The sequence below is a fragment of the Coregonus lavaretus genome (genome assembly GCF_964263955.1).
Source record: "Coregonus lavaretus genome assembly, chromosome: 13".
In the NCBI taxonomy this organism is placed as follows: domain Eukaryota; kingdom Metazoa; phylum Chordata; class Actinopteri; order Salmoniformes; family Salmonidae; genus Coregonus; species Coregonus lavaretus.
Window position 1 is genome coordinate 7,482,478 of NC_140000.1, and position 72,089 is coordinate 7,554,566.

General features: G+C 43.4%; 3 protein-coding genes and 1 pseudogene across 4 annotated transcripts in view; 1 reads left to right on the forward strand and 3 right to left on the reverse strand.

Annotated features, from left to right (window-relative positions):
* Window positions 1-258, forward strand: part of LOC311140154 (lethal(3)malignant brain tumor-like protein 4) — a gene marked incomplete at its 5' end in the record, with an annotated part of 11,991 nt that extends 11,733 nt beyond the window's left edge. The window contains one exon of the mRNA XM_084175094.1: window positions 110-258. Within this exon, the coding sequence (XP_084031220.1) occupies window positions 110-238 (129 nt within the window). The 3' untranslated portion in view covers window positions 239-258. The remainder of the gene's footprint in view (window positions 1-109) is intronic.
* Window positions 259-14,118: 13,860 nt separating this feature from the next.
* On the reverse strand, window positions 14,119-26,715 carry msh5 (mutS homolog 5; the record flags this gene model as incomplete). Its single annotated transcript, XM_084174202.1, has 25 exons — window positions 14,119-14,230; window positions 15,129-15,202; window positions 17,064-17,201; window positions 17,435-17,581; window positions 17,718-17,792; window positions 19,076-19,225; window positions 19,343-19,469; window positions 19,720-19,838; window positions 19,951-20,018; window positions 22,650-22,737; window positions 22,826-22,906; window positions 23,331-23,440; window positions 23,788-23,860; window positions 23,957-24,085; window positions 24,200-24,262; window positions 24,382-24,520; window positions 24,691-24,736; window positions 24,872-24,954; window positions 25,041-25,076; window positions 25,191-25,300; window positions 25,403-25,524; window positions 25,648-25,701; window positions 25,986-26,066; window positions 26,398-26,521; window positions 26,623-26,715. 25 exons carry the CDS (start codon window positions 26,713-26,715, stop codon window positions 14,119-14,121), a joined length of 2,442 nt encoding a protein of 813 aa, XP_084030328.1.
* A 13,660-nt stretch (window positions 26,716-40,375) lies between these two features.
* LOC311140155 (SPRY domain-containing SOCS box protein 2-like) lies at window positions 40,376-41,660 on the reverse strand (annotated as a pseudogene). Its single transcript has 2 exons — window positions 40,954-41,660; window positions 40,376-40,505 (listed from the first exon to the last, which is right to left on the reverse strand). The product of its transcript is annotated as an SPRY domain-containing SOCS box protein 2-like (transcript).
* A 20,927-nt stretch (window positions 41,661-62,587) lies between these two features.
* On the reverse strand, window positions 62,588-63,506 carry LOC311139326 (H-2 class II histocompatibility antigen, A-K alpha chain-like; the record flags this gene model as incomplete). The annotated part of the gene is made up of 3 exons (XM_084174203.1): window positions 62,588-62,718; window positions 62,877-63,158; window positions 63,452-63,506. The coding sequence occupies 3 exons, from the start codon at window positions 63,504-63,506 to the stop codon at window positions 62,588-62,590; spliced, it is 468 nt and encodes a 155-aa protein (XP_084030329.1).
* Window positions 63,507-72,089: the final 8,583 nt, after the last annotated feature.

Genomic DNA, 72,089 nt, shown 5'->3' on the forward strand with positions numbered 1-72,089 from the left:
ATCCTATGACAATGCAACCAAGTGAAATTAAATTCTGCCATTGACATTCAAACACTCACACACACGTTCTGTGTTGGAGCTTATTCTGTGTCTCTGTGTATCGCTCCAGCAAATAGACGGAGAGGCCTTCCTGCTTCTCACCCAAGCAGACATAGTCAAGATCCTGTCAATCAAACTAGGCCCCGCCCTCAAGATATACAACGCCATACTCATGCTGAAGAACGCTGATGAGGAGTGAGACGCACCCTCACGCTTCACTTCCTCCCATACCCGACCGCTGTATCTCAATAGTCTAGAGAAGTTTCATCTCCTTTCCTTGCCTCCTTACCTTATCCCCTTTGATCTTGTGGTCCTCTGTAGCTCAATTGGTAGAGCATGGCGCTTGTAACGCCAAGGTAGTGGGTTCGATCCCCGGGACCACCCATACGTAAAAATGTATGCACACATGACTGTAAGTCGCTTTGGATAAAAGCGTCTGCTAAATGGCATATTATTATTATTATTATTATTATTATTATCTTCATCTGCACTGATCAGAGCCGTAGGATAGGTCAGAGCAACGTGATGGATGCCCACCAGGAATCTGCTTTCACCTATCCAGTTCTTGCACGTCAGTGTAGAGGAATAGAGAGGATACAGAGAGGATGTACCTGCGGTGTCTGTGGGAAGATCTCATTTGCATACTCCTCGCGTCCTCTCTCCTCGTCTCCTTCTCAAAACCCATTGGATGAGAAAGCCAGAGGTCCCGCCCCTCTGAACTTCTCCAATGGGTTTTCAGAAGGAGACGAGGAGAGAGGACGCGAGGAGTATGCAATTGAGATCTTACCTGTCAGACACCCAAGAAAGTGTTTTATACTGTAACATAACAACAATTATAATTTAAAGGGGCAATCCTGAGTTGAAACAATATTAAAGCGATGACCCCACCACTGTTTTGGCCGAAAGCTGAGGGATGGGGCTGGAGAAATGTTACCACTCAAATTCATAGACAGAACTATGTATGTAAGGACTGACCATCATCAAAATTATAGTTTTAACCATGTTTTGAGGCTATACAGTGTTTGTTTACATTTACGTTGTTTACCAACATTGAAGTAAAACAATCTTATATTTTGGGTTCTGATGGGGTACGACTGTTGAACTAAGCTCATGAGGCATTTATAAGATATTCTTCAAGAATCAATGGGTACATATCATTCATTTATATGTCCAAAAATGTATATAGCAACTGCAGATTGCCCCTTTAACTTAAATGTTTGTTTTCTGAATGAATAAGAAATGAGTAGTGGGCATCTTAAAACTATTGATATTGAATTCGATTTGAAGTTAGACTCAGCGAAATGATGTTGCCACGAGCAGCTCCACAGATATTGAGATGAGCGAGATGCAAGACTTCGCTCTCACACATAGTATCTGCGGAACAGGAGGTTGGTGGCACCTTAATTGGGGAAGACGGGCTCATTGTAATGGTGGAACGGAATAGTGGAATGGCATTGAACTCATCAAACACATGGTTTCCATGTGTTTGATACCATTGCATTTACTCCATTACAGACATTATTATGAGCCGTCCTCCCATCAGCAGCCTCCTGTGATCTGCACATGTGCATGGGTTGGTTTCACGCTGTTCCCTGGCTACCGGGAAGCAAAACAGCGGAGAAGTTGAGCCTCGCGCTTCAACGCTCTTAGTTGTTGCGGAAATTGACCCACTATGCTGTTTACTTTCTGCATCTACGTCATACCGCTGAGTCTACCTTTTAATATTATTATTTTTAAATATCTGTTTTTATTTTAAATTGTGAGGAAATGATGCTCAGCCCTGAGAAAATGGAACAAGAATAGTCAGTACATGTTTTTGCTTGAATACTTCTTGATTTATTTTTTTGTTGTGAGAGAAAAGCACCATGTAGTTCTACCTCTCTCCATCAGATGGATACGTCTCTACAGGTCCAAGGCAGGAAGAGGTTGGCACGGCTCAAGGCTTGGGTGGAGGGAGGGAGAGGATTGATTTGTGTGTGTATGTGTGTGTCAGTCAGATGTTTTATTTAAAAGGGCAAATGTTATAGCATTGGAATTTAAGGAATGCTGGACTTCAGGACTAATTCAGCTGAAGAGAGATGTTTTTCTGTGGACCTGCTTAAGAGATAATGGTCAAACGATAATGAAGTTGGAATGTAAAAAAGGAAAGAAAAGAAAATCATCAATGTGTTCTGAGTGAATATTGTTTACTGTTTCATTTGGTCTGATTGATCTATTGTGTACGCAGTGTAAATAGTGTATTATAGCTCTGGGGTCGTGACACCCTGCATCCCAATAAGAAGTGGTTCTTTGGAAGCTTATGCAAATCAATACCAATCTTTTCCAAGAAATGAAAAATGTATTTTTTTTAATTGAATTGAGGAATTAATCTTTTAAAGATTTTTTGTCAATGTCATCCTTGTGATACCTTGGAAGTGTGTTGCAATGAGCTTAAATGTGTTTATCAACAATATTGTTTATATTCAAAACCGGTATTTATGTATTTTAATTTAAGGGGGATTGATAAGTGCTGTTGACTTGTGAGATGGTGTCAGTTGTGAAGGTGCATGTTTGCTTGTGTTTGCTGGAGTGTGTGTGTGAGTGGAATGGAATAAATGAAATACAGTCTTTGGTGTTGTATATTATTCTAATGTGCACACTGCCTGAGGGCTTGGTTATTCACTCTTCTGATCTGTTAACCACACTGATCTGTGGTCATCATTACCTTGTGTCAGTGATGTGTCTGTATCCTGTTACTGCCTCAGATTCACAGGAACTGATGCCACACCTAAGCACACACCTGTCCCGTCCCAGCACACACCTGGTTATGTCATAAACCTTTCTCCATCCAGCCCCACACCATTCTATTTATCAATCTTCTCTCCTCCCTTCTTCACTCTGATGCCCCCCCCCCCCCCCCAAGTATTCTGCTGTTCTAACTAATAATAACTTCTAGGATCACTGTGGGAGTGGCCCAAACCAGCCAAATATTCCCACGACCCCTCAGCCACACAACCAGACACAGCATATCTTACTAACACACACATACACATGTTTGTTTAACTATCCTTGTGGGGACCAAACAATTGATTACCATTCAAAAACCTATTTTCCCTAACCTTAACCCCCTAGACCTATTCCCTAATTCTAACTGCAACCCCTAAACCTAAAATAGCCTTTTTCCTTGTGGGGTCCAGCAAAATGTCCCTAGTTGGATAGTACAAGGATAGTAAAACCAAAAACATACACGCAGAGCTTTATACTCTGACTTAGTGCTTCTGAAACATCAAACTGTATTCCAAAAAGCAAAGTGTGCGCATAATATAGAGTCAAGTCAAAAGGCAACTGAAACATTTAGGCCTATTTACTCATCGGGAATTTATGAGGACCAAGATCCCGCATGCGCCGTTGTAGCCTATTCGCCGCTTTAAACCAAGGCTGTATAGATGTTAATATGCAACCTGGTCGAGGGGTGAAACTCCTGGAAAACATTTAAAGAGGGAGCTGAAGAGTCAACATTGATCATATGAATGTAGGGACAAAAGAAATAACGGTCATCATGTTGAGAAAATAGTTTTAGAGATGTCAGCAGCAGGAGCGACGAAGAAATGTCCACGACGGAGCAACAGCCAAATCGAGACAAGTAACCTTTATCGGAATGTTATCCAAAATCAGAGCGCAGCATATGAAAAGCAAGTGTTACTTTTTCATTTTAGTTTGTATTTGGTCTATAGTGTTGACTTACCTTTAACATTATTCAGACATCCCTAATGTCAAAAAGGCTTTAGTGTCAGATACCCATAAATAAAAAGATTACCGTTACTTTGTATCGGGAATCGGACAACGCAACTCCGCTCCCTCGAGAAAAGTTGTCGAGGGTCTGCTGCAATGTTGCACAAGTTCGAACCTTCGGTGAACGTTTTGACTGATGTTAATGCCATCTGATGTTACATAATTTATGTAAAATCTACAATTTCTGAACTTTGTTTCATCTTTACTAAATGTCTTATTTTTTTGCATTAATGTTGAAGTGACGGAATGAGTGAATGTTCTGTTCAAGGAAAGCCCCAAATCAGACGAAATTACTTTATGTGAAATCTAATAGAAGCCACATCTGGGACTGGGTCAATTGACTGTTACCTCTGGGACCATATATTATCAATTTAGCTCAGAATTGGACGCCATTGATGTGTTTGTCTTGACAGTGCGTTATTTTAGTATTTCCATAAGCTATTGTGGAATATTTAGTTCGAGTTTAAATGTGACGGCTACAGTGAACGTGCTTGTGTATAGGGTAGTCTAGAGTGGAGTTTAGAAGGAGGCGTGAGAGACTCACATACAGCATCTCATTAACTCCTGGGGTTCTTATCACCTCTGTCATTTCCTGTTGTTTACAAAGTGAACTCTCAACAATCCCTCTCTCTCCACCCCACCCTTTCCCCTTCTTTTTTCTCTCCCTCTGATTGAACCCCTTTCTCTTCCCCATTACCTCTCTCCTGTCCTTGTCCTCTCTCTCTCTCTCTCTCTCTCTCTCTCTCTCTCCTGTCCTTGTTCTCTCTCTGTCTATCCAGTCTGTGGTAGAGGATGACAGCAGCGGGGTCCACTGGAGCGGTCAACGCTGTCTGCACCCAAGACTCCTCCCACTCACCTGAAACAACTTGCCCACAAACCACATGGCCCCGCCCACTCTGCTTCCCACAGCGACAGAAGGATGAGCTCAAAGTCAGACTCCGCCTCCGCTCCCCTCCTGGGGTGTGGCTGCTAGCGGGCGTTGTCGTGGTGATGGTGGGAATGTTTGTGGCCGTGGCCGGGTACGCTAGCTCCACCCCTAACCCCGTGGGTGGGCGAGGCAGCTCCCACAGCGAGCGAATGAAACTGCTTGGCCCTGTCGTGATGGGCGTCGGCCTGTTCATCTTCATCTGTGCCGGAACCCTACTGTACGAGAACCGGGACCGCGAGAACCGAGAGCGTGAGAACCTTGAGAACCCTGAGGAGCAGGGGAAACACAAACGGAAGAAAACAAGGGAACGGCGCTGGGAGAACCGTGATTATGAGGATGTGGAACAGGGGAACCAGAGAGAACCCTCAGACAGACTCTCCCCTCTCCCTGAGGAGTGCCTGCCCCCCCTGCCCCCCAGAGTGCCTAGACAGGAGGGGTCAGAGTTGAATGTTCTCTCTGTGGGGGAGCTGAGCTCACTGCTGCCAGGGGAGGGACAGAGAGGGGGGCAGGGGGGTGAAGAAAGAGTCAGAGAGGTGGGGGGGAAGGAGGGGTCAACCCTGCTGACCAGAGTCCTGCACCACCAGGACCCCCCCTCCTCCTGTCCCTCCCCCGCTCCCTCCTCTGTGTACTCTGACTCCTGTAACTCCAGTGAGATCAACTATAATGTGCAGACAGGCTCCCCTATCCACTCTATTCACGAACTCTGAGACACTACTGTACTCACTCACATCTGTACACGGTTTTCTAAATAAATGCACCACATATTTCTCCATCTCTCTCTGTGGTGTCTATAGCCTGTAGATGCAGTGGAGTGTGTTGGCCATCTCTCTCTACCCCTCTAGGACAGGCAGGGCCAGGTGGAGACAGGGCTAGGTGACATCAGCTTGTTGTTTTATAGTAAAGTCTCTCTCAGGGTGGTTTGACCGTATTTGGGCTTGGAGAGGATTCCACTGCAGACAGTGACTGTGGTGCCATCCTGAATGATGCACACACACACACGCACACATACATGCACACACGCACGCACACACACGCACACGCACACATACATGTACACACACACACTAAATACGACCAGACATTCCGCTATGCAACAGGCTACTTTGGAGAACTTTGATTCATGCTGTTGTTTTAACTGTAACTCAAAGTTGTATCTAATATTAGTGACTGTTTGTCACGGCTCTTCTCCTTTAGGGTTTCTGTTTACACACACCCAAACTTGGCTCAGGAGCTGGACAGAAATCATAGCAATGAAAATAAAGTGAATGCCTTCTCACAGTTGGCTGTCCACATGCTTACTCTGATCTTTACTTGAGTTAGAGATGTTACTACCCACTGGGCAAAAACTGGTTGAGTCCACGTTGTTCCACGTCATTTCAGCAAAACATTTGCACAAAGTCATCAACGTAAGGAAATTGCGTCCTTTTCCCACCAAACTTTTTACCTAAATACAATGTCATGGTGAATTTGTTTTGTTGATTTCACGTTGAATTCACGTTAGCTGACGACTCAACCAAATGTGCCCAGTTGGTAGTCTTTGTTTCCAGTACATGTATGAAGTATATATTTACAGCATGTATGCAACAAACCTTTTGTTTTTACAGTACCCAAAACCATTAGGATGTTAGACTGTGGGTTTGATTGAATAGAGCCCACAGATGCAGTAAAAGGGGGATGAGGAGGAGGGAGAGATGAAGGGGAGAGAGGGAGGAGGGAGAGGGAGAGATGAAGGGGAGAGAGGGAGGAGGGAGAGGGAGGAGGGAGAGATGAAGGGGAGAGAGGGAGGAGGGAGAGGGAGGAGGGAGAGATGAAGGGGGGAGAGGGAGGAGGGAGAGATGAAGGGGAGAGAGGGAGGAGGGAGAGGGAGGAGGGAGAGAGGGAGGAGGGAGAGGGAGAGATGAAGGGGGGAGAGGGAGGAGGGAGAGGGAGGAGGGAAAGATGAAGGGGGGAGAGGGAGGAGGGAGAGGGAGGAGGGAGAGATGAAGGGGGGAGAGGGAGGGGGATTTTAATTGTCCTGAGTGTTCTCCTCCAGTCTCTAATTATGCTGTGGAACAGACTGAGAGTTTTTTATTGGTGTTTCAGGACTGCAGAGTATTTCCTCTGTTGTTCAGACACATGCTGTGATAATGCCATCGAGATTAGTGATGAACGCCAAGGCTGCCTTGCCCTGCACGGCCAGACACATCTACACCTCACACAGGCACAACACACACACACACACACACACAACCGCATGCATGCTTTCACGCATGGTAAACCTCACACGCCTCTTTCTGTTTTTGAAGCCATTAACCCCAGTTCATCACAAGTGACACTACCAGGGATAAACCATTACTTCTGACTATACTAATACTGGGAGGTGTGTGTTTTTGTGAGTTTAGTAATGCAGCGGCTGAGTTATGTGTTCAGTCAGTATTTGATTGCTGGGCTGTAATCCTGAACATCAGATTAAATTCACATGTAATCCCTGCCTGACCCTAACCCTTACTCTCACAATGCTCCACCTATGGCCTTCCATAACACACACAGACGCATACATACACACACACACACACACACACACACATGCACACACAAACGGGCGCACACGCACACACCCTCTCTGTCCCACACAGAGATTTCTGCTCTTGCTGTTGCCTAGGTTTGTTTAACTGTCTCAGTCTGTCTTTGTGTTACACAATCCCACAAACAGGACAGTTGTTTTAGTCTCCCTCTACTGTCAGTCATACATAGAGTTTATTAGAGTTTATGCAGGATCTGTACTGTAACCCCCTCTGCTTTGCAGATACATGTCCGCCTGGTGTGACTGGGAGCACTGTCTCTAAGCTGCTTAACTCCTCCTCGCTGAGTCAGACACGTGTGTTACCGAGGGGGGAGACCCTACTGGGGTTACAGGACCAGAGGGCTGAATCCTAACCTGAGATCTGCACATGCAAATCACAACTTTGTGCAAATCTCCCATTGATCAGTAGATAGTCAGGATCTCAAGTTAGTGCTTCAATCTGGCACAGCAACAACTCCTGGGACACCTGTGACCCACACAACAACACCTGGGACACCTGTGACCCACCCAACAACACCTGGGACACCTTTGACCCACACAACAACTCCTGGGACACCTGTGACCCACACAACAACACCTGGGACACCTGTGACCCATACAACAACACCTGCTGTGAGTCTATCTTCACATAAAGTAGGATTTCAATAGCGCCATGTGGTAGAACATTCAGTCAAGTACAGGTTACTAATGGATATCTAACCCTCAACGTTGATTTAGGACATCTCATTATTCCCTTTGAGGTGTTTAAACATGTTCATTAAATAATGAAGTATAATAGGCTTTTTTCCTATGCCCTGTGAGAACCTAATACTCTCTATCTGTTCTATCCTTTGTAGCTTTAAATCCATCTTTTTGGCTTTTCGTAGTATATTTTTGTAAGTATAGGGCTCATCTGTAAAATAGACCTTGGTCTCAGCATGACTCCCTGTCAAAATATAGTTGAAATCAAATAAAAAAGTATTTAGATCCCACATAAAGATCATTTCTAAGCATCCAACAGCTGTTTCCCAAAATACATTCTCTCTGATGATACTAATGTGTTAGTTTAATATGGGGGGAAGTACAGACATTTTCATGAGTTAGTGAATAGTAGTAACTACTCAAAATCCAGCCCAGACTAGTTACAGACAGTTCTTTGTCTGTGTCGATTGGTTAATTAAATGTCTTAGCTTTACAATAACACAGTGGTGTAAAGTACTTAAGTAAAAATACTTTGCAGTACTACTTAAATAGTGTTTTGGGGTATCTGTACTTTACTTTACTATTTACCAGTTTGCCCTGGCTATCTGTAAATTAAAAAAACAAGAAAATGGTGCCGTCTGGTTTGCTTAATATAAGGAATTTTAAATGATTTATTCTTTTACTTTTGATACTTAAGTATATTTTAGCAATTACATTTACTTTTGATACTCTAGTATATTTAAAACTAAATACTTTTAGACTTTTACTCAAGTAGTATTTTACTGGGTGACTTTCACTTTTACTTGAGTCATTTTCTATTAAGGTATCTTTACTTTTACTCATGTATGACAATTGGGTACTTTTTCCACCATTGCAATAACATACTCCGGATCAGAGCCATATATATATATATATATATACAGACAGCTTATAGAGAGCCTATATCTTTACGTCTCTGCTCCGGATGGCTGGCCCACTGCGCAGTGCGCCCTCTGACAACAACAGTGATTGGTCTGTGAGAATAAACAGGTATAATGCGTCTTAATCCAATTCTTGCTACAGGGGTGCCTGCTCCTACTGTCACTATGGAGCTCATTGACTTCCTCAGGGACACTCCTTGTTTTGTGGTCTCAACTGGCCCTTTTCTGGATAGTTTTAAGGATTTATTTCTGAAATGAGGGGATTGATGCTCTGTGTTTTTGCCCTGCCGATGTTAACAGCTTCTGCAGGTAAATTGAGTTAAATTGGCCCTTCTCTGATCTGGGTCATAGTATTTAGGTAGGCTTTAGTTTAGGTATGGGATGTGAAGTTTTTCATACAGAATGTGGTGAACATAAAATTGCAATGTTAGAATCATAGAATGATGTTGTTCAACACCAACTCCAAACTGCTACAGCACATTTAAGATATATATTATTTAAATGTGTGTTCATAAAGCATACATAACACGTCAATAAGAACATAATAAACATGACATTGTAGCTACACAGAGCATCCATGAACATATTCACTACGAACATAATTATATCAGTATTATACAAATACGTCAGTATCAGTTTTATACAAATACTGGGATTGTTCTGATTGAAGAGGATGGGGCTTTCATGTCTTTAAACACCTTCACCAGTCCTGCAGTCACTCTCCTGGGTTGGGTGACTCTATGTTTGGGATGATTACTGGAAGAGAAGATAATTACTAGAAGATAGTTAAGTTGAGTTTGGGTTGGGTGACTCTATGTTTGGGACAGAGGAGGCTGGTGGGATGAGCAATAGGAGGAATGGAATGAATGGAACGGAGTCAAACATGGTTTTCATGTTTGATGTGTTTGATACTGTTCCATTTATTCCATTCCAGACATCACAATGAGCCAATCCTCCTATAGCTCCCCCCACCAGCCTCCTCTGGTTTGGGATGATTACTGGAATTAGTTTTAGGTAGCTATTGTAGTCCATTTAGTAATCGTTAGGTCAACTGTAGTCCTGGTGTGTGCATGCAGGTCTTTGTTCCAACCCAGTGATATACAAACACTGGATGAAATACTTGCTAGTTCCAGTTGGTGAGTTTGTGCAACCCCAATCTTCTAGCCAATTAGTGTTCACCTGAGCTAGCAGGGGCTAACAAGCTAACAGGATGAGAGGGGCTGATGACCAGAGATTAGGAACATCACTGAAACTCAGGGTTTGGATTAGCACTAGGAGCTGCTCCCACCAGGGGTGGATGCCATGGCAGGTGGTAATGGAGCAACAGTTTAACTGGACTAGCTATAAGCAGTAAGTCTAACCCTAATGTGTACATAGCGTTAGACTTACCATCTAAACCTAATTTCCACCTAGGTGCTCAAAGTGCTTTACAAACTTACCTAATCCACCATTAATGCTTTTCAGCAGTGGGATGCAGTGTTGTATGCTGCTGGCAGATGAACACAAGATACAGCTACCTAAGAAAATGATCTGACTAAACTACTTTAGTTTCCCCTCTTACTGTAACATCTTGGCGCACTATAGACACAGTCTTCTGTATTCTACTATAGACACAGTCTTCTGTATTCTACTATAGACACAGTCTTCTGTATTCTATTATAGACACAGTCTTCTGTATTCTACTATAGACACAGTCTTCTGTATTCTACTATAGACACAGTCTTCTGTATTCTATTATAGACACAGTCTTCTGTATTCTATTATAGACACAGTCTTCTGTATTCTATTATAGACACAGTCTTCTGTATTCTACTATAGACACAGTCTTCTGTATTCTACTATAGACACAGTCTTCTGTATTCTACTATAGACACAGTCTTCTGTAGCCTACTATAGACACAGTCTTCTGTATTCTACTATAGACACAGTCTTCTGTATTCTACTATAGACACAGTCTTCTGTATTCTACTATAGACACAGTCTTCTGTATTCTACTATAGACACAGTCTTCTGTATTCTACTATAGACAGAGTCTTCTGTATTCTACTATAGACACAGTCTTCTGTATTCTACTATAGACACAGTCTTCTGTATTCTACTATAGACACAGTCTTCTGTATTCTACTATAGACACAGTCTTCTGTATTCTACTATAGACACAGTCTTCTGTATTCTACTATAGACATAGTCTTCTGTAGTCTACGATAGACACAGTGCTTACAGCCAAAGATGCCGTGAGCTACCTTGGTTGTGAGTAAGATAGTGACCGATCAGGTGAGAGTATGGCCTTAAAAGCTCTCACCAAGGTTAACCAAAAAGTAACGTTTCTGACTAGGAAATAACATTTTCTTGATAGGAAAATACTGCAGACACTGGCAGGGACCCTTGTGCAGTGTCATTTTGATTATATCATTGATTATGTGTGTGCCTCAAGAATAAGCTTCAGAAACCTCTCAGAATAAGCAGTGGTAGAAAAAGCACCCAATTGTCATACTTGAGTAAAAGTAAAAATACCTTAATAGAAAATGACTCAAGTAAAAGTGAAAGTCACCCAGTAAAATACTACTTGAGTAAATGTCTAAAAGTATTTGGTTTTAAATATACTTAATTATCAAATGTACATGTAATTGCTAAAATATACTTAAGTATCAAAAGTAAAAGTATAAATAATTTCAAATTCCTTATATTAAGCAAACAAGACGGCACCATTTTCTTGTTTTTTTAAATGTACGGATAGCCAGGGGCACACTCAGACATAATTTACAAATGAAGCATGTGTTTAGTGAGTCCGCCAGATCAGAGGCAGTAGGGATGACCAGGGGTGTTCTCTTGATAAATTTGTGAATTAGACAATTTTCCTGTCCTGCTAAGCATTCAAAATGTAACAAGTACTTTTGGGTGTCAGGGAAAATGTATGGAGTAAAAAGTACATCATTTTCTTTAGGAATGTAGTGAAGTAAAAGTAGTCATAAATATAAATAGTAAAGTACAGATACCCCAAAAAAACGACTTAAGTAGTAATTTCAAGTATTTTTACTTAAGTACTTTACACCATTGAGAATAAAATAGTCTGGATTATTCTCAAGCTCCCATTCCGTACTCATGTTCAACCCTGTCTCTTTGATGAACTGAAATGGCTCAAGAGTTGCTCAAGTGAAACAAGTCACCCAAGTTGGGGGTTACCCACAACATTTTACATAACTCTTTCCCAAATTTACAGTACCTGTGTAATTATTTTAAGCGCATTGGTGACACCCACCAGTATTCCACCAGAGGGAGCGCTACCAACTTTATTTCCTGTAGATTCAAGAGCTTCATCGGGAAAAACGTATTCCTCTATTCCACTCTTGTCTATTGCAGTACTGTGGAACAAATTACCACTCACTGTACATAAAATCTTTGTCGTCAGAGAACAGCTTTAAGGCATCACCTTGAGAAATGGAATGGTTGTTAGGGGTATTTTTCTTTTCAAGAAGTGACCTGTGTAAGGATACCTCTGTACTGTTGATTATGTTGTAAATATTTGTAATTAAGTACTGTTGTTAATGTTTTTAAAACTGCATTGAGTGTACAGTGTGTACAATGCAATCTTGCCCACATTTCATATTATTTACCAAAGAGGACCACAATAGAAATAAACCTTCGATCTTACTTGTTTTTATTCTCAAATATTTTTTTATGTATGTAATGTTGTCTCCGTCAGGAGCAGCCTTCAACTTTAAATTATCAAATCAATTCAATCAATAATTCAATATAGCACTGATGACTTGTAGCGATTATGTCCCTGTCTGAGAGTGTACTGTACATGATAAAACCCTGTGGTCCCAGATGAGGACGATCAGGAGGAGGAGCAACGGGAGGAGGAGGGGCCTCTGCAGTGTTTCCGCTGTGACCTTGGCTTCTGGGATGCCTGCTACACCACCAAAACCAACTGCAACATCGGGGAGAAGTGCTACACCGGCCGAGGGAAGGCAGGTGAGGTCACATGCATAGACATGGCCGGGGGGTGCTGTGTGTGAGTGTTTTCTGTGTGTGGGACATAACGGTGCTGGGTTTTGTGTGTTTTTGGAAGAGGAATGTGAAGTGGAGCGTATTAGTGTGTTGACAGTGTGTATGTGTGTTAACGGTGTGTGTGTGTGTTTCTGTAGGTGATGTGTTGGATGTTAAGTTGCTGGGCTGTGTCAAGGTGAAGGAGTGTGAGCTGGTGACAAGTGTGGAGATCTTCTCCAACACAACCATCTACGTGATGAATAACCATGATCCTCACCTTCAAGACTACAATACCACCATGCATCATACAGTCCCCAGCAGCTCACATTTATTCAATTTTCTTAATTCTGTTAATTTTCTGTGTTTATTTGTCAAGGATTATGGACAGTAATTAACACGTATGTGGATGTGCCAGATTAAGGCAAAAGGCTCATGTTAAACCCTTAGAAGCTGTCTCTGGGCTTTGGGCAAAATTGGTTAGACGGTTTTATGGAATACAATTTTGAATAAATGTAAAGTAACTTTCTCATTCTGTTGTTGGCATAAACTAGAAAAGGAGACTGGATTTTATTTTCTATCATATTTATTGAACATTTTGAATTGTAACTGTGAATAACATAATATGAACTTACATTGTCCTCAGTCTTGGTCGGGATATTTTAAACACATCAAAATTACTTTTATGTTCTCATCCAAACTGAAATATTTCCATAGAGAATACTACAGTATCTCCCATTGACTTTAGTGTTATGGTAAATCCTATAGTAGTACGCCTCTTTCTCTCAGACCCATAGGCACAGATCTAGGATAATCTTAACCTCTCTAAAATCATCAGCATCTTGGGGCAACTTCCTCCTACGCCATATCCTACAGTCAGTGAAGCTGAGGTAATACTGGACAGTGTTTCAGTGTATCTCCCATAGACAACGGTACACTCTTTAAAAAAAAAAAGTGCTATCTAGAACATAAAAGGGTTCTTTGGCTGTCCCCATAGGATAACGCTTTGAAAAACCCTTTTTGGTTCCAGGTAGAACCCTTTTGAGTTCCATGTAGAACATTTTACACAGAGGTTTCTACATAGAACCCAAAATAGTTATACCTGGAACCAAAAAGGGTTCTCCTATGGGGACAGCCGAAGAACCCTTTTGGAACCATTTTTTCTAAGAGTGTAGTACCAGTGTATCTGCCATCGACAACAGTAGTACTGGTATACAGTAGTGTTCCTGTTAGAGCAGGTCTCCTCCAGAAGGCAGCAGCTCCTCCTTCATGTAGCGCTGCAGATCCACACTCTGGTCCTCCAGGTTCACACACAGGAACTTCTCCACCACACACACACACCTGACAGGGACACACACACACACAGAAAAAACACCTGTGTGTGATTGTGTGTATGTATTGCAGCCAGAATAACTTATTTAAATGTTCAAAAGGCACTCGCACATCTGAGCTATCTTTGTTGCAGGTGCATGGTAACAGCTGAATAGGATGAGAAAACAGAAGAAACCGGCACACTGCTCTTGATAGTATCACTGCTCTTGATAGTATCACTGCTCTTGATAGTATCACTGCTCTTGATAGTATCACTGCTCTTGATAGTATCACTGCTCTTTATTAAGCTTTACGTATCGGCCCCTCAGAGCTTTTGTGAGTGTTTATAATTTGCAAACTTATGTAGACATTGCTCCACCCACATACGTTCAATGTATCAAATGGGGTTGGAGTCGAGGGAAAATAAGCAAGTGTTACCAAATATAAGAATGTGCATTTCATAAATATTATAATAAAGTGTGTACATAAAACTAATTAAACACGTCTGTAAAACAACAATGAGGACATCGACCTATCAAGTACGTTTTGATAAATCATTGGGTACAGTGCAAGAAACAACGTCAGAGTAGTCTGAAGTGGTGGCATTAATTCATGTTTACATTTACATTTATTCTTTTTTCTCAACTTATTTAAAATGTCAAATCTCGCTTTAGAGTCTCACCTGCACATTGACTCGGTACTGGGACTCCTCGTATACAGCCTCGTTATTGTTTTTATTGTGTTACTATTTCCTTTTTATTTAACAAATATTTGTCTTACTCTAACTGCACTGTTGGTAATGGGTTCGTAAGTAGGCATTTCACTGTCTACACCTGTTGTATTCGGTGCATGTGACCAATAACATTTGATTTGACTTTGTGTGTGTGTATCTGTATGTGCGTGTGTTCACTGTGAGTGTGTGACTTACTTGTTTGCCTGCTCCTCTGTAGATGGTCGGTCGATGCGTTTAATGGTCTTCCCTGTTCTGTACAGTTCAGATACCTACACACAAACACACACGTACATACATAACTCACACTCTTAGTTTGCATTTCTGCTTTAGGGGGGGTGAAAATAAAAAGATTGCTTGCGCTACAGACACTATATCGGTCCACTAATATAATACAACACTATTAAAGGCCCAGTGCACGACTTTTGTGGAAAAATATGTAAAATATTACATATATATACACTGCATTCGGAAAGTATTCAGACCCCTCAACTATTTCCACATTTTGTTACATTACAGCCTTATTCTAAAATTGATTGAATTGTTTTTTCCCCCCTCATTCAACTCCCCATAATGACAAAGCAAAAACAGTATTTATTTATTTATTTGTACATTTATAAAAATTAAAAACTGAAATATCACATTTACATAAGTATTCAGACCCTTTACTCAGTACTTTGTTGAAGCACCATTGGCAGCGATTACAGCCTCGAGTCTTCTTGGGTATGACGCTACAAGCTTGGCACACCTGTATTTGGGGAGTTTCTCCCATTCTTCTCTGCAGATCCTCTCAAGCTCTGACAGGTTGGATGGGGAGCATCGCTGCACAGCTATTTTCAGGTCTCTCCAGAGGGTTTAAGTCCGGGTTCTGGCTGGGCCACTCAAGGACATTCAGAGACTTGTCCCGAAGCCACTCCTGTGTTGTCTTGGCTGTGTGCTTAGGGTCGTTGTCCTGTCCTGAATGTGAACCTTCGCCCCAGTCTGAGGTCCTGAGCGCTCTGGAGCAAGTTGTCAACAAGGATCTCTCTGTACTTTGCTCTGTCCATCTTTCCCTCAATCCTGACTAGTCTCCCAGTCCCTGCCACTGAAAAACATCCGCACAGCATGATGCTGCCACCACCATGCTTCACTGTAGGGATGGTGCCAGGTTTCCTCCAGACGTGACAATTGGTATTCAGGCCAAAGAGTTCAATCTTGGTTTCATCAGATCAGAGAACCTTGTTTCTCATGGTCTGAGAGTCCTTTAGGTGCCTTTTGGCAAACTCCAAGCGGGCTGTCATGTGCCTTTTACTGAGGAGTGGCTTCTGTCTGGCCACTCTACCATAAAAGCCTGATTGGTGGAGTGCTGCAGAGATGGTTGTCCTTCTGGAAGGTTCTCCCATCTCCACAGAGGAACTATGGAGATCTGTCAGAGTGACCATCAGGTTCTTGGTCACCTCCCTGACCAAGGCCCTTCTCCCCCAATTGCTCAGTTTGGCCGAGCGGCCAGCTCTAAGAAGAGTGTTGGTGGTTCCAAACTTCTTCCATTTAAGAATGATGGAGGCCACTGTGTTCTTGGGGATCTTCAATGCTGAATAAATTTTTTGGTACCCTTCCCCAGATCTGTGCCTCGACACAATCCTGTCTCGGAGCTCTACGGACAATTCCTTCGACCTCATGGCTTGGTTTTTGCTCTGACATGCACTGTCAACTGTAGGACAATATATAGACAGGTGTGTCTAATCAATTGAATTTACCACAGGTGGACTCCAATCAAGTTGAATCTCAAGGATGATCAATGGAAACAGGATGCACCTGAGCTCAATTTCGAGTCTCATAGCAAAGGGTCTGAATACTTATGTAAATAAGGTTTCTGTTTTTTATTTTTAATAACTTTGCAATAATTTCTGAAAACCTGCTTTCGCTTTGACATTATGGGGTATTGTGTGTAGATTGATGTGGGAAAACATTTATGTAATACATTTTAGAATAAGGCTGTAACGTAACAAAATGTGGAAAAAGTCAAGGGGTCTGAATACTTTCCGAATGCACTGTATATATATATATATATATATATATATGTTCTGATTTTTCAGGGAGTGCAGCAGCACCCTCAGCTTCCCCGCGGCTGTGCTGGTGTGTGGTGTAGTGTACCTCCACTCCTCTCTGTACGAGGCTGGGGGGAAGGCCTGCCAGTGTAGCGACGTTGGCTGCGTAGCTGGAGCGACAGATCCCTTCCTTCAGCTGGTACAGAAACACCAACTCATCCCCATCCACCGCAGTCTCCAGAGTCTACACACACACACACACACACGCACACACAAACAAACACGCGCACACAAACAAACACGCGCACACAAACATATCAAGGCCAGGATTCAGTCCAAGGCATGCTTTAGGGCAGACAATGCGCCTTTTAACGTTTTTTCCCCCAACAAATCCCAGCCTAACATACAGAAAGGGACACATAACACACACACAGGCATACGCGCGCACACACACACACACACACACACACACAGTACCAGTAGTGACAGCAGGCCTGAGGAAGGTAGGAGACCCAGCTGTAGCAGACTGTGGAAGTTAGTGGTCAATAGGATGTGAGGAACCTCAGCCGGAACTCTTTTCAGCCAATTAGAGATAGATGCCGCCAGAAGGGAAAGCCCATCCATCTGGGGAGAAACAGTTCAACAGTTTACTTGGACCCACATTGAAACACTGGAGCATAGAAAGACACAAAGAAATGGCAAATAACTGGGCAGTGTAAGGGAGACCTTTCTCCTCCATCCCACTTTCCCTCTCTCTCACCGTGTTAGTTCCTTTCCCAAACTCATCAATCAGGACCAGTGAGTGACCGCTGCTGTGGTTCAGAGCATGAGCCATCTGTAGCACAGACATACATACACACACGTACATGACACACTGATAATAGGTAAATGCATGTGTGTCTGTAGTTCAGTGGTGTAAAGTACTTAAGTAAAAATAATTTATAAAGTACTTAAGTCGTTTTTTGGGGAGTATCTGTACTTTACTTTACTATTTATATTTTTGACTACTTTTACTCCACTACATTCCTAAAGAAAATAATGTACTTTTTACTCCCATACATTTTCCCTGACACCCAAAAGTACTTGTAACATTTTGAATTCTTAGCAGGACAGCAAAATGGTCCAATTCATGCACTTAGCAAGAGAACATTCCTGGTCATCCCTACTGCCTCTGATCTGGCAGACTCACTAAACACATGCTTTGTTTGTAAATTATGTCTTGAGTGTTGGAGTGTGCCCCTTGCTATCCATATTTTTTTAAAATTATAATAACTGTGCTGTCTGGTTTTCTTGATATAAGGAATTTGAAATGATTTATAATTTTACTTTTGATACTTAAAGCTACAATATGTAACTTTTTGGGCGACCTGTCCAAATTCACATTGAAATGTGAGTTATAGATCTTTCCTGTTGAAAGCAAGTCTAAGAAGCGCTAGATCTGTTCTATGTGTGCTATTTCTATGCTTCGCGTTCTGAAGTTTTGTTTTTGTGTCTTTTACTTTTGGTTTTGTACACCAGCTTCAAACAGCTGAATATACAAAATTTTTTGTTCTAGAAAATATATTTCACAGCGGTTTAGATGGTACAATGATTGTCCACACAATCACTGCTTGTTTTGTCACATAAACTGAAATTTGGCGAACTATTAAGAGTTTTTGCAACCAGGAAATGGTGGAACAATTTCTGAATAGCGCATCTTGATCTTTAAGTATACTTTAGCAATTACACGTAATTTTGATACATTTAAAACCAAATACTTTTAGAATTTTACTCAAGTAGTATTTATATCCTGCCTGGTTGGCCCTGTTCGGGGGTATCGTCGGACGGGGCCACAGTTTCCCCCGACCCCCCCCATCTCAGCCTCCAGTATCTATGCTGCAATAGTCTATGTGCCGGGGGGCTTGGGTCAGTCTGTTATATCTGGTGTAATTCTCCTGTCTTACCTGGTGTCCTGTGTGAATGTAAGTATGCTCCCTCTAATTCTCTCTCTCTCCCTGACTTTCACTTGAGTAATTTTCTATTAAGGTATCTTTACTTTTACTCATGTATGACAATTTGGTACTTTTTCCACCACTGGTGTAGTGTGAATATGTGTGTGTAGTGTGTGTTTATGTGTACCTGGTTGAGGTCTATCATGAAGGTGCTGAGGCCTACAGACACAGATTCTCTGCTCTGCATGCGTGTGAAGATTCCGTCCACCAGACCAATCTCTGCCTCCTTCGCTGGCACGTCAGAACCAATCAGAGCCATGAACACAATCAGACCCACCTGACACAGCCAATCAGAAGGAAGAGAAAAACATAATCTATCCTGAAACAACTCAAGGAGTGTATCTGTCTTTGACACTTTCTGCCTGTCTGTCTGTCTGTGTGTGTCCATCCTTGCCTGTTTGAGGTAGATGCTCTTGCCAGATGAGTTGGGTCCGGTGATGATCTTGACCCGTCCCCGAGTCTCAGAACTCAGGAAGGAGTTAGACACAAACACAGGAGAACACAACTCCAACAGAGGGTGTCTGAGAGAGAGAGAGAGAGAGAGAGAGAGAGAGAGAGAGAGAGAGAGAGAGAGAGAGAGAGAGAGAGAGAGAGAGAGAGAGAGAGAGAGAGAGAGAGAGAGAGAGAGAGAGAGAGAGAGAGAGAGAGAGAGAGAGAGAGAGAGAGAGAGAGAGATCTGAGCAACAACAACCCTTATCCGCCTCTCTAACCTCCTCCCTGGGAGCCTAGGGCTTCATACAGGCAGCTGGGATGGGGTCTGAGTGTGTGTACCTGGCCTGTCTGAGTGTTATCCTGCGGTGGTTGGCCAGAGTGGGGCTGGTGTATCCGTACTCCTGGGAGGCGTGGCTCAGTGACATCAGACAGTCCAGCTCAGCACTCAGATCCAGAACCTACACACACACACACACACACACACACACACACACACACACACACATACAGATGTAGCATAATCCCACAAAAAGGTAAGCGTGTACAGAGATACCACATAAAGACACACACCTTGTACAGACAGTCGCTTCTCTCCAGCACTGTGGTCTGCAGCTGTGTCATCACCGCTGTCTCCATGTCTGAGACACAGAAAGAGAGAGCGAGAGCGAGAGCGAGAGCGAGAAACAGAGACAGAGAGATTCAGACATGCAGAGTATGGTCTACACTCTTAGAAAAAATAGTTCCAAAAGGGTTTCTTCCGCTGTCCCCTAGAGATCTTCACGGGTCCACCTGTACCCGAATACCCGAGACCCGATCCGGGACCCGAGCTGGTCCGGATCCAGAATTCTAAATAATATCACGGATCTGAGTCGGATCTGATATGATTGTCACGGGTCTCAGGGAAGGGGAATTTTAACTGACTTGTCCGGAAGGGCCTGTATATATCCGAACGCGACTGCTGCAGTAGAGATAGAGAGAGAAATTGTATAATTTATGCTGCTGATCTTGCTTGTCAGGAGAGTGGGGATTGGTGCGTGTAGCTTGTTGTTGGCCAATCATAAGTCATCAAAGTGGCAATAGGCTACAGTCATAGTCTCCATGTGTGGCAAAAGTTAGAAGATATCTAATCAACAGAAGTTGGAATTAAAATGACGGAATTAAAAGAGCCAACAGGTAGGCAGGCTGCTACTTAATATTCTGAATGGAGTTGTTGTTATTTGTAACTGTAGGATGAGAAAGCGCATGCACTGTAGCATCAGTTTGCCTAGCTAGCTAAGGGTTAGCTTGCTTAACTAGCTTCTCGTCCTGGTTTGATGCAGTCCAAGACAGGTACTACGTAATCATATTAGATGATAGATAACCTAGCAATGGCAGCTATTAGTCTTGGTTGGTTGCTGTCCCTCGTCTTTCCCTCCCTCCTCCCTACTCCCCTCCCTCCTCCCTCCATGTCACTGTCTCACAGTACGGCCCCTCCCCCGCCTGCTAGAGCCCCACCTCTCTCCCTCCTCTCGCACAGTATCAGCTCTGGTTAATAAAGTAGCTCAAACATGACTTTTCTGCTGCTTCCCTCACTCGGACCAGACTGGGTCTGGATCTGACCCCATCTATATGGAACAGGTCTAGTTGTCCTCGGGCCCTTTCGGAACAGGTCTCTATGTTTAAAACTATTATTTATGCATATCGGGTTTGTGTGGGAAAGTCCCAGGTACATTTCGGAACGGGTCCAACTTTTTGGACCCGTGAAGATCTCTACTGTCCCCCATAGGAGAACCCTTTTTGGTTCCATATAAAACCCTCTGTGGAAAGGGTTCTACATGGAACCCAAAAGGGTTATACCTGGAACCAAAAAGGGTTCTTCAAAGGGTTCTCCTATGGGGTCAGCCAAAGAACCCTTTTAGGTTCTAGATAGCACATTTTTTTCTAAGAGTGTATGTGTGCTAAATCACCCAGAAAATATTTAGAAAAATCCAGATGCTAGAGATTCTCCTGAAGAGAATCAGTACAGGTGCATCCAAGCTGGGACTGAGAGACTGATAAACAGCTTCTATCTCCAGGCCATCAGACTGTTAAACAGTCACCACTAGCAGGCCTCCGCCCAGTACCCTGCCCTGAACCTTAGACACTGTTACTAGCTGGATACCACCCGGTAATCTACCCTGCACCTTAGACTCTCTCCCTCCCATCCCGGAGGACCTGAGCCATAGGACCATGCCTCAGGACTACCTGGCCTGATGACTCCTTACTGTCCCCAGTCCACCTGGTCGTGCTGCTGCTCCAGTTTCCACTCTTCTGCCTGCAGCTATGGAACCCTGACCTGTTCACCAGACGTGCTGCCTTGTCCCAGACCTGCTATTTTCAACTCTCTCTCTCTACCGCACCTGCTATTTCAACCTCTAAATGCCCGGCTGTGAAAAGCCATGTGACATTTACTCCTTATGTACTGACCTGTTTGCAACCACTACAACCACTGTGATTATTATTTGACCCTGCTGGTCATCTATGAACGTTTGAACATCTTGGAGAAAAATCTGGCCTTAATGGCCATGAACTGTTATAATCTCCACCTGGCACAGCCAGAAGGGGACTGGCCACCCCTCGGAACCTGGTTCCTCTCTAGGTTTCTGCCTTTCTATGGAGTTTTTCCTAGCCACCGTGCTTCTACATCTGCATTGCTTGCTGTTTGGGGTTTTAGGCTGGGTTTCTGTATAGCACTTTGTGACATCTGCTGATGTAGAAACGGCTTTATAAATAACATTTGATTGAAATTTGATTGATTTGAACACTGGTCACTTTAATAATGTTTACATACTGTTTTACCACTTCATATGTAAATACTGTATTCTAGTCAAGGCTCATCCAATATAACTACTGCTGAACACACTTTTTCTATTAACATACTGTCCATACTGTCTTTACACACCATTATATGTATATATCACAGGAGGCTGCTGAGGGGAGAACGGCTCATAATAATGGCCGGAATGGAGCTAATGGAATGGCATCAAACACATGGAAACCATGTGTTTGATGTACTTGATACCATTCCACTTATTCGCTCCAGTCATTAACATGAGCCCGTTCTCCCCAATTAAGGTGCCACCAACCTCCTGTGGTATATATATTTATATTCTGGTCTCTGACATTGCCCGTTCTGATATTAATTTTTCTGGATTATGTGTATCCCCATTTTAGAGAGGGCAGAGAGAGAGAGAGACGAGAGAGGAGAGAAGAGGAGCGAAAGAAAGAGAGGGGAGGGCTGACAGCCTGACCTTTGGTGTCACAGTGTAGGTCTCCCAGCAGGTCATCTAGCTCTTTGGTTCTCTGACTGCGGTAGTGCAGACGCTCCTCAGACAGAAACTAAACACACACACAAACAGTGAGAACATACACACATCATAAACACATACTCACAGTGAGCACACATACGCATGTATCACACACGCACCATGAAGTCAAGGCCCTCCATCTCAAAGTCCTCTTTCTCCACCATGCTGGGCAACCGAGGGACCGAGAGCAGGAACCCTATCTAAGAGAGAGAGAGAGAGAAGAGAGAGAGAGAGAGAGAGAGAGAGAGAGAGAGAGAGAGAGAGAGAGAGAGAGAGAGAGAGAGAGAGAGAGAGAGAGAGAGAGAGAGAGAGAGAGAGAGAGAGAGAGAAATTATGTTGAGGGATAGGCCATCCAGATTACAACTTCACCTCATTTTATGGATATTTAGAAAGCATCAGCATCCTATTGATCCTGACAGTCAGCAAGGTACATTTGAGATGTATTTGTTTAGCATTTAGCATCCTTGTTAGCGTGTAAACCAGGGATGGGTAACCCCATGATGGATGTCAGATCAGAGGGATGTAGACAGACAGTAGAAGTAGATGTCAGATCAAGGAGATGTAGACAGACAGTAGATGTCAGACCAGGTGGATGTAGACAGACAGTAATAGTAGATGTCAGACCAGGGGGATGTAGATGACGCAGCAGGAGGGGATGCGGGCGTCCAGGTGCTCCAGCTCTCTGCGAGCCACGTCCGTCAGGAAGTCAGACAGTCCCATCATCCTCCTCTTCTCTGGCAGAGGGAGCAGACGGAGGTGAGTAAGATGACCCTAACCTTCACCTTACCTTAACTATCACCTAACCCTAACCTTCAACAAACGTACCCTAACCTTCAGCTAACATAACCCTAACCTTCAACAAACGTACCCTAACCTTCAGCTAACATAACCCTAACCTTCAACTAACCTTACCCTAACCTTCAGCTAACATAACCCTAATCTTCAACAAATTTACCCTAATTTTCAGCTAACATAACCCTAACTTTTAGCTAACATAACCCTAAACTTCAACTAACCTTACCCTAACCTTCAGCTAACATAACTCTAACCTTCAGCATTCCCTAATGTTATGAACACTCACTCTCGTCTATAGCAGGGTCCACATTGGGTTTGACGGTGAAACGGTTTTCTGCTAAACTGCCCTCAAAGTCCACCTGTACAAGACACAAATCACAGAACAAAACGAGAACTAAACACATTGACATACAGAACATGGGAGCTGCACCTGATGTGTGTGCTGTGTGTCCCACCACTCTGCTGATGAGCGAGGCGATGTAGTAAAGGTCATCTGAGAATCCCTCACTGATCTCCTGAAAGAGTTGGATGGACTGAGGCAGGGAGCGCACCGTGTCCCTGATACACACCGCACTGTACACTGTCTACAACACACAGACACACACACTCTTCACACAACAATTCACACTGCACAGTAGATTGTCTAATACACACTCAGACACGCTATTCACATAGATAAATGGTCGTAGAACTCCTACCTTGTAGAGACCCTGCCAGTCAGAGACTTTGGTGTGAGACAGAGACATCGTACGCAGTAGAGTCTACAGCAAGATAAATAATATGCTTAATTACAGCAAATTCATACTGATGATGCAGATTGAGGCCTGCATGGCGCTGAAAGGGTTAAGTTCAGAGGTCAGGGTTACAGGTCAAGGATTACCGGGATGTTCCTGATGTTGCGTAGGGAGGCCTGCAAAGTGTTTAGGGAGTCAGAGTTGCGTGGGCAGGAGAAGAATCTCACAACCTCCTGTCTCCTGTTCAACACTACCAGGTCACGAGTAGGCCTCAGAAACCACTGGCTGGGAGAGGAGAGAGGGAGAGTGTAACCAATGTCTAGCAGAACAAGGAGGGATAGATTATGACTATGCACCACCACGAACAGGTACTGAGGTATTGATTATGTTTCTCAGATATGATCTGTGTGTGGTTGGTTTCTGATACTTTAACCATGAGAACAGGTTTTCCTCACCGAAGCAGTTTGGAGCCAAACTTGCACCTGCAGTGATTCAGTATCGCTGAAACAGAGACACCGACACCCATGACATCATCACTACAGGAAACACACCTGAGAGATCATCGCTTCTCATAATGCGAGTGTGAGAATGTACTGACATCACATCAGCGCATTAACATCCCATAATGTGTGTTACCATAGAGACTGAGCCCTTCCTTCTCCCCAGACTGCAGCTTGTACACAGAGGGGTGCAGCTCCGACTTGAAGATCTGCAACACACTGGAACACACACACACAACAAACATGGCAGAGAGAGCGTGTGTGTGTGTGTGTTTGTGTCTGTGTCTGTCTCCAGAGGGACTGACCTGTAAGTATCCCGGTCCACATACACCACGTCTTTCCTGTATGAGAAATGAAATTCAGATGCGAAAAAAACATTCAACCACAACACCTATACACAACCGGCCTATCTCTCTGTATGTGTGTTGTATGTTTTGTGTGTGTGTGTGTCTTACAGTGTGTAGGTGTGGAACTGTAAGATGGGGACTCCCACACTGCTATCCTCTAGCTCCACTCCCACTCTCCTCCTGTCCAGACACTTTAGCAACGCACCTACTGAGCGCAGCTAGGACACACACACACAAAACAACAACATTTTCAATTTAACCTCAAATGTCAGTGTGAGGTTATTTTCCTGGAACAAGGGGGAGGAGGGGGGAGAACTCACCATGAGGGGGGAGTCGAAGGAGATGCAGGAGGAGAGGTAGGATATTCTCTCTCTCTCTGAGACGGCGGGAGGGAGGAAGGGAAGATGGGCAGACAGCAGCCTCTGCTTACTGACCTCCAGACCTGCAGAAAAGAGATGGAGAGAGAGCAAATCTGTAACTGAAAACTTTACTATTGATGTTCAAAAGTTACACCGAGAACGATACCTACTGTATTACCACAGGCAGGCCAGGCAGCTGTTCTTACCAAAGTCCACATTGGGATAGGTCACCACCTCAGGCCTGTAGTCTGGGTTGGCTCCTGGAAGCAGGGAGGAGAGAGGGAGTCAGAGAGAGAGAGAGAGAGAGAGGGGGGGGGGGGGATAGAAGAGAGAGTAAAAGAAGAGAGTGAGCGATAGAAGAGAGAGCTTGCGAGAGAGAGAGAGAGAGAGAGAGAGAGAAGGGCAAGCAGATAAAGTGAGAAAGGGGGAGAAAGTGCAAATGTAGAAAGATTTTTTAGCATTAACCTTTACCCTCCACCTTAACCATCCGGCCGGCCTAACATTTTCCCTTCCCCAGTCCTCCCTGTGCAGTGCCCCTCCTCACCCAGTCCCTGCATGAACTGGACCATGCAGCGTTCCTGCTTAGCACTGGTAATGATCACATGAGGGCTCACCTCCTGGACCACTGAGAGAGGGAGGGGGGAGAGGGAGGGAGGGGGGGACAGAGGAGGGGGCCCGGGAGAGGGGAGAGGGAGGGGGACAGTGGGAGGGAGAGGAGAAGAAGAGGGGGACAGGAGAGAGGGGGACCGGGGGGCGGGAGAGGACAGGGGGGAGGGAGAGGAGAAGGAGAGGGGGACCGGAGGAGGGAGAGGGGGACAGGGGAAGGAGAGGGGGACAGGGAGGAGAGGGATCAATGCGTTTGGGTCAGTAAGTAGTTTAGGTGTGCATTAGGTGTGTGTACTGACTACCTCTGGTTAGTGTGTATGAGTGAATGTGTGTTTAACTTTAGTATATACCTCTGGCCAACAGTTGGAGCTGGTGGTTGTCTGAGGTGTCAGGCATGTAGTGCAGAGTGAAGTCTTTGCTGTCATAGAAACACAACCCCAACTGCCCATGCTGGGCCAACACACTCAGCAACACCTGGACACACACACACACATTCTCTTAAACTACCATGGCCCATTGTTTGTAGGTGGTTTAGCACACATTACATGTATGTGTGTGTTCACTGTTGCTCTCACCTCATGTGATTCTTCCTCCTCCTCCTCCTCTTCTCTATTCAGATTGGGGGGCTCAGACAGGCCTCTTCCTCTGACATCACCAGGCACCGACATTTACTCTCTAGGCTACACAAAGACACGCTGACAACTTTGGCCTAAACCTTGTCACGTCAATCATTATATCATAATTTGGCTAGTTAGCTAACGTGAGCTAGTTTGAATTTCACTTATGTTGTAAGCCCTTTCCGTTTACAGACATATGGAATGTGCGCCTCATTTATAGCATGTTTGTTAGTTAGAAACTTACCGGTAGTCTACCTCTACTGACCTGAACGTTAACTCGTCTTTTAGCTGTTGTGTGTAGTTGACTTTTAGCGCGTCTCTCACTGGATTCTGGCACCGGGCGCGAGGCATATCACCAAGCGCGCCAAATTCATCCCCACGTGTGCTTGAGCCGCTGCAGCAGAACTAAAGCCAAAGATGGTGGATAATTGAAGACGTCCCACTCATTTACCATCTACTTAAAGCCCCCATGCAATAATTTTTTTGTTGTTGTATTTTTAATAGTATTTTTAAATAATCACTGTATGTCTGATTAATCACTGTATGTGTTTATTTCATGAAAATAACTCCAAATATACAGTACCAGTCAAAAGTTTGGACACACCTACTCATTCAAGGGTTTTTCTTTATTTTTACTATTTTCTACATTGTAGAATAATATTGAAGACATCAAAACTACGAAATAACACATGTGGAATCATGTAGTAACCAAAAAAGTGTTAAACAAATCAAAATATATTTTAGATTCTTCAAAGTAGCCACCCTTTGCCTTGATGACAGCTTTGCACACTCTTGGCATTCTCTCAACCAGCTTCATCTGGTATGCTTTTCCAACAGTCTTGAAGGAGTTCACACATATGCTGAGCACTTGTTGGATGCTTTTCCTTCACTCTGCGGTCCAACTCATCCCAAACCATCACAAATGGGTTGAGGTCGGGTGATTGTGGAGGCCAGGTCATCTGATGCAGCACTCCATCACTCTCCTTCTTGGTCAAATAGCCCTTACACAGCCTGGAGGTGTGTTGGGTCATTGTCCTGTTGAAAAACAAATTATAGTCCCACTAAGCGCAAACCAGATGGGATGGTGTATCGCTGCAGACTGCTGTGGTAGCCATGCTGGTTAAGCACCCCCACACCATCACACCTCCTCCATGCTTCACGGTGGGAACCACACATGTGGAGATCATCCGTTCACCTACTCTGCGTCTCACAAAGACATGGCGGTTGGAACCAAAAATCTCAAATTTGGACTCATCAGACCAAAGGACAGATTTCCACTGGTCTAATGTCCATTGCTCGTGTTTCTTGGCCCAAGCAAGTCTCTTCTTCTTATTGGTGTCCTTTAGTAGTGGTTTCTTTGCAGCAATTCGACCATGAAGGCCTGATTCATGCAGTCTCCTCTGAACAGTTGATGTTGAGATGTGTCTGTTACTTGAACTCTGTGAAGCATTTATTTGGGCTGCAATTTCTGAGGCTCGTAACTCTAATGAACTTATCCTCTGCAGCAGAGGTAACTCTGGGTCTTCCTTTCCTGTGGCGGTCCTCATGAGAGCCAGTTTCATCATAGCCCTTGATGGTTTTTGCGACTGCACTTGAAGAAACTTTCAAAGTTCTTGAAATGTTCCGTATTGACTGACCTTCATGTCTTAAAGTAATGATGGACTGTCGTTTCTCTTTGCTTATTTGAGCTGTTCTTGCCATAATATGGACTTGGTCTTTTACCAAATAGAGTTATCTTCTGTATAACACCCCTACCTTGTCACAACACAACTGATTGGCTCAAACACATTAAGAAGGAAATAAATTCCACAAATTAACTTTTAACAAGGCACACCTGTTAATTAAAATGCATTCCAGGTGACTACCTCATGAAGCTGGTTGCGAGAATGCCAAGAGTGTGCAAAGCTGTCATCAAGGCAAAGGGTGGCTACTTTGAAAAATCTCAAATCTCAAATATATTTTGATTTTTTTTGGTTATTACATGATTCCATATGTGTTATTATTATTATTATTATTATTATTATTATTATTTTATTTATTTTTTTCACCTTTATTTAACCAGGTAAGCCAGTTGAGAACAGGTTCTCATTTACAACTGCGACCTGGCCAAGATAAAGCAAAGCAGTGCAATAAAAACAACACAGAGTTACATATGGGGTAAAAAACATAAAGTCAAAAATACAACAGAAAATATATATACAGTGTGTGCAAATGTAGCAAGTTATGGAGGTAAGGCAATAAATAGGTTATTGTGCAAAATAATTACAATAGTATTAACACTGGAATGCTAGATGTGCAAGAGATTATGTGCAAATAGAGATACTGGGGTGCAAAATAGCAAAATAAATAACAATATAGGGATGAGGTAGTTGGGTGGGCTAATTTCAGATGGGCTGTGTACAGGTGCAGTGATCGGTAAGGTGCTCTGACAACTGATGCTTAAAGTTATTGAGGGAGATAAGAGTCTCCAGCTTCAGAGATTTTTGCAATTCGTTCCAGTCATTGGCAGCAGAGAACTGGAAGGAATGGCGGCCAAAGGAAGTGTTGGCTTTGGGAATGACCAGTGAGATATACCTGCTGGAGCGCAGACTATGGGTGGGTGCTGCTATGGTGACCAATGAGCTAAGATAAGGCGGGGATTTGCCTAGCAGTGATTTATAGATGGCCTGGAGCCAGTGGGTTTGACGACGAACAGTGAGGACCAGCCAACAAGAGCGTACAGGTCACAGTGGTGGGTAGTGTATGGGGCTTTGGAGACAAAACGGATGGCACTGTGATAGACTACATCCAATTTGCTGAGTAGAGTGTTGGAGGCTATTTTGTAAATGACATCGCCGAAGTCAAGGATCGGTAGGATAGTCAGTTTTACGAGGGCATGTTTGGCAGCATGAGTGAAGGAGGCTTTGTTGCGAAATAGGAAGCCGATTCTAGATTTAACTTTGGATTGGAGATTCTTTATGTGAGTCTGGAAGTTGAGTTTACAGTCTAACCAGACACCTAGGTATTTGTAGTTGTCCAAATACTCTAGGTCAGACCCGTCGAGAGTGGTGATTCTAGTCGGGTGGGCGGGTGCCAGCAGCGTTCGATTGAAAAGCATGCATTTAGTTTTACTAGTGTTTAAGAGCAGTTGGAGGCTACTGAAGGATTGTTGTATGGCATTGAAGCTCGTTTGGAGGTTTGTTAACACAGTGTCCAATGATGGGCCAGATGTATACAAAATGGTGTCGTCTGCGTAGAGGTGGATCTGAGAGTCACCAGCAGCAAGAGCGACATCATTGATATACACGGAGAAAAGTGTCGGCCCAAGAATTTAACCCTGTGGCACCCCCATAGAGACTGCCATAGGTCCAGACAACAGGCCCTCCGATTTGACACACTGAACTCTATCTGAGAAGTAGTTGGTGAACCAGGCGAGGCAGTCATTTGAGAAACCAAGGCTATTTAGTCTGCCAATAAGAATGCGGTGGTTGACAGAGTCGAAAGCCTTGGCCAGGTCGATGAAGACGGCTGCACAGTACTGTCTATTATCAATCGCGGTTATAATATCGTTTAGGACCTTGAGCGTGGCTGAAGTGCACCCATGACCAGCTCGGAAACCGGATTGCATAGCGGAGAAGGTACGGTGGTATTCGAAATGGTCGGTGATCTGTTTGTTAACTTGGCTTTCAAAAACTTTCGAAAGGCAGGGCAGGATGGATATAGGTCTGTAGCAGTTTGGATCTAGAGTGTCACCCCCTTTGAAGAGGGGGATGACCGCGGCAGCTTTCCAATCTCTGGGGATCTCAGACGTTATGAAAGAGAGGTTGAACAGACTAGTAATAGGGGTTGCGACAATTTCGGCGGCTAGTTTTAGAAAGAAAGGGTCCAGATTGTCTAGCCCAGCTGATTTGTAGGGGTCCAGATTTTGCAGCGCTTTCAAAACATCAGCTGTCTGAATTTGTGTGAAGGAGAAGCGGGGGGGGGCATGGGCAAGTTGCAGCAGAGGGTGCAGAGTTGGTGGCCGGGGTAGTGGTAGCCAGATGGAAAGCATGGCCAGCTGTAGCAAAATGCTTGTTGAAATTCTCGATTATTGTAGATTTATCGGTGGTGATAGTGTTTCTTAGCCTCAGTGCAGTGGGCAGCTGGGAGGAAGTGCTCTTATTCTCCATGGACTTTACAGTGTCCCAAAACTTTTTGGAGTTAGTGCTACAGGATGCAAATTTCTGTTTGAAAAAGTTAGCCTTTGCTTTCCTGACTGCTTGTGTATATTGGTTCCTAACTTCCCTGAAAAGTTGCATATCGCGGGGGCTATTTGATGCTAATGCTGTACGCCACGGGATGTTTTTGTGCTGGTCAAGGGCAGTCAAGTCTGAGGAGAACCAGGGGCTATATCGGTTCTTAGTTCTGTATTTTTTGAATGGGGCATGTTTATTTAAGATTGAGAGGAAATTACTTTTAAGGAACAACCAGGCATCCTCTACTGACGGAATGAGATCTATATCCATCCAGGATACCTGGGCCAGGTCAATTAGGAAGGCCTCCTCGCTAAAGTGTTTTAGGGAGCGTTTGACAGTGATGAGGGGTGGTCGTTTGACCGCGGACCCGTTACGGACGCAGGCAATAAGGCAGTGATCGCTGAGATCCTGGTTGAAGACAGCTGAGGTGTATTTAGAGGGTATGTTAGTCAGGATGATATCTATGAGGGTACCCATGTTTACGGATTTAGGGTTGTACCTGGTAGGTTCGTTGATAATTTGCGTGAGGTTGAGGGCATCTAGCTTGGATTGTAGGATGGCTGGGGTATTAAGCATATCCCAATTTAGGTCACCAAGCAGTACAAACTCTGAGGATAAATGGGGGGCAATCAATTCACATATGGTGTCCAGGGCACAACTGGGGGCTGAGGGGGGTCTGTAGCAAGCAGCAACAGTGAGAGACTTATTTCTGGAAAAGTGGATTTTTAGAAGTAGAAGCTCAAACTGTTTGGGCACAGACCTGGATAGTATGATAGAGCTCTGCAGGCTATCTCTACAGTAGATTGCAACTACGCCCCCTTTGGCAGTTCTATCTAGACGGAAAATGTTATAGTTGGGGATGGACATTTCAGAATTTTTGGTGGCCTTCCTGAGCCAGGATTCAGACACTGCTAGAACATCAGGGTTGGCAGAGTGTGCTAACGCAGTGAATAACTCAAACTTAGGAAGTAGACTTCTGATATTTATGTGCAAGAAACCAAGACTTTTGCGATTACAGAAGTCAGCAAATGATAGCGCCTGGGGAGTAGGGGTGATACTGAGGGCTGCAGGGCCTGGGTTAGCCTCTACATCACCAGAGGAACAGAGGAGGACTAGAATAAGGATACGGCTAAAGGCTTTAAGAACTGGTCTTCTAGTGCGTTGGGTATATAGAATAAAGGGGGCAGATTTCCGGGTGTTATAGAAAAGATTCAGGGCATTATGTACAGACAAGGATATGGAAGGATATGAGTAAAGTGGAGGTAAACCTAAGCGTTGGGTAACAATGAAAGAGATAGCATCGCTGGAGGCATCAATTGAGTCGGTCTCCGCGTGTATAGGGGGAGGGGCAAAGGAGCTATCTAAGGCAGGTTTAGCTAGGCTGGGGGGTCTACAGTGATATAGTACAATTAGAAATAACCGAAACAACAATAAACTAACCATGTTTGGGCTGAGGCTAAACATAAACAGGATGTAGTACCGTAAAAAGGAACAGTCCAGCAGACATCAGCTGTATAGCTCAGTTATCATAAGGTCCGGTGGTAAAGCACTAGTGAGTAAGAGGCCACGGCTAGCGTGTGCTAGCGGGCCGGGGCTAGCAGATGGAATCTTCGTGGTTAACGTCGTAACCACATCAGACGATTTCGTCGGCAGACCAGTCGTGTAGGATCGGCGGGGCTCCGTGTCAACACTAGGTGGTCCCGTCCGGTTGACAGAGAGGTAGATAGCCGGGAGATGGGCCTAGCTCAGGATGATTAGCCAGACAACAGCGTCCGTTTTGTTGTAGCTAGCTGGTAGCGATGAATCCGGAGTTAAAGGTCCAGTGATTCAGTGATTCCGGCGGAAAAACTGATATGTTCTGGGTCGATAACGCGCTGTGCAGACTGGCCGAATATCCGGTGATTAATGTCCAGTGATTAAAATTAATCCCGCAGAAAAAATCCAATGTTCTGGGTGAAATACCGCTAGCTGTGGCTAATAGCAAGTAGCTAGTTAGCTGGCTAGCTAGTTTCAACTGGAGATTCTAGATTCTAGATAAAGGTAAGTCAATAATAGAATCCGTTCCACATTGAGTGAGGCGGGTTGCAGGAAAGTATATTTTGTAGAAGGATGAAAAGTCTGATAGGGAAATATGTACGAAAAATACAGAAAAATAGGGTATTTACAGGCTATTTACAGACATACGACAAAAACAAACTGCACTTCTACGCCATTTCATAGTTTTGATGTCTTCACTATTATTCTACAATGTAGAAAATAGTAAAAATAAAGAAAAACCTTGGAATGAGTAGGTGTGTCCAAACTTTTGACTGGTACTGTATGTTTAATCATTTATTTCCCTGAGCCTCTCTTTGCCATTGAAATGCTCAGTCTGGTCTTGTGGGCCCCTGTTGATACAAATTTAAATATATTTACATACACAACCCTGATTGGCAGATAGGATATTACTACACACCTACCCTTACCTCTTTAAAGTAGTAGGATACATATGCAAATAAAAGATGACTGGTAAGGGTCAGGGAGCTTGTTCCAATGGTGGAACAAGCTCCCTCACGACGCCAGGACAGCGTAGTCACTCACCACCTTCCGGAGACACTTGAAACCCCACCTCTTTAAGGAATACCTGGGATAGGATAAAGTAATCCTTCTACCCCCCCTTACCCCACCCCAAAGAAAGAAAAAAAACAACATATTATAAAGTGTTTATCCCACTGGCTATAAGGTGAATGCACCAATTTGTAAGTCGCTCTGGATAAGAGTGTCTGCTAAATGACGTAAATGTAAATGTAATGATCTGGGACAAAAACACCATCCCACCTGAACATGCTGAATTTGCAGGCATTTTTTTTTCTGAACTTATAGTGTGGAAATATCATCCACATAACAGGAAAATCACACTTTTGACTGGACTGCCCCTTTAAGAGGTGGCTCTCCCATAGAAACCAATGCACAGCAGTTGGGTCTGGTCTACTTATATAGTTCATTGACAGTATACAGTGGCTTGCGAAAGTATTCACCCCCCTTGGCATTTTTCCTATTTTGTTGCCTTACAACCTGGAATTCAAATGGATTTTGGGGGGGTTTGTATCATTTTATTTACACAACATGCCTACCACTTTGAAGATGCAAAATATTTTTTTGTGTTTAACAAACAAGAAATAAGACAAAAAAACTGAAAACTTGAGCGTGCATAACTATTCACCCTCCCCCAACGTCAATACTTTGTAGAGCCATCTTTTGCAGCAATTACAGCTGCAAGTCTCTTGGGGTATGTCTCTATAAACTTGGCACATCTAGCCACTGGGATTTTTGCCCATTCTTCAAGGCAAAACTGCTCCAGCTCCTTCAAGTTGGATGGGTTCCGCTGGTGTACAGCAATCTTTAAGTCATACCACAGATTCTCAATTGGATTGAGGTCTGGGCTTTGACTAGGCCATTCCAAGACATTTAAATGTTTCCCCTTAAACCATTCGAGTGTTGCTTTAGCAGTATGCTTAGGGTCATTGTTCTGCTGGAAGGTGAACCTCTGTCCCAGTCTCAAATCTCTGAATGAAACAGGTTTCCTTCAAGAATTTCCCTGTATTTAGCACCATCCATCATTCCTTAAATTCTGACCAGTTTTCCAGTCCCTGCCGATGAAAAACATCCCCACAGCATGATGCTGCCACCACTATGGTTCACTATGGGGATGGTGTTCTCGGGGTGATGAGAGGTGTTGGGTTTGCGCCAGACATAGCGTTTTCCTTGATGGCCAAAAAGCTAAATTTGAGTCTCATCTGACCAGAGTACTGTCGTATCGGGTGAATGGTGGCAATTATTGGTGATAAACAAAGGAGTCCGCTCATACTGAACCTGGATCATAAGGTTTATTCATATCACAAGCTTCAGCATAAGTGGCAGATGTCATGACATCCGGAGAGCGACGCCTCAGATTGAAATGGCCGCTCTGCCTCTCTTCTTCGTTTAACCCCTACTTATAAACAATGCAAAAAGATGGGCTCCCTCTTCTGGCCAATCACCAGTCTCCCCTGTCTACAACACACTTCCTGTCTGTTGTATGTGGCGTTACACTAAAACATTCCCTCTTGATACTAAAATTAACGTTCTTTCAGTTCCACTTAAAAACATTTAACAAAGGCATAATCCCAATACACGACAGTACCTCCTTCCATATGTTTGGGGAGTCTCCCACATGCCTTTTGGCGAACACCAAATGTGTTTGCTTATTTTTTTCTTTAAGCAATGGCTTTTTTCTGTCCACTCTCCCGTAAAGCCCAGCTCTGTGGAGTGTATGGCTTAAAGTGGTCCTATGGACAGATAATCCAATCTCCGCTGTGGATTATCTTTGGTCTCTTTGTTGCCTCTCTGATTAATGCCCTCCTTGCCTGGGCCGTGAGTTTTGGTGGGCGGCCCTCTCTTGGCAGGTTTGTTGTGGTGCCATATTCTTTCCATTTTTTAATAATGGATTTAATGGTGCTCCGTGGGATGTTCAAAGTTTCTGATATTTTTTTATAACCCAACTCCTGATCTGTACTTCTCCACAACTTTGTCCCTGAGCTCCTTGGTCTTCATGGTGCTGCTTGCTTGGTGGTGCCCTTTGCTTGGTGGTGTTACAGACTCTGGGGCCTTTCAGAACAGGTGTATATATATATATATATATATATATTAGGGCTGTCAAAAATAGCGCGTTAACGACGTTAATTAGTTGTTTGCTGTTAATTACGTCAATTTTTTTAACGCATTTCACGCATGCGCAGTGTGACAAATTATTCAGGTCAGGAAAGTGGTTGGGAGCTAGAGGCGAGATGGAGCAAGGTGAGCAAAGTGGGCCTATTGACGGATTCAAATATAAAAAGAATGATGATGGTACAGTTAACAAGTAGAAGGTTATTTGCAAGATTTGTAAGAAGGAGTTTCAATTTCACCGGAGCTGTTCAAGCTTGAAGTACCATGTCAACGCCAAACATGCGTTTGCTGGGCCGTCAGATTCAGCAAGTGGTTTGCGCCAGACCACGCTGAATGTTTGCAGGCAATTAACAAAATCAACCTCAGATAATTTGACCAACACAATAGCAAAATGGATTGCAAAGGATTGTAGACCCATTAGCATTGTAGAAGACTCAGGTTTCCTTGATGTTTTGCAAGTGGCGTCTCAAGACTCATTCTATAAGCCACCGTCAAGAGCCACAGTTATGAAGAAAATCCACGAGCTCTATGAAAACGAAAAAGAAAAAAGGAAAGAGGTCTTGGCTCAAGTAAATCATATCGCCCTGACAGGAGACCATTGGACATCAGTGAGTAACAACAATTACCTCGGAGTAACTGCACATTTAATCAGTGACACGTGGGAACTGAAGTCTTTTGCGCTGACTATATTAAAAACTGAGGAGCGTCATTTTGCGGAGGCTTGTAAAGAACAGTTCCTGTCTGTTGCACGTGAGTGGGACATCGAGGGCAAGACTACAACCATTGGGACTGACAGTGCACGCAACATGGTTGCCGCAATTCGACTTACACGCTATGAACACATGAACTGTGTCGCTCACATGGTGCAGAGAAGTGTCACAGTGAGTCTTGCTGACAGCGGCTTTGTAAATGCTTTGGCCAAGGCTCGCAAAGTTGTCGGTCATTTTAAGCACAGCCCAGCAAATGCTGCGGCGCTTCAAGCACAACAAGTCAGCCTGGGAAAGAAGCAAGAGCCATTGATCCAGGATGTTCCAACACGTTGGAATTCGACGCTGGAAATGGTCAAGCGCGTGAGCAGAAATAAAGAGGCTGTCATCGCAGCCCTGGACAATCAGGAGCACAAACTCGTTTTGCCGACCGCAGCAGAGTGGGATAAACTGCAGAGGCTGGAGACACTTCTAGAGCCATGCAGGTAAATCAGTCTGTAACTTATCAAATAACATCGCTTTGATTATTTTCTGGAATGAATTAAACCAAGTCAAATATCAATAACATGTATCTATGTAAAAAATAATGATGATGATAATAATAATAATAATAATAATATGTTGATAACCACTGTTCTAATAATACACTGTCTCTGTGTGCATGTGTGTGTTTGTGTGCGTAGGTATGTAACTGAGCTCCTGGGTGGAGAGGCCTATGTCTCCTGTTCTGTGGTACTACCTTCTCTCTGCCACTTGCGTCTCAAGATGGAAGCCTGTGATGAGGACCCTGCATATGTGGTGAGATTCAAGACCAAGTTCAAGGAGGACCTAGCATCCCGTCAAGAACAGCTCAACAATGCATGGCTCCAGATTGCTACAGTTTTGGATCCTCGTTTCAAAGACTTGAAATGCCTGCCCAAGACAGACAGGGAAGAGGTGTGGACCACACTTGAAGGGATGCTGCAACAAGAATCACCCAGAAGGTCTTCACAGACACATGATGATGGGCCACCCAGGAAGAAAATCACCCTTCTGCAAATGGGCTCAGATTCAGAATCAGAAGATGAAGAGGTCCAACCTGCCATACAGAGGTACAGAGCAGAGCCCACCATTAAATTGGAGGACTGCCCCTTGAGGTGGTGGGCATCTCATTCAGGAGCCCATGAGAAGCTGGCCTCACTAGCTCACAAATATCTAGCCACTCCTGCAACCACTGTTCCCTGTGAACGACTTTTCTCAGTTGCAGGTCACATTGTGAACAAGAAAAGGTCAGCTTTACTTTCAGAAAATGTGAACAAGTTAGTTTGCCTCAGCAACTGGCTGAAAGATGATGAAGCTCAGTAGATTTGAAAGGTGATGTTCAAACAAAAAGACCAGTTTCAGTGCAACATGTTATAGTAGTTAGCAACTGGATTTTTGAGCAACTGGATTAAAGAATGGAGGAAAAGGTAAAAGATTGTTCTTTGGTTTGATTTAAAAGTTTTATTGAAAATGTTTTTTTCCACAGATGACTCAAATTGTGCAAAAATGTGGTAGGTCACTGTTATGATTTGACTACATTTATTGCTTTTTGTTCAATTGAATACTGTAAATTGTACATCCTGGTTAAGAGGAATGCCAAAGAGGAAGTGATGGAACATTACAAAGACAAATATTATGGTGTGTAGTATGTTTCAGCTTGATTTAAAACACCATTATTTGGCTGTGTTAATAAACAGACATAATATGAAAATTATGTATCTGTGTCCTGTTATTTATCTTTTGGTATGCATTTCAGAAAAAAAATGGTTAGGATTCAGGTGTAATTGCAAATAGTGATTAATCATGATTAATCCACTGAAAATTCTGATTAATTTGATTAAAAATTTTAATCATTTGACAGCCCTAATATATATATATATACTGAGATCATGTGACAGATCATGTGACACTTAGATTGCACACAGGTGGACTTTATTTAACTAATTATGTGACTTCTGAAGGTAATTGGTTGCACCAGATCTTATTTAGGGGCTTCATAGCAAAGGGAGTGAATACATATGCACACACCACTTTTCCGTTATTTATTTTTTAGAATTTTTTGAAACAAGTTATTTTTTTCATTTCACTTCACCAATTTTGACTATTTTGTGTATGTACATGACATGAAATCCAAATAAAAATAAATTTTAATTACAGGTTGTAATGCAACAAAATAGGAAAAACTCCAAGGCGGATCAATACTTTTGCAAGGCACTGTATGAACCAGAAAAAATTAGAGAGTGGCAGTGGTGTAGTGGTGGGTATACGCAGGTATACGCCATATACCCATTTAGTTTTCGGTGGGCATTGTGTAAACTCACTTCTCAATCCCCACTGATACGTATCAAAGTAGTGTAGTGGAGGTATCCGCCATATCAATTACTAGGGCTGATGGAAAAGATCGGACTGTTTAGCTTAAAATGTTGATAAAATATTATTTATTCACATTTTAGGCGCAGCAATGGACAAATGGCAGTAGGCCTACACGTGAATGTTCCAAAATACAATTTGCGGGAAACCACCTTTCTAAAATGCGCACCGCACATGCGCTGTTTCACCCTTACAAAAAAAGATTGCAGTCAGAGTGCAGTATAACTGCAGTTAGAGTGCAGTATTACTGCAGTATGCTGCAAATACTGCATCCAAAATAACACTGTTTTTTTACTGCAGTAATTTTGCAGTGTAACTGCAGTTAGAGTGCAGTATAACTGCAGTTCAACTGAAGTACACTGCAGTTATTATGCAATTACTGCGTCCAAAATACCACAGTCGACTGCAGTTACTGCACTTTTACTGCAGTTTCAAAACTGCAATCTTTTTTTGTAAGGGTATGAACAGAGATGGAAATATCTGTTAGAAAGAGGGGGGATTTAAAGATGCAATAACTGTCATGGGTTGCTAATATGATTAGGATCATTCCTTGGGCTGCTAGACAATGAAAGAAAGTAAAAAACAACAACAATAGAACAGGAGAACGCATCCATACCTGTCAGAATGATATCATGATTATTTGCATCAATCCAGTGGCCATTTATTTTGCAAACTCCATCTCATGTGCTACAGAAACACTGCTAGGTGCCTCAAAAGACCTCAAAAGTGGTCTCCAGATGTGGTTAAAGCATTGTTATAGACTTAAAACATACAATGTTGCCAAAAATAAATAAAAATAAAGTGCCTTTGAGAACGAAACCATGAAGAAATTGGGGAAAATCTGAAACCTGTGAATTTCTGACTCAGTTTATCTGTTTCAATAATAGGTACTACTATTAGCCTACTGCACAGTACAGCTTGGATTGGCCTGACTGTGAAAGACCAATATGGGATTGATCATTTTAGGTCATTCAGAGTGTATGTCACTGTTTCTCATAGGATCTTTCACACAGGGCACCTTTCCTTCGCCGGGCGGGCCGTTTGAGTATACCCACTTCTCCATGCACCACTACACCACTGGGTGTGGCATGTCTCGCTTCCTATTCCATCTCTGCTAAAGCATGGGTTCAGAACTGAATGAAGGCTGTGAGGGTACATGTGTGATGATTGTTTGTGTGATATAAGTTTATTCTAAGAGGACAAAAAAAACAGATTGTTCAATATTACTCACATCAGCAGTGTGCTATCCTAACCTATTTCATGAGTTTTTTTGTTATACTTTGTTGTCTAAACCAACCATCCTGTATGTGTGTGTGAGAACATGAGGTAGAGAAGACTTGAACAATAACAATGAGCCCCAGGACAGGAGTTATGGCAGCCTGTAATATCAGATATGTAATAAATAAATATCATTTTTAAACAAACAGCAATAGATTTAACATAAATTCATAAATTATTCAATATAAATATAGTAAAAAAAAGCAGGTGTATTTTACAATCCAACAATATCATGGTTGTAATAAATTGGTTCTATAATTTAGCAGTATATGGACATTGTGTCAGTGAGAACATTCCTATTTACTCCATACAGTGTGTGTGTGTGTGTGTGTGTGTGTGTGTGTGTGTGTGTGTGTGTGTGTGTGTGTGTGTGTGTGTGTGTGTGTGTGTGTGTGTGTGTGTGTGTGTGTGTGTGTGTGTGTTTGTGTGTGCAAGTCACATGCTGGGCAGGAGGTAGCGCTGAAGAGGAAGAGGCAGAGGCAGTCTGTCTGTCTGAGTCTCTCTCTTTCCCCATGGACACATGGATGGACAGACCGCAGAGAGCCAACAGTGCAGGAGGCTCGACCTGAGAGAAAGAGAGGGAAGGAAGGAAAGAGAGAGAGAAATGTAACAAACATACATGCAAACCACAGGAGGTTGGTGGCACCTTAATTGGGGAGGACAGGCTCGTGGTAATGGCTGGAGCGGAATAGGTGGAATGGTATCAAATACATCAAACACATGGTTTGATGTCATTCCATTGGCTACGTTCCAGCCATTATTATGAGCCGTTCTCCCCTCAGTAGCCTCCACTGATTTAAACATAAGTACTTGGCATGGGCATGTTTGGGTTTAAGGGCATCATGAATAGTTCTGAACTGTTTTAGTTGTGTTAGTTGCACTGTGTTTAGTTTGGTAGCTGTAATATTGTGGTAAATGTTGCCTGTCTGTGTTGATGCTATAAAAGCCAAGCAACACACCAAGGTACAATAAAGTTACATTGTATTGTATTATAATGATGAGGTTATACTCACGGGTAGCTCCATTGAGGTAGCATAGTCGTATGGAGGCTTCATCCCTTACGCTGCTGACGGCTGGGAACAGCTCCACCCCTCGGGGGAGGTCCTTAAAGGCCACGCCCAGGAAGCAGTCATCTACCACATATCCCAGAGTTCCTGCGTCCCTGTCCAGAACCAGCAGCACGTGCTCCGGGACAGGGTGAGGGGGTGGACACAGATCGCTCTCCTGCCTGCACCCCTCTCTCCCCGGGGTACCTCTGCAGGGCTCGCCCTGCATGCCACAGCTGATTGGTTGTGAGTTCCCATCCCCAGGACTGTGAGTCTCCGCCCACCAGTGCAGTGTAACCGGAGGTTTGCAGCGGGCAGTGCTCCGTGGATACACCAATCACAGCATGACTTCCTCTGTGGGCGGGGCTCCACAGCACCTCCCATACGTGCAGTCCTCCCCTCTCCCCCTTCTCCCCCCGAGCCCCGTCGCTGCTCTGCTGGGTGGGTGCACGTGTCACTTCCTCCCCGCACGGGGACAGCAGGAAGTGAGGTGAACGGTGTGTGGGGCTCCAGCGGCACCGGGGGTCTCCAGGGGCAACGAGAAAGGAGTTTAGGAGCAGTGAAAGGTGGGAGGAGGTAGGGATGGACAGTGGGAGGAAGGAGGAAGAGGAGGGAGCATCCTTCTTCATCTTGGCTGGGATGCCACCCAGCCAGCCAGACAGTGCCAGACCCATTATAGCCTACACACACACACACAATATTCACTACTCAGACACTGGCTGAGCTAGGGTTTTTCAAGGCTGTGGAGAAAACAGACATCACGTTAGACTGAGTCAATTCTCATTCGAGCAATCCACATTTCACAGTGATGTCATTCATCACAAGTTAATGATCCTATCCTATGATAAGAACATAAAGGACAAATGTATAACATGAACTTGTACTGAGGTAGCCTATACTTTTCTGTCTTGACATGAGTCATGACAGCAGGATTTTGAATCAAGGCTGGCCAAAGTCATAAAGTATTATTCATACCATTTAAAGGTACTAGGCTACGTGTAGCAATTCAACAATGAACCGTCTCTTGTAGTCAAATTGACTGGGGCCAGCAAATCTCTTGGTAAATTGACTGGTCCTTTGTTGAATTGACAACAAGAGATTTGTTGGCCCCAATCAATTTGACAAAAAGAGAAGGTCTGTCTTTTGTTGACCAATAAGAAGGCTGCACCATTTAAATGCAATTTTGTGTGGGCCCAATGACTTTTTTTGGGGAAGAAATATTGTGAAACACTATCATTCCACTATTACTGAAGATATATTAAGGCCATTTTCTGAAATTGAAATACAAAAATACTACATATAGGTCCTTTAATTAAAACAATTATGTAATGTAGATCACTATAATCTCTCCCAGAAAATTCTACATTAAATCAGGTTAATCAGATGGGGATTGTTTGGAGGAATGGTCGTTGGATCAATAAACATAGGCTAACTTGTTTAGGTAAATAGAAAGTAGCTTACCACACTTTCTCTCGCGCTGAGTTGTTGTCTCTCGTACTAATGGACATGGTCAGTCATCACCATGTTTTTATAAACTCCCCTTATCGCCCCCCGCTGGACGCGTGTGTCTGCAGCGGTTATCAATGTCCGGTAACGTAACCATCCCATCCAGTGTGTCTGACGACCTCGGCTGAGAGAACAGCACACTCCGACATCTCAGAACCACGTCACACAGATTGGCAGTGCAAGGGCACGAGATTATGTGACCTAAATAGTGAAGTGATGGATATGCGAGAGATTATGAGACAAACAAACAACGGACAGTATGTCATAACAGGAGGTAAACATAACCTGCAGCCTATTATTTTTTAATGCATGCATCATGCATGATTGTGTATTAAAACATCAACAGCCTTTCTCACATCGACTGTATATTAGACTATAGGCCTATTCCTTCACTCCTATAGTGAAGGAATAGGCCTACCCCCCCCCCCCCCCCCCCCCCAAATTGTAAAGTGGTTATCCCACTGGCTATAGGGTGAACGCACCAATTTGTGAGTCGCTCTGGCTAAGAGCGTCTGCTAAATGACGTTATGTGCCCTTGAGCAAGGCACTTAACCCTAATTGCTCCTGTAAGTCGCTCTGGTTAAGAGCGTCTGCTAAATGACTAAAATGTAAATGTAATGTAAATGTACTCCTGGCTGGCTCCCTCCCTCATCCTACTCTCCTCTTTCTCCATCTTCCCCTCCCTTTCTCCGCGTCTTTCTTTATCGCGTCCTGTAGTGGATGAACACCTACACCGCGAAACAGACGAAGAGGATGAGGCTTGGGCTTTTAATTGAGAAAAATAGAAAAATAAAATAGAACCAGAAGCGGCTCATATTTCGAGAGAGAGAGAGCATGCGCAGAAAGACTATCAATTGCTGCGCGTCCTCTGTAGGTAGTGGCTGGTTATTTTCCGAGTTCATTTTCGTGTCTGTAGTTCAGTAGGTATGCTAAACGTTTACCGTATCAGTTATAGCCTACCGCTTGCTACAGCTCACACACTTCTGTCATGATCTCAACAGTAGGCTATGTTTTTTTACTTTGTGTTTTTATTTCTAAAGAACATGTTATCATTCAGGCAAACAGTGGCGGTCGGTGCATTTTAAGCTGAGGGAGGACCTTATTTCTATTATAGTATATTGGATGACTGTCATTCATATTCCATTCACCCAGTTCAATGTAACATTGATAGGTTTAGGCTACTACATGATACTCTAATTTTCCCTATACCCATCATGAGGTTGCTACAACCTAGCCTATGAATGAAAGTTTACAACATAGGTGCACACAGGTTGACATGGACAGACAGTGACACATTCAATACCGCCTTGCACACTCTTGCCTGCATCTAGCGGATCTAGGGTGTAATCAGTAGTCCAACAGTTGCAAACTAGAGTTTCTATTGGACAAATTCAGGTATTTTTCTCCCCTATTCATTCTGTTTGCTTCTGTTTAATAAACTTTTTTCAACAGAATCGGCGGAATGAATACACCACTGATCACAGATAAACACAGTTCACTTTCATAGCAGCCACGTTGTATTCCTTCTCGCATCTATGCACTCTCCCCTTCATTTGTGGACATCAATGCACAACACATCAGCTGTATGTGACCAGGCGAAACAACCTTTCCAAGACAAACCATATCATAATCGCTGCACACAGCCTACATAGTTGTCACCATATTAGCTAAAGTAAAGTCATAGTCAACATAACCCAATAGAACTAACGCGTTAGTAAACCCGCTACAATCATGCAGTAACATTACAGTGTATAGTCAGTAAGCAGTTTAGCAGTTAAACCGGTGGGCCCCGGTGGCAATAAATTAGTAAAACCAAAAGCTTACCTTGACTTGGAAGAGTTCCATTGTTGTGTTGGATATTTATAGCCAGCTAGCTAACATAGCATCCCTCTATTTGAGCAGGGTGTTTGAGTAGGCTAAACTAGCTAGCTGCATTTGCTAGCTACAGTGAGGGAAAAAAGTATTTGATCCCCTGCTGATTTTGTATGTTTGCCCACTGACAAATAAATGATCAGTCTATAATTTGAATGGTAGGTTTATTTGAACAGTGAGAGACAGAATAACAACAAAAAAATCCAGAAAAACGCATGTAAAAAATGTTATAAATTGATTTGCATTTTAATGAGGGAAATAAGTATTTGACCCCCTCTCAATCAGAAAGATTTCTGGCTCCCAGGTTTCTTTTATACAGGTAACGAGCTGAGATTAGGTGCACACTCTTAAAGGGAGTGCTCCTAATCTCAGTTTGTTACCTGTATAAAAGACACCTGTCCACAGAAGCAATCAATTAATCAGATTCCAAACTCTCCACCATGGCCAAGACCAAAGAGCTCTCCAAGGATGTCAGGGACAAGATTGTAGACCTACACAAGGCTGGAATGGGCTACAAGACCATCGCCAAGCAGCTTGGTGAGAAGGTGACAACAGTTGGTGCGATTATTCGCAAATGGAAGAAACACAAAATAACTGTCAATCTCACCTTGTGGAGTTGCAATGATCATGAGAACGGTGAGGAATCAGCCCAGAACTACACGGGAGGATCTTGTCAATGATCTCAAGGCAGCTGGGACCATAGTCACCAAGAAAACAATTGGTAACACACTACGCCGTGAATGACTGAAATCCTGCAGTGCCCGCAAGGTCCCCCTGCTCAAGAAAGCACATATACAGGTCCGTCTGAAGTTTGCCAATGAACATCTGAATGATTCAGAGGAGAACTGGGTGAAAGTGTTGTGGTCAGATGAGACCAAAATTTAGCTCTTTGGCATCAACTCAACTCGCCGTGTTTGGAGGAGGAGGAATGCTGCCTATGACCCCAAGAACACCATCCCCAACGTCAAACATGGAGGTGGAAACATTATGCTTTGGGGGTGTTTTTCTGCTAAGGGGACAGGATAACTTCACCGCATCAAAGGGACGATGGACGTGGCCATGTACCGTCAAATCTTGGGTGAGAACCTCCTTCCCTCAGCCAGGGCATTGAAAATTGGTCGTGAATGGGTATTCCAGCATGACAATGACCCAAAACACACGGCCAAGTCAACAAAGGAGTGGCTCAAGAAGAAGCACATTAAGGTCCTGGAGTGGCCTAGCCAGTCTCCAGACCTTAATCCCAAAGAAAATCTGTGGAGGGAGCTGAAGGTTCGAGTTTTCCAAACGTCAGGCTCGAAACATTAATGACTTGGAGAAGATCTGCAAAGAGGAGTGGGACAAAATCCTTTCTGAGATGTGTGCAAACCTGGTGGCCAACTACAAGAAACGTCTGACCTCTGTGATTGCCAACAAGGGTTTTGCCACTAAGTACTAAGTCATGTTTTGCAGAGGGGTCAAATACTTATTTCCCTCATTAAAATGCAAATCAATTTATAACATTTTTGACATGCGTTTTTCTGGATTTTTTTGTTGTTATTCTGTCTCTCACTGTTCAAATAAACCTACCATTAAAATTATAGACTGATCATGTCTTTGTCAGTGGGCAAACGTACAAAATCAGCAGGGTATCAAATACTTTTTTCCCTCACTCTAAGTTAGTGAAACTGAAAGTGGGAAAAACATGGCGAAATCTCTCTCTCTCTTTCTATCTCTTGCGTCTCCTTCATTTTTGAAGAAATTAATTTGTTCAAAACTGTTCAACTATTGTCTTTCTCTCTCTTTGAGACAACTTTTCACCACATTTTATGCAATGCAGTGCTAGCTAGCTGTAGCTTATGCTTTCAGTACTAGATTCATCCTTTGATCCTTTGATTGGGTGGACAACATGTCAGTTCATGCTGCAAGAGCTCTGATAGTGTCAGCGTCTGGGTGCAGTGGGGAAACGGAATCAGGCGCAGGACACAGAACTGAGAATAAATGGCTTTACTCGACTCCAAGTAAATATAGCAAACCCTCCACGCAGGGATGAGCAAAAACAACAGCTCAACAGACGACGTAACAAAGAACAATCACACACACTCAGGAGGGAAAACAGAGGTAATATAGGGAAACTAATAAGCCTAATGAGTAACAGGTGTGAACAACACAGACAGAACTAGTGAGACACAGAAACATTGATCGGTGGCAGCTAGTACTCCGGTGACGACGACCGCCGAAGCCTGCCCGAACGAGGAGGAGGGGCAGCCTCGGCCGTATCCGTGACAGTACCCCCCCCCTGACGCGTGGCTCCAGCCGTGCGTCGACACCGGCCTCGGGGACGGCCAGGAGGACGCGGAGCAGGGCGAGTCGGATGACGACGATGGAACTCCCTTAACAAGGAGGGATCGAGGATGTCCCTCCTGGGAACCCAGCTCCGTTCCTCCGGACCGTACCCCTCCCATTCCACGAGATACTGCAGGCCTCCAACCCGACGCCTCGAATCCATGATGGAACGGACCGAGTACGCCGGTGCCCCCTCAATGTCCAATGGGGGCGGAGGAACCTCCCGCACCTCGGACTCCTGGAGCGGACCAGCTACCACCGGCCTGAGGAGAGACACATGGAACGAGGGGTTAATACGGTAATCAGGGGGGAGCTGTAACCTATAACAAACCTCGTTCAACCTCCTCAGGACTTTAAAGGGCCCCACAAACCACCGACCCATCTTCCGGCAGGGCAGGCGAAGGGGCAGGTTTCGGGTCGAGAGCCAGACCCGGTCCCCCGGTGCATAAACCGGAGCCTCACTGCGGTGGCGGTCGGCACTCGCCTTCTGTCTCCTAATCGCCCTTTGCAGGCGTACATGGGCAGCGTTCCATGTCTCCTCCGAGCGCCGAAACCATTCATCCACCGCAGGAGCCTCGATCTGGCTCTGATGCCACGGTGCCAGGACCGGCTGGTAACCTAGTACACACTGAAAGGGAGACAGGTCAGTGGAGGAGTGGCGGAGGGAATTTGGTGTCATTTCTGCCCAGGGGATGTAAACTGACCAATCCCCCTGCCGGTCCTGGCAATACGACCTCAGAAACCTACCCACATCCTGGTTTACTCTTTCCACCTCCCCATTACTCTCGGGGTGAAAACCTGAGGTCAGGCTGACCGAGACCCCCAGATGGTCCATAAACGCCTTCCAGACCCTCGATGTGAACTGGGGACCCCGATCAGACACTATATCCTCAGGCACCCCCTAGTGCCGGAAGACGTGTGTAAACAGGGCCTCTGCGGTCTGTAGGGCAATAGGGAGACCGGGCAAAGGAATGAGACGACAGGACTTAGAAAACCGATCCACAACGACCAGGATCGTGGTGTTACCCTGTGACGGAGGAAGATCTGTAACAAAGTCCACCGATAGGTGTGACCACGGCCGCTGTGGAACGGGAAGAGGTTGTAATTTACCTCTGGGCAGGTGTCTAGGTGTCTTGCACTGAGCGCACACCGAACAGGAAGAAACATAAACCCTCACGTCCTGAGCTAAGGTGGGCCACCAGCACTTCCCACTAAGACAGCGCACTGTCCGACCAATGCCAGGATGGCCAGAAGAAGGTGACGTGTGAGCCCAATAAATCAAACGATCGCGAACCTCGGACGGAACGTACGCACGACCCACTGGACACTGGGGGGGAGTGTGCTCCGTGCGTAACGCCCGCTCGATGTCCGCGTCAACCTCCCATACCACCGGCGCCACCAGACAAGAAGCCGGAAGTATGGGAGTAGGCTCCCTGGTCCGATCCTCTGAGTCATATAGCCGGGACAGAGCGTCTGCCTTAGCATTCTGGGAACCTGGTCTATACGATAGGGTGAACACAAAACGCGTGAAAAACATGGCCCACCTTGCCTGACAAGGATTCAGTCTCCTCGCTGCCCGAATGTACTCCAGATTGCGGTGGTCAGTCAAAATGAGAAAAGGGTGTTTAGCCCCCTCAAGCCAATGTCTCCACACCTTAAGAGCTTTCACAACAGCTAACAGCTCCCGATCCCCCACGTCGTAGTTTTGCTCCGCCGGGCTGAGCTTCTTCGAGAAGAAAGCACAGGGGCGGAGTTTGGGAGGCGTACTCGAGCGCTGAGACAGTACAGCTCCTATCCCCGCCTCGGACGCGTCCACCTCGACTATGAATTGCAAGGACGGATCCGGATGAGCCAGCACGGGAGCCGTGGTGAACAGCGCCTTCAGCTGACCAAAAGCCCTGTTCGCCTCCACTGAACACTGCAGGCGCACCGAACCGCCCTTTAGCAAAGAGGTTATGGGAGCTGCTACCTGGCCAAAGCCCCGGATAAATCTCCGGTAGTAGTTGGCTAAACCCAAAAATCGCTGCACCTCCTTTACCGTGGTAGGAGTCGGCCAATTACGCACGGCAGAAATGCGGTCACACTCCATCTCGACCCCTGACTCTGACAAGCGGTATCCTAAGAAGGAGACGGACTGTCTGAAGAACAGACATTTCTCAGCCTTAACGTACAGGTCATGCTCCAACAGTCTACCAAGCACCTTGCGCACCAGGGACACATGCTCGTCACGTGTAGCGGAGTATATGAGAATATCATCTATATACACCACTACACCCTGTCCGTGCAGGTCCCTGAAAATCTCATCGACAAAGGATTGAAAGACTGAGGGAGCATTCATCAACCCGTACGGCATGACGAGGTACTCATAGTGACCAGAGGTGGTACTAAATGCAGTCTTCCACTCGTCCCCCTCCCGGATACGGATCAGATTGTACGCGCTCCTGAGGTCCAATTTTGTGAAGAAGCGTGCCCCGCGCAATGACTCCGTCATACTAGCAATGAGAGGAAGAGGATAGCTGTATTTTACAGTTATCTGATTTAGACCTCGATAGTCAATGCACAGGCGTAAACCTCCATCCTTTTTCTTCACAAAAAATAAACTTGAGGAGGCAGGGGAGGTGGAGGGCCGAATGTATCCCTGTCCCAGAGATTCGGTGACATATGTCTCCATAGCCACCGTCTCCTCCTGTGACAGAGGATACACGTGACACCCGGGAAGTGCAGCACCCTTACGGAGATCTATCGCACAATCCCCTCATCGATGGGGTGGTAATTGAGTCGCCTTCCTTTTACAGAAGGCGAGAGCCAAATCGGCATATTCTGAGGGAATGTGCATTGGGGAGACATGGTTTGGACTCTCCACCGTGGTTGCCCCTACGGAAACACCTACACACCTTCCAGAGCACTGAGGTGACCATCCCTTAAGAGCCCTCTATTGCCACGAAATACTGGGGTCATGGGTGGCTAGCCAGGGAAGGCCCAGCACCACGGGAAACGCAGGGGTATCAATAAGGAAGAGACTAATTCTCTCTTCATGACCCCCCTGTGTCTCCATCCGAAGTGGAGCTGTGACCTCCCTAACCATACCTGACCCTAATGGGCGACTATCTAGGGCACGTATGGGGAAGGGCACATCTAACGGCAATATAGGAAGCCCTAATCTATGCGCAACCAATCTGTCCATGAAATTCCCAGCTGCGCCGGAATCTACGAGCGCCCTATGCTGGGAATGTGGGGAAAACTCAGGGAAAATAACATTAATCATCATGTGAGCAACAGGGAGCTCTGGGTGATTTGGGTGCCTACTCACCTGGGATGATCCCCCAGAACCCTGCCTGCTGCCTCGATTCCATGAGGGTCTTCTCCTGCACCGGCCCGCAGTGTGTCCTCTGCGGCCACAGTTGATGCAGGAGACCACCCCCTTGCTCGGTCTCTCCACATCAGCACTTCCAAGCTCCATAGGTGTGGACTCGGAAGTGCTGGGGGATGGACTGGACGGACCCTGATCTGGACGTCCGCGGGTAGCCAACAGGTTATCCAGCCGGATCGATAAATCTACCAGCTGGTCCAGGTTAAGATTAGTGTCCCTGCAGGCCAGCTCCCGACGAACGTCCTCCCGTAGACTGCATCGGTAGTGATCAATCAGGGCCCTCTCGTTCCATCCCGCGCTGGCTGCCAGTGTCCTGAAATCCAGGGCGTATTCCTGTGCGCTCCTCCTTCCCTGGCTGAGGTGAAACAGACGCTCCCCCGCCGCTCTCCCCTCAGGCGGATGATCGAATACTGCCCGGAAACAGCGGGTAAAATCCTCATAACGAACGGACTCAGCGTCTATTCCACCCCACTCCGCGTTGGCCCATTCCAGGGCTCTGCCCGACAGACAGGAGATGAGGGCGGACACGCTCTCGTATCCCGAGGGAGCCGGGTGGATGGTGGCCAGGTAAAGTTCCACCTGGAGCAGGAAACCCTTACACCCGGCAGCTGTCCCATCGTATTCCCTCGGGAGCGAGAGACGAAGACCACTGGACCCAGGGGTTGAGGATCTTGATGGAAGAGAAAATCGGCGAAAGAGGAGGTGTAGACAACCCAACTCTCTCCCATCGATCCATGGTGTGGATCACTTGATCCAGAGCCGAACCTAGTCGCTGCAGCATGGTCGCGTGCTGGTGGATGCGTTCCTCCACCGAAGTGCTGGGATCGGGCGTGCCTGCTGACTCCATAACGGGTGTGTGATTCTGTCAGCGTCTGGGTGCAGAACTGAGAATAAATGGCTTTACTCGACTCCAAGTAAATATAGCAAACCCTCCACGCAGGGAAGAGCAAAAACAACAGCTCAACAGACGACAAAACAAAGAACAATCACACACACACTCAGGAGGGAAAACAGAGGTAATATAGGGAAACTAATAAGCCTAATGAGTAACAGGTGTGAACAATACAGACAGAACTAGTGAGACACAGAAACATTGATCGGTGGCAGCTAGTACTCCGGTGACGACGACCGCCGAAGCCTGCCCGAACGAGGAGGAGGGGCAGCCTCGGCCGTATCCATGACAGATAGGTTGGAGGACATCCTCCGGAAGTTGTCATAATTACTGTGTAAGCCTATGGAGGGGGTGAGAACCATGAGCCTCCTAGGTTTTGTATTGAAGTCAATATAACCAGAGGAGGACAGAAGCTAGCTGTCCTCCGGCTACACCATGGTACTACCATACAGAGTGCTGTTGAGGCTACTGTAGACCTTCATTGCAAAACAATGTGTTTTAATCAATTATTTGGTGACGTGAATATATTTAGTATAGTTTTATCTAAAAAGGATAACTTTTTTAATGTTTTACATAAAAAAAAAAAATGAAATTCATTGAGGAGGATGGTCTTCCCCTTCCTCTTCTGAGTAGCCTCCACTGCAGGCAAAGGAAATATAAATCACAAAATCATATCCTAATTATGGACAAAAAACTAAATAACAGTTTAAAATGCAAAACAATTAGATAAGTAGGCCAGTAGACATGGGGTGCGTTCATTTCGATTGAAGGTTTGTACTGAACTACACGTTTCCCCAAAACGTTCTTGTAAATTCTTGAACAGACTTTGAGGTACATCAAAGATTATGGATGTACTGACAAGATAGATGTCTCTCCGCCCTAACAATGGGAGTCATTGTCCACAAAGCAGCATGGTAGGCTGTCTAGCTCCCGCCTATCCTTTCTTTGGATTGGTGCATACATCTCATTGTTGTAATCCTTTTTTGAATATTCGACGAGGGCTGTTGACATCAACCGCCTGTATTCAATGTGGAGAGATGCTTTGCTACTATCCTCATGCCATGAATATGCATAGCCATCTCGAGACAACTCCAATATAAAGCGTTTTTTTCTCAAAGTTGCCTGGATGTCACGTGTCCTACTTATATCAGTACATTCGTAACAACTTAAGCATTACGAAACTTCTATTCGATAAAATTAAGCTCACGTAGCAAATAAGCCATAAATTTTTTTGTTGACCAAATTCGACAGGCCCTCATTGACCTCCACACAAAAACTCTTTGCTTGGTGGACAAAAAAATCAAAAAACGCCACCTGTCGGAGGGACAGATTTTCCGCAGAGTTGGCCCTCTCTCTTCCTCTTCATCTCTGAGTATGTTTACTCTGTTTGGTGGGTGTGGCGGGGTGTGGCTTGAAGCAAAGAGTGACGTATTTAAAGGGCGGCTTTGCATTTTGAACCCACAACCCAACCCCTCCCCGTTTTTTAACTGGTCGTTCAGTACAGCACCTTTTCCGTTTAATTGAACTGTCCACTACATTTTTTCTTACTGAATGCAGCCTTGGTCTTATTCCTGTCTTATAGTGGTGCTCAGAAATCTTATTAAGCGGAATGAGTGGAATGGTATCAAATACATCAAACACAGGAGGCTAAAGAGGGGAGGAACGGAGCGAATGGAATGGCATCGAACACATGGAAACCATGGAAACCATGTGTTTGATGTATTTGATACCATTCCACTAATTCCGCTCCAGCCATTACCACGAGCCCGTCCTCCCCAATTAAGGTGCCACCAACCTCCTGTGACATCAAACACATGGTTTCCATGTGTTTGATGCCATTCCATTAACTCCATTCCAGCCATTATTATGAGCCGTCCTCCACTCAACAGCTTCCATTGTTTTATATGTAAGTTTCTGTCAAGTTTACTTGCACTTCTTTTTCGTTTCCAGGAATGAACAAATAATAGAAATGTATTGTCTTCAAATAAAAATAAAAACTGTGATTGAGCTTTCATAAGTTTTATCTCTGCGTTTGAAAAATATAGCCATCCTAATAAAACCATTCAACATACAATGACTGTACAAAACATTAGGAACACCTGCTCTTTCCATGACATAGACTGACCAGGTGAATCCAGGTGAAAGCTATGATCCCTTATTGATATCACTTGTTAAATCTACTTCAATCAGTGTAGATGAAGGGGAGGAGACAGATTAAAGAAGGATCTTTAAGCCTTGAGACAATTGAGACATGGATTGTGAATGTGTGCCATTCAGAGGGTGAATGGGCAAGACAAAATATTTAAGTGCCTTTGAACAGGGTATGGTATTAGGTGCCAGGCGCACCAGTTTGAGTTTGTCAAAAACTGCAACAGTTTTTCACGCTCAACAGTTTCCTGTGCGTATCAAGAATGGTCCACCACCCAAAGGACATCCAAACTTGACACAACTGTGGGAAGCATTGGAGTCAACATGGGCCAGCATCCCTGTGGAACGCTTTCAACACCTTGCAGAGTCCATGCCCCGACGAATTAAGGCAAAAGGGGGTGCTACTGAATATTAAGAAGGTGTTCCTAATGTTTTGTACACTCAGTGTATATTTGGTCCTCTGTAGCTCAGCTGGTAGAACACGGCGCTTGTAACGCCAAGGTAGTGGGTTCGATCCCCGGGACCACCCATACACAAAACATGTATGCACGCATGGCTGTAAGTCGCTTTGGATAAAAGCGTCTGCTAAATGGCATATTATATTATTATTATTATTATTATATTTGATAGGCTATTCTTATGTCATAAGACATACCTACCACACCAAAATAATGTTGCTAAACTGATTCTTCTTTATCCTAAACAGCTGCTACAAGCAAACTCCAATATCAGCTGCCATCAGGGATTTGATATTGGCCAGTTTTTGTCAAGCTTTTAATTCCAAATGTAATTAGAGGGACCCATATCATAACTTGTTGGCACCAGCATCAGCCCTGCTGAGAGCGAAAAAGATAGAGAGCAACATTTGTTGTTGTTATAATGCTGACAGTGAAATTCAGCACGGGGGGAGTTATCACAATTTATTACAATACTTTTTACATATTGTAAATACCCTGTAATAATAAGCACACTGTACAGCGTTACCCAAACTTTATTTAAAGTGCATTCCCATTTTTTATAAAATTTACAATATTAAATATTGTAGTGACCTTAACGCAAAACCTAGCAACCTCAATAATCTAAAGTGTTGGGTTGACGGTCGCTGGACCTGGGTTTGGCCCCAATCTGCGCTAACCCACTGAATTCACTGTTGATGTAGGAGAAATTCAGCACAGACGTTTACATCTCAGAGTTAAAACAGGTCTATCATGTGCTAGTAATGAGGAAACTGAATGAGGAAACTGATTTTAAAAGAGACATTGGCAGGAAGTTTAAAACTCCAACCACTCCTGTGCAGCTGATGAACAGCCTCATATGTTTCCAGCAGGTAGGTACATGTTATTTTGCAGCTGTTTACTGTGTCACTACAACATATTGCCTTTAATGGATGCAGCTGAAAACAAAAAGCAATGTAAAGTTCGACAGTTTAGTGGAAACTAGCACATTTGTAACAAGCATTCATCGTTACACCTCTGTAATTGTGAATGTTTTCCATGATGTCAGTACAGTGAAACAAGGAGTTATTACCATTTATTACAATACTTTTTACATTGTATTTACAGATGTAAATACCCTGTTATAATAATAATGACACTGTACAGCGTTACCCAAACTTTATGTAAAAAGCGTTCACATTTTTTAATACACTTTACAATAAAACATTTTGTAGCGACTTTAACTCAACACCAAGCAACCCCATCAAGAGGATACAATTTTGGCCTGACAGTCACTTGATCTGGGTTTAAGCCCCACTCTGGGCTACCCCACTGAATTTTGTGGCAATATCAAACAACCAACCAAAAATAAAATGTTGTGCTGGTGTCTGATCTAGTGATAGTGCTGACGACCCTGGACTAAACATTACCCCCATTACCCATATTACCCACATTACACCCATTACCCACATTACCCCTGTCGTATATGATGAATGGTGGCAATTATCGCTGTCAACAAAGAGTTCGCCATACTGCATCGTGTTAGAGGCTTTTATTAAAATCACGAATCTACAGCATAGATACAGACTCGCGATGTCCGGAGAACGGCTCCCCAGATTGCTATGGCCGTTCTGCCGTCTAATCGTTTACCCCCTATTTATAAACAATGCAAAGGGAGGGGCTACTCCCTCTTCTGGCCAATCACCAGTCTCCCCTCGGGCGTCACCCTCCAAGCGGCACATTTCAAATAACATCATAAAACCTCCCCCCTTTGGCCTGAACAACCAACATTCCATTTCGTCATGAAAAACATTTAACAAAGGCATAATCTTCAGATACGATATTCCCCCCTTTCGAGACGAAATAAACGTCTCGAAACCAAACAGAATAAGATTATGACTATTAACCATTTATCTCCTTGAGTATCTTTAACATTAAACCAAACACATTCTCCTCTAGAGTGTAAATCCCTTCTATGAAATACCTGTTTATGAAGTGTGAATACATTACTATGAATTATGAATAAATCTCTATGGAGTGTAAATACATTACTATGACATATGAACAACTGTTTATGAAGTATGAACACATTACTATGAATTATGAATAAATCTCTATGGAGTATAAATACATTACTATGACATATGAACAACTGTTTATGAAGTATGAACACATTACTATGAATTATGAATAAATCTCTATGGAGTGTGAGAGCGAAAAACTGTCCAGCAGCCATCCATCCATATCAATCAAGACAGTAAAATTCTCTCACCGTCCCTCTGCCCCAGGCAACCACCGTCGGTACTCCAGATAACCTCATAACTCATGTAAATGCATTTGAAACTATGATGCCATTAAATACACATGTAAACAAAATCCTATCCATAAATATCCATTGTACAACTGGTCAACCCATCGAATCGTACAATGCATCTCTCCCTTCCTAGACCTTCTGTCCCTAACCCCATCGAAATAAACAAAAGCATCTAATATCCTCATCTGCATTCAATAACATCAAACATCATTCTACTAAAATCAATACCTAAGAATATGACACAATTATGTATTACACATCAAATATGTCTATATTTCATTGCAGACACTGGAATGTAGTCCACTACACTTCCTCTTCCTGTAGTGTCCTCTTCCAATGGACTTGTTGATGATGGAATCAGCCACACCCTCCTTGTTTCATCTCCTCCAGTCATATTGTCTTTGTTTGAGTATTCCAATCTCCACATGTTCTCCCACATGCTTCTGGAATGACAAGAAAATAAACGACCAAACAGTATCCTTTGCAAAACAACCACTTTCAAATTAAACCTCCATTTCACCTAAGAATTTTAAAAATGATACATAAATGATGCATAAATGATGTATGAATCACATTAACCTATCCCCCCCTTGATTCATAAATCATACTAAAATCATGCTAAAAAAATGTTTTCCTTGAACCAATAAAAATAAAATGATCAAATAATCAAAAAGGATATTTATCCATTCAGTAGTCCATCTAGACCCCCTCGTCCGTCTTCGTCCAGATCCGGAACAGTCAACACCGGCATCTGAGTGTTGTCTCCAGGCACCACTTCTCCAACCTATCTCAATCTCATAACTTTCTCAAAAGTCAGTACAAACATCACACAGTGTTATCAAAGCTTAAACTAGAATCTGACCCATCACTGCCCCTACTGGCCTAATTGATCTTGCAACCAAATCCTTTCAAATGCATCCCTTATAATGCATCTATAACCCCAGTGATATTATCTGAACTATCTGGACTCACAGTAATACACTAATATTTATCAATATTATCTTCCCAAATGTTACACCATACCATGAATGAAGTCCCCCCTTCTCCCTTAAACTTATTCTTCAATGATAGGCTTGAAGACTATGACATGTCGCCATGTGTCTGCTAAATGACTAAAATGTAAATGTAATGTCACCCTTTTAACCCTAGAGTTAGCTGTGTCCAATGCTATCCCTCTTATAATGGTAAAACCTCATATGGAAGCTTCAACGTTGACCTGTAACAACATCCTATCCCCCATAGGGTAAGAATATACTCTATCATAATTTCCCCTTATCCTCTAAAATTCCCATAGTCACATTGTCAGTCAAAAGCTAATCTTTTAACCATCAAAGTCCTGCTCTTCTTACTACCTGATATATAAAAAGTAACCTATTATTTGTCATTACTACCCTTAAGGTCATGCTTATCCAAAGTTATCATCTAACATCCCAATCTGATCTTTCCATAAACATACCCCTTACCTCATATGTTTTATTAGAACAAACACAACTTTTAGCCCTCAATATTTCACCTGAATACTTCAGAGTTTGCAATTACCTGATTTTACTTTCTCTCTAACCAATGCTCATAGGGTAATCTTTTCACCCAAGAACACTTAAACCCTACTGTTTTGACAACAACATTATTTTATCTGTCAATGACTGTTGCCAATTCCACAGTCATGACAAAGCTCAAAACTGACCCACACCTGACAGAGGCTGCGCAACCGTCTAACAGGTTCGGGATGGAATTCTCAACAGACATGGACCCTCAAGATTCCTCACTGACCCTACAGAATGAGTTAATCTATCTCTAATTTCCACAACAGAGGAACGAGCAGCACTGATCAGATGCCCCCCCCCTCTGTCATCAAAATCAAAAGACCCCATACTGCAGCTTCCATGATGAATCTCTATTCTCCATTTCAGATTAATCTATATTGTTTCTATCTGCTCTATTTTAACCCCATTCGTACCATAACCTCCTGAGTCCCTCTTGCTACCTCTTTAATTTCAGAACAATTGTTGTCAGTATCATACTCCTATATTTGCTATTGCCATAGTATCATTAATCCCTTCCAAAGTTACCCTTAAAGTAGTTGATTTAGCTGCTGTATCAACCCTAATTACTTCTAGTGCAAAATTTCCCATTATCCTCTGTGTATTATCTACTGTTGGAGTGACTACTGTCCCTTCAGTTCTACTCCTCCTGAACTCCCTCAATGACTGTGAAAACTTCTACAGACTTCAAATCTTCCATTATAAGCGTTACTTTATGAATTACATTGCCCTTTAACCATGAATTACATTGCCCTTTAACCAATAATTCCTAACCGAAATAAATTCTAATGCTTGCCCTAAATAAGTACTTTCTCTATAATATTACGCAACATAAGTGAACAGTCACTCCTAACCCTCTTCTAAACTATACCTCCTTTTACTCCTGGTCCTGATAACAATACTTATTCTCCATAATTATCTCTCTCTCTCTGTGAAAGAACCGTCATCATCCTAAATGGCATATTATAATTATTATTCTCCTACCCCTCATAACAGTATTTTCCCCCTATAATTGATGCTGGACCCTTAATCAACTGCGCTATATTTATGGCTTTAATAACTATCAATGTTGAAAGAGTTAAATTACTTCTCCCTGTTGTTCTAATAGACGGAAGTGTTAATGTCCTTATTTTTACTACCTCATCCCTAGTTTTCCCCTAAGCTCTGAACTCTTTCCTTGTACTTCCATCCATCACCCCTAGTGTCACTTTTTCCCCCTTTCAGTTCTACCTCTAAACTTTAAACCTCCTGATTATAACAAAATACACCTATAATGACCTTGATCTCCCTACTGGACAGTGTCATTCACCATTGTTCTCTCTCTTACTACTAGCTTTAAAACTTAACTTACTGTCTCAGAGTTCCTTCACCCCTAGTTCTCCTAACCTATTTTAATCTAATCTTTTCTCTCATAACATTTAAAACCTTTTCCCCTGACTTATTGACAAAATCTCTTACCACCAAATTTTTAGAATATGTGATTGGGAAAATTCCCCACCTGCTTCTGACTCATTACACACAGACTTGGCAAAACCGACTAAACACCTTTTAGCCTAACCTCAAATCTCTTAGTGTAAGAATGTAACCCAAAATAACAGTCACCCCTATTAAGTTTTTTCCCAGACAGATTGTCTAACAGGTAATCTAATACATTATCATCCTTCCTATGATATTTATCTTTTAAGCAAATGATTCCCCAAAAACCCTACTTTTTAAAATATGCTACCAGACAGTCAGTCGTCTAGTGTACATCTTTATTGTACGCTTCAATTCTCTTCCCAACACTACAATAACAGTATCTTCTAATATTAGTACTTTAAGAGTAAGTACTACCTCAAATCCCTATCCTAATTAGTTATCAATTAGTGAGATGTTTAACCTCTTTAGGCTGAACACAGATAAGTTTTCCCCTATTCACTATCACTTCTAATGGCCGGTGGTTTCAACTGTTAGCTATTTTCTCTTCTTCTCTAATCGAGGCTCTCAGCAATGCACCCCTTCCGGATATTCTCGGCACTCTAGAATATTTAGTGTTCACCTGAAGCACCGGTGATCTTCACTTGCTCGTTGATCTTCCTCTGTTTCTTCTTCTCCAATTCTGTGTCTGTCCAGAAACTGACAGTCGATATGGAACATCTGGTCCCCCCTTGGTTGGTACAATTGCCTTTGATATTGTTCAGTTAAAGCTGTAACAGTGATTGTTGATTTGATTCACTCTGATTCTTCATAACCAACACTTCTTTTCGTCTTCTCCACCACCAGTTATAAGTTGTATTTGATAGAGTTTTCTTCGTCCGGTTCTTCTCGTTGTGGACCTATCAGTATTCTTCAAAAGGTTATCTTCTAAGTTCTGTCCTTGAAATATCATCTTCTTACCAGTGGCCTTTCCTTTGGCCTCACTGTATTATTCTTCTCACTTTCTTCATCAGAACTCGAATCTCTTGTCCCCTTCTTCGTTCAACTTTAATCAGAGATTAAATCTCCAGTATCCTTCTTTCCTCTCTTGCCACTTCCTTCTGATCACAGAGTCACCTCCACCCATGACCTCTCATCAATCACTCTCATCGTCATCATCCTCATCTCCTTAAGTTCCCAGACATCTCGGTTTTCTTCCGTCTTCTGGATTCATCTTCATCGTTGTTTCTGCTCGTATTCGTCTTCATGTCTGATGCCATAATCACCCTGCTGGATGATGTCTTTCTGCTGAATCCATATGTGAGAAAGGTGTACTAACATCTGCCATTAGTCTCTCCTAACACTACTCTAACCCTACTTTGATTACTTTGATTAAAAAATGACTATTTTACTCAATTTTCCCCTATACCAAGCCCTTTATATTCCTTTATTGTGAACTATCCTATTTTAGACTTATATAAGTTATATAGACTTCCCCCCTGTAATTCTTAATATACCCTAAACAAATCCATTAACCATCCTAAATAATTAACCCCAATTCCTATTCCTATGTCACCAATATCAATTAGTGTTGAGTATATCTTACCACAACCCATCAAATGCAAATAAATGCAAGTTAGTCATCTTCAGACTAAAATACCCCTAAACAAAGCCTTTAACCCCTTGCTCTATTAGCTTTAATTATCATAAATTTACAGAAGAATCCTCAATCCATCCTGGATTCCCAACACATCTGTAATTAAACCCCAGTGATGCACATAGCCTCCAAAATGCAATTTTTAATGAATCAGTTTGCCACGCCTATGCGAAATGGTCACAACATCACATATTCTGTTAGGATGATTTTGTATACTAGCCTGATCCGATCCTCTCGTCTGCCTCGTCACACCTTGTTCGTGACGCACACGTCAGCCCCTTCTCTCTCTCATCTCGCCGTTCCATGTTCCTCTCATATTTCACAAAAACATAGAAACACACACGATTTCAGCAGTTAATGCAATCACTGAGTATTTCCAACCATTCAATATTCATTCGTTCTACATTATTCACTCTAAGACTAAACTCAGAATTAAATAGATCGCTCAAAAACCTTTTATTTTATTTTAATCCGTTATTTAATTCTTTAATTAAATGTATTATAATCCGCTACCATATATCTAATTTATAAATTCCATAGGCTACCAAACAAGTTTCATCTTTAACCAATCACAGTTTAAACTAGAATCATCGTGTTAAAATTTCTCCTCTGTCTATTTTCCCTTGCAGGGTAACGCCAAATGGGACCTATGACCTTAAGCCACCATTTTGTTTTGTAGGCTTAGCCAACCTCATTTCGTAGTTTTTAGCCCCGTGAAACCAACACGTGTCCTAATCTCGTGTCATAACCTCCCCCTTTCTGGAGGGTAGTATCGCAAAATTAAACGCATGCGCACAACCATTCAAAAATCCCTTTTCACCGTGAAAGGAAGATTTTCTATTCTCTCTCCCCAAACAGACAGAATAACAGCCAGCTGTAATTTCCCATTTCCCCCTTATAGTCAAACAACATTTAACAGCGCTCACAAAACATATAACCTGACTTACAGACAGAGACAAATTTAAGAGACTTTAATCCATCGCAATGGAATCTCTAAGGATACGTTAGCATGTAGCACACAACACAATTAGCCTTTAGCCTCTAGCTAACGGCAGCCTACAACATGTAACAAACCCTGCACTGCCCTATCAATTTTAACATATTTATCCTACCGTTTTTGCTACCGGGACTAATGACCATTACACCGAGAAATCAGACCCAATCAAACGCCCCGTCGGACGAGAGTCAAATCATAATTACAATCAGATAAACCCCATGAATCCGAGCTCTCTTTAAGAAAAGAAACCCACCGTCCACCCATTCTATCGTGTAAACGGATTTGTCGGCCCGACATCTAAAATGGCCCCCCCTGGAGGTCTTAAGTGGTACAGTGCCCTAAAGAATGCGCATATCTGCCTTAATCGTCACTTCAATACTTAAATCCTACCGTTTCATGCTCTAAAAACTCCCAATTATCTGCCGTTTCCCCTGGGATAAATTTTAGCCGACTCTAGTTGACCAGCAATAACGCCACCGAGGCCGGGTGATAATGGAACATCCCCTCAATGTACACAAGTCATATCCAATCTAACAAACTCCGAAGCGGTAAGAACACTCACCCTTTTTTCCCTCAGAGAGAGTTAGCCCGGCGATTGACTGAAACACAGAGGAGACGCAAACCAGCCCCACGTTGGGCGCCATTATGTCGTATATGATGAATGGTGGCAATTATCGCTGTCAACAAAGAGTTCGCCATACTGCATCGTGTTAGAGGCTTTTATTAAAATCACGAATCTACAGCATAGATACAGACTCGCGATGTCCGGAGAACGGCTCCCCAGATTGCTATGGCCGTTCTGCCGTCTAATCGTTTACCCCCTATTTATAAACAATGCAAAGGGAGGGGCTACTCCCTCTTCTGGCCAATCACCAGTCTCCCCTCGGGCGTCACCCTCCAAGCGGCACATTTCAAATAACATCATAAAACCTCCCCCCTTTGGCCTGAACAACCAACATTCCATTTCGTCATGAAAAACATTTAACAAAGGCATAATCTTCAGATACGATACCCCCATTACCCATTACTCACACTACCCACATTGCCCCCATAACCCCATTACCCACATTACCCCATTATCTACATTACCCACATTACCCCCATGTCAGCCCTTTAACATGTCACTTTCACCTCTATTCTGTATCTCTGGTTCTCAATTGCGCTGGTTTCCTTTGATGATGAGGAATGTTCCGGTAGCCACCCCCAGCAGTCCCAGAGTCAGACCCACTCCACAGAATACAGCAGGACCAGCACTGGACCCACTCACCTCACTGACCTCAGGCTCTTGGGGACAGAAGGACAGAAGTGCCATCAGTTAGAGTTAGAGTTAGCCAGTAAAACACACCATGAGAGATTAGTCAGAGAGAACATCCAGTAATCACACACTGTAGTAGACATATTACTGAAATATCTAAAGTATACTATTCAGAATTTCCCCTCACCCCAGAACCTGGTTTTGGGGTCCTTCAGGGCCGTGTGCTCCACAGTGCAGGCATAGACGTCCCCCTCCTGTGGGGTGAAACTCAGGGTGGAGAACTGGTGGAACGTTCCATCTTTATTAGGATAGTACCGACTGAGATACGCTCCCTCAGTCACCTCCAGGCCATTCTTGGTCCAATTGACTTTGATGGGGGGGGGGTAGAAATGATTCAGAAAGCAGATGAGCGTGTTCTCCACCCCCAACTCCTCCTCATCCCTGGGGTAGATGATGCTCTCAGGGGCATCTTGGGGGCAAATAGAAACCAGAAAATAGAAAGAGACTCCACCAGTGACAGTAAGATGGACCAAACCCATTCAGGATGTGGTCTGATATTCAGTATTCCACTGTCTGTCCACTACACTAAAAGGCTCATCACCCACTCTAGAGGGCACTGCTTTTACAGGTGTCATGCAACTCCAACTCCAACCTCAGACTAACACACTCTTCCAGGTAAAAGGTATACAGTAAAATACATCTACATTTATGCATCGTTTTTTACTGGCTTATGCAGACAATCTAATAAAGAATCGGACTTACCTTTGACTTGTGGTATGCTGGGTACTGCACCTTTTCCAAATTTCATACGCTCCATGCACCAAATTCTAGACAGTTTAGCATATTCATAAGCTATCAGTGATTGGGATGTTATAATTGGTGGAACATTAGGCACCGTCCACACCCCCTTTCCTTCCTTGAAATCAGCATAGCCGACTTCATTCCCATCCATCAACAACACCACCTCAGTATCACCTGACTCAAAGCATCCATAGGTAACCATCAATTCATGTTGAACTGAAATGAGAGTAGAAATACAAGTCAAATGAATCCATCTGGTCCGTATTCCATAGGGGACTAGATAATAATGGACTAGAGAAATGACTGCACACTGAAGCTGAATGGCTGGTTTTGCATATTAGAGCAATGCAGAGGCCCAGGTTATATTGACAGTTTACCTGATTCCTCACACATGCACATGACATTAATACTCAAACAGTATTTAAAAAGATAACAGAAATCAAGAGCTCTTACGTTGTGCCGAGGTGAGAATTCCAGTTAGAATCAGTATAATATCAGAGCAGTTCATCTCCAAGCTCTCTAATCATAAACTCATCTGTGTGTTTGAGAGAGTACTGTAGAATCGAACTCAGTCAGACTCTGAGTGGAAGCTCTAAAAAGGAAGAACCAGCGCTGTACTTCACTGGTTCTAACTAGATGGGAAGTGGAAGAGTCATGGCTATATCAGTTAGCAGTATGGTTAAGGTTAGGGTTAAAGGCACAGTACAGTCCAAAACGCAATTTTCTTGTGTTTCTAGTTTTCAGTTTTCCTTTCCCTATTCAGACGACTCCCAGACAGTCCTAGCTAAATTCTTGCTTGAGAAATTGCTCTTTGCATTTTTGAGGTTTTATTTATAAACAATCACAGTAAGTGACTTAATTGTTACCCAGACATGATTTGATATTGATATAAAAACAGCTGCAATTGGACCTTCAAGGTCAAGGTTTAAAATCTGATTATGATTTTGCCCATGGCCAGATAGTGACAACCTACTTCACTGGTTCTTATCAAGAACCAATCAGAAATATTCAATCCGTTCTGACAGCAGAGTATCTAGGTAGAAAACACATGGTGGCCCTTCCAACACTTCACATGCTCAAAGTCAATGGATGTGAGTGTGTAACTGTGCCGTACCCTAGTTCAGACTTCACAGCATGTACAGTATATGCACCTGAGTCCTAAAGAACACCGCCATTCAGACAGGAAAGTCAGGAGCATCTCAGATCCATAGATGACTACATACACATTCCTAGAGTGTTTGTAGAATCCCTCCTCTGTGTGTTTTTTATTTGATAGATATAGTCAAATGCTTACCATAGATCAGGGGTTCCCAAACTTCTTTGGGCCACGACCCCATTTTGATAGGCTATCTGAAAATTCTCGCTACACCCAACCATGTGAAGAAAATTATGTAATTAACAGCCAATGTTTACTTTTTTATTTGGGTCAATTGAAAAATATTCTAACAGTAGGCTATTTCTGATTGTCTTCTCAACTCACCATCACATACTTTTAATGTGAAGCTATAACAGCCAATTGCAAATGAGTCTGATATAATGTATATTTTGTCATCACCACTAATGAGATGGGTGTGCTTTATGCATGTCACGTCGGAGCTTACATGCTGACCACACTGCGAGCATTGGTAAATTAATTTACACATTCATGTTATTCAATCACTGCATCCAAACTGCTTGCGCACGTCAACGAGAGTCTGCGTAGCCAGGAGCTAAAATAGAACTTGGTTCTATTTGTGACTCTTGACGCGCTGCAAGTCCCGCCTCTCCCATCTCCTCATTGGTTTTTAGGAGCATATACCCACGTGGGTGTTTGAAAGATGAACTGAGGTCCACACTCCAGTCCAGTTCCTTCCTCTGAATCCACTAATTCGGTCGCTCATCTATAGAATGTTTTTGTATTTCCCCTGCATGCTTGTGTTCAGTTCGTTCAGTTTCCCAAATATGTCTGTTGCATAGGCAAGGAGACACCTTTTCTTTTCATTACACAGAAAGTCAACCAAGTGCTTTTTTTTTTTTTACATCCATTGTGAATGACAACAGTTCTTCTCTCAATGCAAAAAACTTTCCAACACTCCCCCTCGATAACCACCAAGCCTCGATGTGAAATAGAACATTGTCATGCGCTGATCTCATATATCCACATAGTTTTGCAAACAGGTGTGCACACAGTGGATGTGGTTTGATGTAGTTTACAATCAAAAATACCTGCTGCACACAGGATGTTGGAGGCACCTTAATTGGGGAGGACGTGGCAATGGCTGGAGGGGAATGAGTGGAATGGTATCAAATACATCAAACACATGGTTTCTATGTGATTGATGCCATTCCGCTCGTCTGTTCCAGACATTATTATGTGCTGTTCTCCCCTCAGCAGCCTCCACTGCTGATACAGTATATCTCCGAGTTCTTTGCTCAGCTCTTTTGCCGCCAGTTTCTCTCTGTGTATCATACCAAATGGCAGAGGGAGATACATTCATAGCTAGAGTGCAGAGGCCTGCCCGCCGTCCCGCCATAGATGGAGCCCCATCTGTGCAAAAGCCCACCATTCGATCCCATGGAAACTGTTTTCCGTCAATATAGCCACGCAGCACACTGAACATCCCCTGTGCTGTTCATGAGACAGAACAATATATCCTGTGAATAGCATGAAACATAACCATTAAATTAGATCTGTAAACATACAAACCCTATGTTACGACTATGAATTAACTTTTACACGTGCTGTTGTGTGTTATTTAATGGCCATATAATTGCATAATTTATTTTTATAGCCGCCTGGGGTTAATGTGGTGATCACAGGTCTCTTCCCATTAACGCCATCAGAGTCGTAGCGCTTACTATAAATGAATGTTGAAAATGAATATCATCCAAATCAATTTGCAATGGGAGAGATATTGGATCAATTTGTAATGGGAGAGATATTGGATCAATTTGTAATGGGAGAGATATTGGATCAATTTGTAATGGGAGAGATATTGGATCAATTTGCGGAGTTCCACTAATTTCGATAGACTGGACCTTCTGAGTACTAAAAGGACACCTTAAATCTTGTTGCCTTAAACATGACATACAGTGGGGAAAAAAAGTATTTAGTCAGCAACCAATTGTGCAAGTTCTCCCACTTAAAAAGATGAGAGAGGCCTGTAATTTTCATCATAGGTACACGTCAACTATGACAGACAAAATGAGAAAAAGAAATCCAGAAAATCACATTGTAGGATTTTTAATGAATTTATTTGCAAATTATGGTGGAAAATAAGTATTTGGTCAATAACAAAAGTTTCTCAATACTTTGTTATATACCCTTTGTTGGCAATGACACAGGTCAAACGTTTTCTGTAAGTCTTCACAAGGTTTTCACACACTGTTGCTGGTATTTTGGCCCATTCCTCCATGCAGATCTCCTCTAGAGCAGTGATGTTTTGGGGCTGTCGCTGGGCAACACGGACTTTCAACTCCCTCCAAAATTTTCTATGGGGTTGAGATCTGGAGACTGGCTAGGCCACTCCAGGACCTTGAAATGCTTCTTACGAAGCCACTCCTTCGTTGCCCGGGCGGTGTGTTTGGGATCATTGTCATGCTGAAAGACCCAGCCACGTTTCATCTTCAATGCCCTTGCTGATGGAAGGAGGTTTTCACTCAAAATCTCACGATACATGGCCCCATTCATTCTTTCCTTTACACGGATCAGTCGTCCTGGTCCCTTTGCAGAAAAACAGCCCCAAAGCATGATGTTTCCACCCCCATGCTTCACAGTAGGTATGGTGTTCTTTGGATGCAACTCAGCATTCTTTGTCCTCCAAACACGACGAGTTGAGTTTTTACCAAAAAGTTCTATTTTGGTTTCATCTGACCATATGACATTCTCCCATACCTCTTCTGGATCATCCAAATGCACTCTAGCAAACTTCACTTGGGCCTGGACATGTACTGGCTTAAGCAGGGGGACACGTCTGGCACTGCAGGGTTTTAGTCCCTGGCGGCGTAGTGTGTTACTGATGGTAGGCTTTGTTACTTTGGTCCCAGCTCTCTGCAGGTCATTCACTAGGTCCCCCCGTGTGGTTCTGGGATTTTTGCTCACCGTTCTTGTGATCATTTTGACCCCACGGGGTGAGATCTTGCATGGAGCCCCAGATTGAGGGAGATTATCAGTGGTCTTGTATGTCTTCAATTTCCTAATAATTGGTCCCACAGTTGATTTCTTCAAACCAAGCTGCTTATCTATTGCAGATTCAGTCTTCCCAGCCTGGTGCAGGTCTACAATTTTGTTTCTGGTGTCCTTTGACAGCTCTTTGGTCTTGGCCATAGTGGAGTTTGGAGTGTGACTGTTTGAGGTTGTGGACAGGTGTCTTTTATACTGATAACAAGTTCAAACAGGTGCCATTAATACAGGTAACGAGTGGAGGACAGAGGAGCCTCTTAAAGAAGAAGTTACAGGTCTGTGAGAGCCAGAAATCTTGCTTGTTTGTAGGTGACCAAATACTTATTTTCCACCATAATTTGCAAATAAATTCATTAAAAATCCTACAATGTGATTCTCTGGATTTTTTTTCCTCAATTTGTCTGTCATAGTTGACGTGTACCTATGAGGAAAATTACAGGCCTCTCTCATCCTTTTAAGTGGGAGAACATGCACAATTGGTGGCTGACTAAATACTTTTTTTCCCCACTGTAGTTGCCCCTGTAGCAATTAGAAATTGAATTATTTTACCAGATACACATAAACTTAACTGTGGTATTTCTAATGGGCTGTCCAAAATATGCAATTGTGGTGCATTTATCATGTATTTAACTTCCTTCCTGTCTATCAGTTTTGTATGTCATTGCCCCCATAATACATTCCCCGGAATCTCCTCTTTAGGTTTATTCTGGGAATTAGGGTGCAGTTGGGCAGGAGTCCAATTCCCCCTCTCTCTATCTCCATATCTCCGTCTCTCCTCATCCTGTAATCTAACGTTACACTCTCGAACCCAATGTCCCCATTGTTTACAATAATTGCAAGTATCCATGTCTCTGTTAAACCTCCTTCTTCCTCCTCTGAAATTACCATTTGACCTGCCTCTCCCTCGATTATTATTATAAGGTACGAATTGTCCATTTGTACGCTGCTGAAATGGTACCAGTTTATCCTGCTGTTTGTAGTGGGGAAATTGCGGTGCCTGAATTGTTGGTTTCTGCTCATTGAATAATCCTACTGCCTCTAATTCCCTAATCTTTTTTAATAGCTGTCTTTACCTCTCATCGACCCATGCATTAAAGCTGTGCACCACCAATTCATAAATCTTAGTGGGTTTATTAATGGCTGCAGTGCATCTTTTATAATTTGAGAAATTTCAGCTTACGTAAGTGGCTTATCCAAAACCCTATCTTCCATGACTAAAAGTGGTGCCATCACTTCTTCTTTCTGTATATTATCCTCTTCATATCGTTTATTTCTATCTCTACTTGCCAAATCATCCACAATCAATTCAACTCTCTGACAAATATTTTCCACTTCACTGTCTAAAATACAAGATACAACTCCTTTTATATCTTTTGTCTGGACGGCTGAGGTTGGGTCAAGGCTTATCTTTTTCTCTATTTGGTAATGTTCCACTGCTTCAACAAAAAATTCCATAATTGTATTTGCTAATCTATCGTTTAAATCAACGTTTTGGTTTTGTTTGAGTATTGTAAATATAATTTTATATTATATACACTCTCTCTATTATATCTAATTTTTTCAATGTTTATTTGTCCTGTATGACCTCTAAACCTTCTTTCTGCCGTTTCGCAAGCTCTACCAAAGCGTTGTAACCACAAGGCCCGGCATTCCTCTCGCCACCTTTTGATCTCAAAGTTATCTATTTTGACTATAGGAAACATGTATGTTTACCTGATTTTAGGAATACATTTTTTAGCCTTCCGTAAGATTCTATAAATAACCAATCATATATGTCGCTATCCTCTTCTATGTCAATACTATAAGCTGGAGGCTGAATAGAGTTTGCTAACTGTGGATACATTTCTTTCATACTTTCAGATCCTTTAATAGCCCCTATGGACTGACTCTTTTCATAAGGTAGATTATGTTGCTCCATTGTCAAAATACTTAATTTCCTAACAGACTTTTCCTCCTTCCTAATTATATTTACCGGCCATTGTGCACTCATTAAATCCCATGCTGTATATACCTCTTTCATATAATCTAAATCCCATTTCGGGTTGCTTATGGCTGTATTATCATTTATATACTTTCATGCTACTTGTAATTTATCCCTTTCAAAACTACCATCACGAGGATAGTCATTATCTGTCCATGCCGATAAATCACTAAGATATGGTTCCACATAGAAAACCCCTAATTTAATTAACATCCAGTCACGCGGTGTTTGATTTTCAATACTTTTAAAAGAGACATGTTTTAGATGCGGATTTGTGTGCAACAATTTCGTCATAACCTTTCGCTCCCTTTGAGGTAAATCTAGCTCTGATTTATTCTTTATCATCACTGTCTTGCCCGTAATCGGTATACTGAATTTACTCCCCATCCTCATGTATTATTAGTTTATACAATATTAGTAATTCAATGTTTGAATCAAATCTCCATTTGATCTTTATTAAAATTGTGTTTGCCTATTTGGTCTTTGGTGCTATGATTCAACAGGTTCACTTGTATCTGATTCTTTATTCAGTATGATTGATTGTTTTGTCTCTGTCCTGACCGTTTGGAGTAATTCACACAGGACTAATTCTCTCTTCACCACAGTACTCAACCTCTCAGAAGACTGAACCTCCTTAATTTGTACTTCTCCTCTATATTGTTGTCACTTCCTTAATCAATTATGGCTTATTTTAACTGTAACCTTCTACCAAGGATTTTAACCTTAAATCAAGGACTCAAACCTTAATATCTAACACATCTAACACTGTAACAATCTATTCCAATGATTTTAACCTTCAACCAAGGACTCAAACCTTAATATCTAACACATTTACCACATTATGTGGTCCTCTGTAGCTCAGCTGGTAGAGCACGGCGCTTGTAACGCCAAGGTAGTGGGTTCGATCCCCGGGACCACCCATACACAAAAATGTATGCACGCACGACTGTAAGTCGCTTTGGATAAAAGCGTCTGCTAAATGGCATATTATTATTTATTATAATTCCTTGAGGACTTGAACCTCTGAAAAAGATATCTTACTGTAACCTTCAACCTAATTTTCTTATAGGGCTTTTATAACTTACTTAGGACTTACTTACTTAGGACTCAAACCTATCTTATCACTGGACTCTAACACCGGATCATCGCAATTAGCTAGCAACTAGCTAGCTGCAACTGAATGGCTGTTGTTGTTGTTGGCTAATCACCACTGACCCGGAGCAAGCACCAGTTAGCCTTGAGCTAGCCTCGAGCCAGGCCCATCTCCTGGCTATCTACCTCTCTGTCAACCGGATGGGACCTCCTAGTGTTGACACGTAGCCCCGCCAATCCAACACGACTGGTCTGCCGACGTGTTGTCTTAGCTCTCTCGAATAACACCTGTGATTGCTTTATGCTTATCTCCCATGTCAATATGCCTTGCTTATTGCTGTTTCGGTTAGTACTTATTGTACTATTTCACTGTAGAGCCCCCAATACTGCTCAACCTGCCTTAGATAGCTCCTTTGTCCCACCCCCCCATACACGTGGAGACCGGCTCAATCGGTGCCTCCAGTGATGCTATCTCTTTCATCGTTACCCAACGCTTAGGTTTACCTCCACTGTACTCATATCCTTCCACATCCTTGTCTGTACATAATGCCCTGAATCTATTCTACAACGCCCGGAAATCTGCCCCTTTTATTCTCTGTACCCAATGCACTAGAAGACCAGTTCTTAAAGCCTTTAGCCGTATCCTTATTCTATTCCTCCTCTGTTCCTCTGGTGATGTAGAGGTTAACCCAGGCCCTGTAGCCCCCAGTATCATTCCTACTACCCAGGCGTTATAATTTGTTGACTTCTGTAACCGTAAAAGCCTTGGTTTCTTGCATGTTAACATCAGAAGCCTCCTCCCTAAGTTTGAGTTATTCACTGCGTTAGCACACTCCGCGAACCCTGATGTTCTAGCAGTGTCTGAATCCTGGCTTAGGAAGGCCACCAAAAACGCAGAAATTTACATTTTTACATTTTAGTCATTTAGCAGACGCTCTTATCCAGAGCGACTTACAGTTAGTGAATACATTTTTTTTATTATTTTTTTATACTGGCCCCCCGTGGGAATCGAACCCGCAACCCTGGCGTTGCAAACGCCATGCTCTATCAACTGAGCTACATCCCTGCCGGCCATTCCCTCCCCTACCCTGGACGACGCTGGGCCAATTGTGCGCCGCCCATGAGTCTCCTGGTCGCGGCCGGCTGCGACAGAGCCTGGATTCGAACCAGGATCTCTAGTGACACAGTTAGCACTGCGATGCAGTGCCTTAGACCACTGCGCCACTCAGGAGAACCTATTCTATCCCCAACTACAACATTTTCCGTCTGGATAGAACTGCCAAAGGGGGCGTAGTTGCAATCTACAGTAGAGATAGCCTGCAGAGCTCTATCATACTATCACACTGTCTGTGCCCAAACAGTTT